Source organism: Drosophila gunungcola, assembly GCF_025200985.1.
Source record: "Drosophila gunungcola strain Sukarami chromosome 2L unlocalized genomic scaffold, Dgunungcola_SK_2 000008F, whole genome shotgun sequence".
In the NCBI taxonomy this organism is placed as follows: Eukaryota; Metazoa; Arthropoda; class Insecta; order Diptera; family Drosophilidae; genus Drosophila; species Drosophila gunungcola.
Window position 1 is genome coordinate 1,702,074 of NW_026453163.1, and position 72,089 is coordinate 1,774,162.

General features: G+C 40.3%; 3 protein-coding genes across 3 annotated transcripts; 2 read left to right on the forward strand and 1 right to left on the reverse strand.

The window, feature by feature from the left end:
* The first annotated feature begins 648 nt into the window (after positions 1-648).
* LOC128253339 (protein teashirt) lies at positions 649-9,380 on the forward strand. Its single transcript, XM_052981659.1, has 2 exons — positions 649-2,108; positions 6,392-9,380. Exons 1-2 carry the CDS (start codon positions 2,056-2,058, stop codon positions 9,231-9,233), a joined length of 2,895 nt encoding a protein of 964 aa, XP_052837619.1. The 5' UTR covers positions 649-2,055; the 3' UTR covers positions 9,234-9,380.
* Positions 9,381-10,651: 1,271 nt separating this feature from the next.
* On the reverse strand, positions 10,652-11,149 carry LOC128253445 (ER membrane protein complex subunit 7 homolog). The gene has a single exon (XM_052981833.1). The coding sequence runs from the start codon at positions 11,147-11,149 to the stop codon at positions 10,652-10,654; it is 498 nt and encodes a 165-aa protein (XP_052837793.1).
* A 53,460-nt stretch (positions 11,150-64,609) lies between these two features.
* LOC128253446 (N-alpha-acetyltransferase 38-A, NatC auxiliary subunit-like) lies at positions 64,610-64,981 on the forward strand. Its single transcript, XM_052981834.1, has one exon. The coding sequence runs from the start codon at positions 64,610-64,612 to the stop codon at positions 64,979-64,981; it is 372 nt and encodes a 123-aa protein (XP_052837794.1).
* Positions 64,982-72,089: the final 7,108 nt, after the last annotated feature.

Genomic DNA, 72,089 nt, shown 5'->3' on the forward strand with positions numbered 1-72,089 from the left:
GAGAAAAGTTGTTTCCAACTGAAAAACAAACGGGAATCCACCCCCAACCCTTCTTGCTTTTTCGCACCCCTCTCAGACGCTCCCTGTCCCTCTCTCCCTCGCACACCGATGCAACGAAACAAAAGAACGAAAAAAAAGAGAGACTGACATGTCAAGTGAAGCGAAATCCACGAAGAAGCTGCAGAAAAGCAACAAAAGTTGTCAGCAGGGGGAGGGAGGAGAGAGCGAGAGGGCAGAGCACTCAAAGTGACGAGGACGAAATGCTCAAAAAGCAACAACTATCGTATGTTTGGCGAAAAAAAGGGGAAAGCAGAGAGGGAAACAATGGGCCCCTGTGTGCAAGAGAGATGGCGCATGCGAAACAGAGAATTTGTTTTCAACTGTCATAAATCTTGATTGTGATGGAATCGGAATCGGGACAAAAGAAGGGTGACGAAAAACGACAAAACAGATTTCACACATTTTCGGTGCGAGCGAGACAAGCGACCCGCAGCGATTTCCCCTGTTCCAGTTCCAAGCGTTCGCGTGTGAGCAATTCCAATTGGTGCGCAGGGGAAAAGAGAGAACGCGCTTGCGCCCTGCGCGCTCTCGCTCAACTCCGCGCTGTTCTGGCGGCTCTGCTGCTCTGGGCGCTTCTCTTCACTTCCAGTCCCAATTGGACCGTTACAGCGAACGTGCACGATCACGCGAGAAAAGCCAGCGCGCGGCGTTTGAAAAATTCGTACGGTAATTAATTAGCCGGAGCAGCGCAGCCGGGTCGCGCGAGCGAGATAGCAGCACATTTAATCACGCTGACAGCCAGCTGTCCTGCGAGTGTGGGTGGCACACAAGCACACACCAGTGCACAAGTGCGCAGCCGTCGCGTGAACGCAAAATCGAATCAGAAATTGCCGTCGCCAAATCGCGCGCTTCGTGTCTGCTCGTCAACGGCAGCGCAGCTTCCAATCGCTGCACTTCCCGTCCGTCCGTCCGCCCGTCGCGTCGCGTCGCGTCGCTTCACTTTTTCCACTCGTATCAATCAGCGGCGGCAGAGCGGCAGCGCGTCGTTGTTGTTTGTCAGTTTGACAGCAGGGCAGCGGCAGCGGCAGCGCAGCAGCAGCGGCAGAGGCAGCGCAGCAGCAGCGCCGCAAGAACCCGGCCAGCCGAATTCATTCGCCTTGGCTTTGGACGTTTACTGGGACTGGGACTGCGATTTGGACGGTGACGTTCATTCGCTCGCGGACGTTCACTCAAATAAGTTCATTTCGGGAATCGACGGAATCCGGATGAAAGACAAAGACGCACGCACATCGCGAGACGCGTGTTCCGCAGAATATTGAAACTGAAATACCTAGTGCGATTCGAGTTAGTTGCTTTTGCTTTCCGAGGCCGCCACCATATCTAGTCACAGTTGGAAATGCTAAGCGTCAGCTGGGAAAAGTCTCGCACGAAAATGCTCGATCAAGACTGAATAACGCACACGAGAAGCAACTAAAAACAACTAAGCCCACAAATGGTTCAACAAAGTATACGTAAAACAACCACAAAAACATAATATACCACAAAAATATATTTATTAACTAAACCTAAAGATAAACTATTACAAATATTTACATCTAAACGGTATTTTGCTCACCAAAATTACACTTACATACATTATGTAAACCAGTTACTTAAATCAACAAACCTAACGAAGTATACGATTCAATGCAATTATTAAATTAAATTTAGAGCCACACAACACACAAATTACAAATTACAAATTACAAAACGCCTCGAAACAAAACATAAACATAACAAATATTTAAACGTCATTTTTGTCTGCCATATGAAAATTTATAAATTTAAAATAAACACAAATTAAACAAAGTTATACGCTACGACAACAACAAATTCTATACGACAACGTACCAAGTGCAAAACAAAAAATAAAAACCCAGCATAAACAAATTTTATGAATATTGTGTCAAATTAAATATAAGTTCCAAATCCAATTGAAACGCCAGCAAACCTAGTAGTTTGCTAAACCAACCAACAAAGTTCCCGCAAATCCTCAAAATTCAGCAAAATTTAAACATGTTGCACGAGGCTCTGATGCTCGAGATCTACAGACAGGCGCTAAATGCCGGGTAAGTGTTCTAATCGGGAAATATGTTTTCTATAAACCATTAAAGTGTAGGAGAAAGTGAAAGAATCTGTATTAATGTGGTGAAACGAATTTAGATTTATCTTCAGAGTGTGTAGATTTTTAAAACTTTTTCAAACGCAAGTTCTTATTTGGGGCAGATAATGATACATATCTCATTTACAGAAGTGTTTGCCTGCATTACTAACAAAATCCGTAAGAAAAATTTAGTTCTTATAAATTTATAATTAAAATGATTTTAAATTGTTTTACCTTAAAAAAAAAACATTCACCAAACTTATCAGTTTATCAGTAAAAGGTAAAATAATTGTTGATAATTTTAAATTCATACTAAAGTTACATGAAACAACCATTAAATGTAGGAAAAACTATATGGCACAGCATTAGTTATTTGACGGGTTAAATTATATTTTTAAATCACCCTTCGGTGACTATAAATCATCCGTAAATAGAACAGCACATATCGAAAGATTTTTAATCGAAAGACCTTCATTCCCGCCTCTTTCGGACCAACTTTCCGTTGTGTCACTTTGAACTGATAGCCGAAATTGTTGAATGGCCCATTAAAATATTACTCTAGACTCTCGGCCCAAATCAGCGAAATAAATGTATCGAAAAATTATGATTTCGTAGCCGAGAACTGTGAGCATTTGATGATTGGCATTGGCGTCCGCGACGTCGTCGCACACCTGTCGTTATAAATTCAGCCCCACGCCAATAGCTCGGCCCATATATCACCACACCCACCCCTCGGAACTGACTGGGCGCAACAGTTCCCGAAAATATTGATTTACAGTAAGGCAGATCGGAAAAACCAGAACCCCCGACAGAACAAAGACCCAATCGAGTTGTAAAGTGCAAACGAAAAACTTGATTTGTAATCGGGAAGGTGGGGGGAAAGTTTCCGAAAATCAATCACAAATATCGGCATAAATTCGATGATCTATCTTTGGGCTATTAATTTGTGTGAGCGTTGTGTATCTGTATCTGAGTGCCTATGAAATTATGATTAAACAAGTTTGAGATACATTTTAGCGCTCGCACTCGCACTCGACCAGCAGAATCTGAGCAAATTAGTGGCGGGCTGAAAACGGGTTTGGCCATATGAACTTTGGGAGAGGGGGCGAGGTATTTGGGGGTGCATCTGGATCTGGGGTATTACTAATAGAGTGCGACAAATTGTCTCGCTTTGGATTGCTTTGCATGCAAATGCATACGAATTTTCAAGATTTTTCCAATGCGATGACGTAGCCGAATTGAATAAATCATGCAAAAAGTGAAAAACTCAAAATGCGCTACGCTCTGCTTGCCATCTTTTCCGCTCTGTCCCTCCCGCCTTTCTCCCCTCTCTATCTTTCCCTCTCTCTGTTTGTGTGTGTGTGTGCGTGTGAGCCTATTACGGGGAAGATTTATGTTCACAATTTGCCGCTGATTTGTGCGTGTGTTTGTGACTCTGGATGCATGTGTGAGTGTTTGGTAATATTTACTCTGTTACCTTAACGGATTAGTCATGCCTTGGTTTTTGTTTACCAGGTACAGTGTGTTACATAAGGTCAGATTATTGACTTGATTTTTGAGTTTTAAAAGTGAATAACAAAAAAGCCATATTATAGTAGGGCATGGTAAGATTTAAGCAATAAACTATTTGTCTTGCAATCTGTAGGGTTAGAACCAAATGTTTGTTACTTCTAACTCTATCCTTCAATTAAAACTTTCCCTAAACAGCTGCAAACCGAATTGTTAAGCAGCTTGTGTTAGTATCTTATTAAGTCCAAAGGAAGAACTCCCTTATTACCTTAAACCCCCACTGTTGCGCTTTATAGATGCATATCAACCTGTAACTCTCTCGATTATTAATGAGACATTTCAACTTGTAATTAACTGCACTTGCGGAGCTGGATATAAATCATTTTGATTTAAGCTTAATCGAATAACGAGATTTCAGATTATGATATGCTGGCGGGGAAAACTCGTTGCCAATGCTAAGTATTTCATACTAGACAAAACAAAACACAAAAAAAAGAGGGAAATCAAGTCGCTACAAAAATGCTTTGTATGCGGGCTTAATCGCCCCATGCAATCTGGATAGCTAATTAGCGGTGAGCGATCGCACTGAGTGTGTAATAACTACATATCTTTGATATGCTGTCACCTGGCAGGTGACTGAGTTGCGAACGCTGCGTAGAAAGCTGCACATGAATCAGATTTAGTTTGACGTTCCTTAAGGTCCCATCAATATTGCGTTAGGCCGGATCTGTTGTGTACTATCCATCAATTAAAGAACTGCCTTTGTGATAGGGACACTGTGACAAACCTCCTCCGAATCGAACAACTTAATGCCGGTTAAGAAGTTAGTTTTTCGCTGAGCGATCGCTTGTCGCACAATAGCACATGACAAATTGTTGACAACCGACTCGTTGGACAAACAAGACCGATTTAACGATATTCCCATTCAAATCGAGCCACATTAACTCTGTGTTATTGATCAAGTTCAGCTATTTCCGCCACGACTCGTCGTATATTCGGCCAACAAAAAAACCTAAACACACAACGCCCACACGCAGAAACACAAAAATATTATATAGAGCTAATCATCAAAAATGTATAACATTTTGCATATATTTCAAAGTCAATCAGACAATCGTTCAAAATAAGCTAAACGAAAGCCGAAGAATTATGTTACTGTGAAATATTTTCAAAGCAAACAATCGGGGCTATCAAAATTATATATGGTTTCAATTTGAGTGTTACACACTTGAACAAATCAAGGAAATAAAGTTTAGTGATTGGGTTTTTCGGTTTTTGTTGGCAAATCATTTTCCTTATTATTTTTTTTCGGGGTTTTCGCTGCTATGAGTGGCAATAAAATTTGTTTTATTTATTTCTTTTTATGCACATTTATGAGCGAGCCAATTAATTTATGCAAACTATGTGGAATTTGTGGCTGCCCAACCAAATGATAATTGCCGCCGAGTTTGTCAAATATTCGGATCGCATCTTAGATGCTCAGATGCTGATTATGATCAGCTTTGCTCATAACTCACGCCTAAAGTCTCGAATTAAACGCCATTGTTCCATATAGATTTTTACGACCCTCGAGGGAGGGGGGCAGTCTAAAACACAGCTGGCTGCGACAGTGTTTCATTTTTGTATTTCGCTTTTGCTTTGTGGCGCTCTGAGATTTGAATAACAAATCGAAATGTTGACATATGTTTGCCATTGTTGGCATTGTTGGTTTCCCTGGCCGGCGAATGATTTAGCACACCGAAACGAGGTACAAACCGAGCTATAAAGATTTCCAATGCTCTTGATTGCTTATCTACCGGTTCGCTCGAGAAGAGAAAAGTTGGACCCGTGAAAGTAAAGCAGAGAAAGCTTTATCTGGTGGATCGTTTCATTATTAAGCTATTGAGGATTGATAGATTGCTGATTAGGTCTTAATGACCAGTTTTATTGATTGACTTTGTATGAGAATGCGAAATTAAGATATTGGATAGCAAAAACTAACTAACAGCCTGCACCCAAAAAAATGAAATAGAAGTATAGTTTTAATACGTGGGTCTTGAAAGTAAACTACAGACAGTATTAATAATATTACCCCTATACTTTTTATTTTCATTTCTATACCGAAGAGTCTAAAACTGTAGTCATAGTCCCTTTTTTCAAACCACATAAGTTTTATTTCTATACTTTCGTGGTATTAATTGAATACTCATTTGGTTGAGAAATTTATGCAACAATAGTTTAGTTTCAATAGTTAGTATTCGATGTAGAAAAACCACAATGCCCACCTAAAAATTAACGTTAAATACCTATTACTTATACACACAGCTTTACAACATTTAATTTTTTTTGTTTTTTCGAGTTTTCCGATAGGTGTTATATTTTCAAATAGTCAAAAATAATTGTATTATTTAATAATTTCTTCTTCCTAAATAACCGTAAGATAATAATTATAATATCTTTTGCGTTTCGTTAATATAAGTTATCTAGTTTGATAGTTGATGTTCGATCTCAATATTCGAACATTCGATCTCAATATTCGAACATCAACTCGTTAATATAAGTTATCTAGTTTGATAGTTGATGTTCGATCTCAATATTCGAACATCAACTATCAAACTAGATAACTTATATAAACAAACATTTTAACAAAAATGTATGCATAGGGGTCCAACGATTAGATAGATTGTCATATTTTCACTTAAGTAATGAGTTAAAATGGAATACGCAATAATGCATTCTTTCACCCGTTTGTATTTGCAGAGCCCTGCCCACAGCTCGTCCGCGTTCCACGGAGTCGGCGAATTCCAGCGAGCGCTGTCCGTCGCACGACTCCAACTCCTCGGACAACGGTGCCGGTGGAGCCGGCAGCGGCGGAGTGGGGCACCGGATGGACGCCGCCGCCTTGTCCGCCGGAGTGATGCCCGGCGGAGTGGTGCCCTCCACCATGCACTCGACATTCCCGGCGGTGCCTCAGTCTCTGCCCGCTCAGCCGCCCTCGATGGAGGCGTACCTGCACATGGTGGCGGCTGCCGCCCAGCAGTATGGCTTCCCCTTGGCGGCAGCAGCAGCGGCGGGGGCGGGGCCACGCCTGCCCCTCCCACTGGCAAACGAGGCGGCGGCCCCGTTCAAACTTCCCCCGCAGGCTTCGCCCACTGCATCGAGTAATAACTCGGAGGCTCTGGACTTTCGCACCAATCTGTACGGTCGGGCGGAATCGGCTGAGCCACCTGCCTCGGAGGGCGAGGAGGAGGACTTCGACGATGGCGCCAACAATCCCCTCGATCTCTCCGTGGGCACGCGGAAACGGGGCCACGAATCGGAGCCACAACTGGGTCACATCCAGGTCAAGAAGATGTTCAAGTCGGACAGCCCACCCGCGAATCCCGTGGCCCCGCCCTCGGCCAGTCAACTCATGCCCGGAGTTAATCCGTATCTTGCGGCCGTGGCGGCTGCCAACATTTTCCGGGCGGGCCAATTTCCCGACTGGAATGGGAAGAGCGATTTGGTGGTGGATCCCCTCGAAAAGATGTCCGATATTGTGAAGGGCGGAGGGAGTGGAATGAGCAAGGAAAAGATGCATTCCTCCAAGGCCACACCACCGCAGGCAGCAGCACAACCACCAAAGAGTCCAGTCCAACCGCCTCCCCACCAGAATTCCGAGTCCGGAGGAGGATCGGCAGGCAGTGGTGCTGGTGGCGGCGGTGGTGGTGGGGGAGTTACCAAAGCCAGGCACAACATCTGGCAGTCGCACTGGCAGAACAAGGGGGTGGCCAGCTCGGTGTTCCGGTGTGTGTGGTGCAAGCAGAGTTTCCCCACCTTGGAGGCCCTCACCACCCACATGAAGGACAGCAAGCATTGCGGCGTGAATGTGCCGCCCTTCGGCAACCTGCCCAGCAACAATCCCCAGCCCCAGCACCACCATCCAGCTCCGCCGCCACCACCGCAGAACCACAACCTCCGGAAACACGGCTCGGGAAGTGGCTCCAACCACTCACCTTCGGCGAATGTGAAGAATGCCTTTCAATACCGAGGAGATCCGCCCACGCCGCTGCCCAGAAAGTTGGTCAGGGGCCAGAATGTTTGGCTGGGCAAGGGTGTGGAGCAGGCCATGCAGATCCTCAAGTGCATGCGCTGCGGGGAGAGTTTCCGATCGCTGGGCGAAATGACCAAGCACATGCAGGAGACGCAGCACTACACAAACATCCTGTCGCAGGAGCAGAGTATCTCCATCAAATCAGCCAACGCCAATGCCAACTCGGATGCCAAGGAGAGTCATAACAGTCTGAGTTCCGAGGAGAGTCGCACCCTCAGTGCTGTGCTCACCTGCAAGGTGTGCGACAAGGCCTTTAGTTCTTTGGGCGATCTGAGCAACCACATGGCCAAGAACAACCACTACGCCGAACCGCTTCTGCAATCCGCGGGCGCTCGCAAGCGGCCGGCTCCTAAGAAGCGCGAGAAGTCACTGCCTGTGCGGAAACTGCTGGAGATGAAGGGTGGAGCAGGAAATCAGGACGATCTGCTGAACGAAAAGTCCGCTGTGCAAGGCAAACCTGGCTTGGGTCCCGGAGCAGGCGACAAAAACGACGCCGCTCTCTTCGCCGAACGAATGCGGCAGTATATTACGGGCGTGAAGTCGCCCGAAGAAATGGCCAAAGTGGCCGCAGCCCAACTCTTGGCCAAGAACAAATCGCCCGAGCTGGTGGAGCAGAAGAATGGCAGTGCCAAGGCGCCGGGATCCTCCTCTGTGCTGAGCGCCATTGAGCAGATGTTCACCACGAGCTTCGATACGCCACCACGACACGCCAGCCTGCCGGCTAGTAGTCCCTCCAACTCGTCCACCAAAAACACCTCGCCAGTGGCCTCCAGCATACTGAAACGGCTGGGAATCGACGAAACCGTGGACTACAACAAGCCCCTGATTGACACCAACGATCCCTACTATCAGCACTACAGATACACCAGCAGCGAGAGGAGTGGCAGTGAGTGCAGTGCGGAAGCCAGGCCGAGACTGGATGCCCCAACTCCCGAGAAGCAACAGCAAACTGGGGGAGGGCACGAGGAGGAGTCCTCCAAGCCGGCAATAAAGCAGGAAAGGGAGCTGGAGTCGGAGTCGGAGCCCATTAAAATGGAGATCAAGTCTGAGCTTGCGGATGAGCAAAACGAAATCGAGGAATCCACCAAAATGGAGGCGGCTTTGGTTAATGGAACTGCTATTAATAATAACAACAACAACAACAACAACGTGGAAAGGAGCTCTCCGAAGACACCGTCGTCCGCAGCCAGTCCGCAGACAAGGCTGCTCCCTCCACGAAGTCCAGCCGAGAGTCAAAGATCAGCCACACCAAAGTCACCCGCCTCCAGCCACAAATCCTTCGACGGCAGTTCGGAGGGCAACAAGAAGTACCCCAGTGATTCGCTGAATGCCCTGTCCTCCATGTTCGATTCCTTGGGCAGCACTGGCGCAGGGGCGGCCAATACCAGGGCTAAACTCGCCGCAGCAGCTGCCGCCGGAGGTCCGGAGTCGCCGGAGAACCTCAGCTCCGGTGGAAACTCACTGGCGGCCCTGCGACAATTCTGTGTGAAGAAGGAGAAGACCGCCTAAGTCCGCGAGCCGAGACGAAAAGCGAAACCGAATCGTTTGCCTTGTTTTCGTTGTTTCGAGCAAAACGCATTTTCAACATTTTTTGGTTTGCCAGCGCCTCGCTTCCGCCCCCGAACCCCAAACACCCAAAACCCTCCTTCTGCGCTAAACGGGGTTTTGGTTTGGGTTCAGGGTGGGTCGCTGTCTGGCCTCGCGAGCCGAGATTCAAGTCAAAGTGCCACGGAAGGAGCCATCGGACACATCTGTCTGTGAAACCATGGCGGCATGACGACACTTTGTATTAACCGGACAAAGAAACGGAATGGGACAGAAGACTCCGCCAAAGAAGTTGAGGGATTTGGCGCTGATTGCGACGGTTGTGCTGACGAGTGTACAGATGAGAACGGAATGATCCGAGATTCGCCGCCCGGCAGTGGGGAATGTTGTTATTTTGGCCCAACACGATTCCTGCCGCGTCCAGTTGCTCCGGCCCATCAGCGAGCAGCAAGGCCTGCTTTTTCAAGGTAATTATCGCAATCATTAAGGAATTTAGCAGCAGTTTCCAAACTTCTAAAGTGCGGAGTGAGATGCAATGTATATTTTATAAGACACCTATTGAATTGGTCCTCTGGCCCAATATTAAAATGTCAGATAATTTGTTTCTATAATAAAAAAAAAAAAAAAGAAAAAAAGTTCTGTTAAAGTAAAGATAAAAGTTTCGGAATAACCAATTCAATATGCATATTATAAAAACCTAAAGACCTTATTGCTTCATTGTCCGTTTCTCAATCGCACGTGTTATAATAATCAGTCAAAATATCATATTGTATTGGGAATTAATGAGAATGAAATTTATTTTTTCTTGATGTTTTAAAATAAATAATCTTATTTTGGAGTTACAAGACCAATGTTTTTATTAAACTATTAAAACTATTATATTGAAGTTTAGCTTTAGTTTTATTTTTAGGTCTATTTTGTTTTGTCTCTAATTGAAAACAATTGCTTATAAAACAATAAAACCATTCAAGTTTTACAAATACTGTTCCTGAGAAACATTTTACTAACCATTCCCCTCTTTGCTTGCCATTTTAGGATGCAAAACAGAAATGCGCCACTTTGGAATCCTTGAAAGACTGTGGCTTGCCAGCTGATCGGGGGTGGAATGGAAGCTAGACGAAACCCTACTCCCGAATTCACGAGCCCTTGTTGGGGCTGACACATGCCTAGGCAAAGAGTTATGAAATTGGAAAAGAAAACATTGTGATCAAATAAAAGAAAAAAGTTTTTATGGAATTATCAAGATGCATTTAACTTAACTGGTTGGGTAGGGAAAACCAAAAGTCCCCTTTGCTTAGGCTATGTTTAACCACTTTTACTTGCTTTTTTGTGAGTGGTTCTGCTCTTGTTGTGCCCGAAAGGAAGGATGGTAAAACATAGCTTCAGATCGGCACGGGGTTCATTTTTGGCAGCCGAAGGCTATCCAACTCCTTTTTGGACTCCGTATCCCTGATAATCTTTAGGACAACTAGCATGAGTAAAAGTGGCACCACCATGACCAGAACCATGGGATTCAGAATGAGCTCGATGAGGCGCCATTGCTCCCGACTCTTGAGGTATTTTCGACGATCGAGGGGCCGTAGGCGCAGGGAATATGGCTTTTGATTGATCAGCGATGGCTGGATGTAGTTCACCTTGCGAGCCCGGTACTTTCCCTTGCCGGTTATCTCCACCTCCACGGGCTGGAAGTAGATGTCCGGGTGCTCAGCCTGCAAGATGTGACTCCCATTGGGCACTCCAGACATCGAGAAGCGTCTATCCAATCGCACGAATCCCTTGAACTCTCCATTATTTACCGAAACTGTTATGTCCCGCAGCCATGACTTGGGCAGATTGAGTTTCCTATCGGGTGAAAGGATAGTGCCTTCGATGGTGTACATAACGAGTTGGCAATTTTCACTTTCCCAAGTGCCAAGTTCTTGGTTAACTAGGGCGCTGCTCAGGCATACCATTGATATAATCACAATAATTTTATACATTTTAAAGGTCTAAATTTCTTCAAGTATGCTTTCGAAGTAGTTGCTGCTAAGTGCTTAAGCAGAACTCCCATCTGCGATTGTGAATAGTAAAGCAAGGAAACATATGTTAGTATTGAACTATAATATTCGGTATCGAACTAAAATATCGCTGATTGCTTACAAAAATAGTATTTGAAAATTGTCATGTAAGATATTATGTAGTTCCGTGTAAAGTCAGTCTGTTAGCCTAGTACTTTAGGGTTATACTAAAGGGAACCGTTGGTTTATTCTCAGTCTCAGAAAAAATGGTTTCAAATCAAAATTGTATAAGTTGTGCTACAAGTCCACCACTTAAAATGCCGTCGGCAAGTGCACACGATCAGATCGCTTTAACTCATGAGGCAGGGAACCGAGCAACGGCAGCTTCATTTGAGGGAATGACTCACTGGCATAGAATGTCGTCTTCGGAAAAGGGCCAAGCCCTTCCCCGCCCCCAAAGTAGAAACTCCCCCTGGACTGCCCAGCAAAATCGTGACCCAAGCGACTTTTGTTCGCCCATCAGCTGCCGAATGTGCGGTGAGTTTGTGAGGAATTTCGGCCTGGCCATAAGGCCATAACTCCTTGGCGGGAAACACCTTGGCTGAGAAACCTGGCCAAGTAGCTGCCACAAATTTGCACTTTTGATGAACGTTTGCGGCTTCTGTGCCGCGCGAATCACGGCAAACATGTGCAATAATTTCAGATGGTAATTTCGCGAGTAGCTCGAGAGGTCTCAACAAGTGTTCAACGGTTTCGGCGCATGCGCATGCGCTTACCACTTACCAATATAATTTGAGACGGACCAAAGGACCACGGAGCGCAGATCGCAGGGCCGCTGGTGTCGTCATTATGGCAATTTCGTGTTCATCGTTTGATTTAGCGCCATCGCAACGGGCTCGTCTGCAGTCAGTTGTTTGTATTTAAATTTACCCCCCGCCAGATCTTTTTCTACCAATCTCCGATCTTCGTGGCTGCCATTAAACAGACTTGTTGCTGTTGTGATATTGTTGTTGCTGCTCCTGACTGCGCTCAATTGACAGCGCATGCGCATGAAAATTTAAATTATGGTTCGCGACGACTCTAGCCATGTGGATCGGATCGGGATGGGATTGTGGTGGGGTGGGGATCGGGGTGGCGCAGCTTCTGGCCAAAGCCAATTCAGATTAAGTTGCTCCAAGTGCAGCCATAGTCAAAATGATTGTTGAATGGAGAAGAAATGCCACAGTTTTAAATGGGAATTTGATGGCAAGTGTGAATGGAGTTCTAATAAGAGTTTGAATTGTGATCGATTTGGATCAATCCATTTTCTCTAATTGTTCGCAAAGTATACTTTTTCATTGTAATTGTGTCTCAATCTATATAAGTTGTACATTTTGCATTGATATACTTTATAGTGTCTAATTGAATAACAGAAATGAGCATTTGTCTTGACACATAAAAATGTTATTGCTATAAACAAATAATTAGACCTGCAATTAATTAAGTAAGTAATTTACATTAGTCGTATATCTTTGCCGGCAAAATGAAACTAACCTGATCCAACAGAAAGCTCGGTTCATTATCAATGTTTCTTATAAAATATCTATAAATAACAATAATCTAATCTGGAGGAAAAAAGTAACAAACAAATATGATGATCAATAACGATCAAAAACAATGTGTAAATCAATCACAAGAATTGATAGCTAATGACTGATTTACGATGCACGACTCATGTCCGTGTCGTAAATCGGCCAGCGCAATCATCATCATTGTTATTATTGGCGCTATCAGAAGGAAGAGTTTTGGCATGACACAGAACTGGCTTATCCCTATCGCCAAATGAACCCAGCTCATCGGCTCGGCGAGCTTTTAATAGTTAAACAATTTAGCGATTGCATGATAATCGTTTAATGACTTCGCCGCCGATGTGGCACAGAGATTTACTATACAGATTGCGATCGCTTAACGACTCTGCGCGTTATCAACGCAGCAGGATTGCTATCTGCAATAAATCACTGCGAACGTGCTAAACTTTAAAGCAAATGCCCTCGAGTACACGCTTCTCTGAAGACCCTTCATAACTGATTTGCTTGGAATTGTTTGTGGCTGGGCTGCTGACCAACCAGATATTCCACAAAAACCCAGTCCCACTGACGGCCATAAATCTAAACGAACCTTTGTGTTTTATGCGGAAAAGGGAAACTTTTAAATATTCATGCGTGATATTTGTCGCAGCGACAGGATCGCTTTCAGATCCAACGATCGATTGTTTCTTCCCAAATGCGAAACCAGAACAACAGCAACAGACAGCATTCGAATCCGAATTCCCAACCCGCTGTCAGTCAGGCAGAACAATTGTATAGGAGCCAGCAACACAATGGGTCATTTGGGCCGGACTCCATATAGCTGTAGCCCTTGCATCGCATCCTTCGCTTAACTTACCGAAAACGTTGCCCATCCTGACAGCCAACAAGTATTGCACGATCCCCGAATCCGAAGCCGGCTGGACTCCTATTCCCCTTTTGGGGCAGCCGGGGGTGTTGTCCTTGTGAGTGATTTATTTAGTTTGTGTCAATTCCTGAAATTATTGGCCCCCAAATGCAAAATCGTTTCAGTTCTGGTCGTGACGACATCTCCCTGCATATCTTAACACATTTCGGTATTCCCTGAAAGATCATTTCACAGAAGGTGGATTCCCGAAGGCCGAGACTCGAAATTTGTATGCAAATTTTGACTTGTTTTGATTTAAGTTGGGACAGATTGCATTTGTTTTAAATTTTTCTAAATAAATTATATTAGAATAACATAATATTATTTTTTCTGACAGTAATGTATTCAAAATAACCTCATAGATAGAGTTAATCAAGTAATCTGAGTATTTTTAAACTCAAACAAAAAAAAATTCAAACCCAAAGAAAAAAAACAAAAGTGAACTCGGGCTTCCATTTTTTTTGTTCATTAAGAAACGTTCTTCTCAAACTCTAATTCTAGACACATGTCCTATATTAAAGTATTTTTTCATAAATTAGTAAAATCCATCCTTCCAAATGAGAAAAGTAGTCCTTTCTCATATTAAGAATTCCAATTCATTTAACAACAAATTTGGAATTACTTTACTGAGCATATGAATTGTATTAATAAGTCTAAAGTTATAAGTAGATGTTAGGAGTCCATTTTTTTCGGCAAAAACAAGTTGAGTCATGCCGGAATATAAACAATGTTTTTAAAAGTTTTTAAGAACCTTGCAATGTATTCTAGTTGTAAATATAGTAATATTTGAGGGAAATGTTGCGTATACTCATAGTAGGATGACTATGTGACGGTTCGATAATGAAAGGAGTCATTATTCTTTACTTTCTGATACTAAAATTCAATTCTGCTGTCCCTGAGGATATATCGCAAACATTCCCAACGTCCAAAATACTTACTATAATCGGCTTAGAAATAACTTTTAATTAAAGCAATATATTTAAATGCCATTTTCTGAATTTTCCGGCCACTAGAGGCTCCAGATATGGCCGACGCGTTGACGATGATGAGGCAGCCGGCAAACAAGATGGAGTGGAGTGGATATTTCGCGTGGAGTCGCGGACTGGGCGCATTTAAAACAAGTTCAAGATGCAAACAATGGATCATTATCCCGGGACAAAAACTAAAGGAAAGCCAAAGGCGAGGAGGAGAGCGAATCAGATACAATCGAGCGCAATCGCCACGGCATTCCCATAGGTTACACGGCCAGATGGAAGATGCCACAGGTCCAGGCCATCCCATAGCGTCCCATAGCGTCCCATGGCATCCCATGCCATCCTATCCCATCCCAACTCATCCCATCGCATCCCATCCCAACCCATCCCATCCTATCCCATCGAGAGATCCCGTGCAAGTGAGAAGGCCAGATAGTGCGACCGAGAGGGAAGCTGCGATGGCGATGGCTCTTGTTGTTTATTGATTACACGCTTTTTGGGGAATGTGCATTGCATTGGGCCACGGTGGGCTGCAACTGGCCAGCAACTTGCAACTTGCAGCTCGCGACTCTTGGCCATAATGGTGCGGATGCCAGCGGCTGCAACATGCGCCTGTCATGCGATCGCCGCCAAGAACATAACATCCATTACACAGCCATCGAGTGCAGGAGCGGACCATAGGACCAACGGACCAGCGGACCTGCGACGAGGACGAGACGCTTACGATTGTGAATGCGATTTGGCGGAGATCGCGGTCTGGCAGTACGGAGCAAAGAGCGCTGGGGCCATCGCTAAGGCGAGAGCAATATGAAATTCAATGCCACATTTGCTGCATGAACTAGAAATCTACTGAAATGTTTTGGCAAAGTGTTTCAAACGTGGGCTTACCGAAGAGTAAGTACACTATCACTCGAACTTTAATAGTTTGTTTTGTGTTCAATACTTTTATTATAGCTTTAAATTATGAAATTTAATTGATAATTGTATTTTTGGAATACTGAATTGAATACTAAATTGCTTAAAACTACAATTTCAAGCCTTAAATATATATATTGCTGATGAAATAGATTGTAAGGTAGGAAAAAAGAAAATGTAAAGCAAAAGGAAACTATTAATATAACTGGAAGAAAGTACTTGTCTTATTCCATATATGTAATTGTTTTTTTCCGTACTTCCCCAAAGGCTTCGACCAAGCTGCGCATACCTACTGTTTGGCTTAGATTTTAAAGGATAAACGTTGCACTGCACCATAAAGTTCTATGCTTGCTTCTGGCAGAAGCAGCTGCTGATGCTGCAGTTGCAGTTGCAGTTATTGTTGCTGCTGACTTGGGGATCAGCGCCTGCCGCCCGTGCATTTAAATACAAAATATCAAAATTAGCATTTGTAACAATGGCGAATTGGCCAGAAAATAATGGAACTGACCTGGCCAACGATCATGGCCAAGGCATCGGTATTGGTATCGCAATAGCCTGCTCGTAAATCAGGCATTGGGCGGGGGAGTCGGACGGAGCCGGGAGTCCGGGAATCTGGAATCTAGGTGGGGGCAGGGAACCTGGGCCATTTGGGGCGTGCAGACGACAACGAAGACCATGCACCAGGGTGCAGTGATCGAAACCAAAACGGAGCCAGCAAAATTGTGTGATGTCGTCTGTGACGACGGCGACAACATTTACAACGGGAGCAACTACAGGTCGTCCGGCGACGACAGCCAAACAGCGACAGATCTTGGCCATTGGCAACCGGCTAAAGGCCAATCCGGGCCGTGACTACATCCACTGACATTAAGGCCCGGACGGCGATCAGTAATCGAATATCGATTCTCGCCATATTTGTGCAAAGGCAACATCGGTCTAGATAGGGGAGATCTACGCGCAACTTGCTTTGGGCTGACTCCATAATCTTAGCTTGATAATATTCTAAGTGTATGTATTTCTAATGTTGTGTAGGAATCGGAAGGCGATATACAAAATCCACAACTTTACCAGAGACTATTTATACACTATCTTACCTAACTGACACCTTATAAAAATCAATGACTGATGTTTGGATGCTGCTAACTAAGCGTTCTAGGGGGAGGACTTAATATTTACCCAAATAAGTTGCAGTTTACAATATTATCTAAATTCAACAATTGGTTGACTGAATCAAGGTGTATTAGTTCCCAAAATGAAGATTCTGAGAAAGTCGTAAAACTAGATAGAGCTAGCCTTTGATATTGATCAAAACCAAAATGTTGAATCGGAACTATGTACTTTAAAACTTAAAAAAAATTGATCCAATGTCAAATGGATATCAATATGCACTTATTTGTATGTTAACCTATATTTTAGTGTATAAATCCTTCTTTTTCATCTTATTTTTGTCAGACAGAGAGCAAGAAATTGTCTAATACGTGTAAAAGATTAAACAGATTTTATTTTTTTGGTTTGTTTGATACTAAATGATACTATTTTTACATCGTTATCATAATCATAATATATTTAATAAAATTGATAAAATTTTTCTAAAAACAGACAAATTATTAAAAAGGTATTGACTAGAATTAAAATTCAACAGATTAAAAGAAGATATTTTTGTTTATGCTTCTAGCCTGTGAGCTAAATAAATAATATATAAAATGTTTAGTCTATTTATCTAAATCTAGTACAACTCTTGAGATGAGGAATTCGAGCTCAGACAATATCAAATAAAAAGTCACTACTTCAGCCTTAGGAAGCATATTGTGGGGAGCCAGCGAACTGAGACAAAAATCTATAAATATTGGCATTATAAGCTGGCAATTTACGATTGCGCGATCGATGGTTTGATTTGGAGTTGAGCACATGCGACGCGGACCCTCTGGCCGTAGAAAATGGAGTTCGAGGGGAAGGGGGGGCGGAATGCATATGGAGTAGCTTGCCACGGAGCACCGTTATGATTCCACTGGCGCTCGTCCGAGCATTTTGCACTTAATTTAATTTGTATGGCAAACAAGTGGGGGCCAGTATGAAAGCGGGAGAAAGGGGCGGCTAACGGGAGGTGGGGGCGCCACATCAAGCGCACTGGCCGCTGGGGGCGTGGCACCGCCTCGCCACCGAGACTGCTGCTCGATATCAGTTTCATGGAACTATGGTCACGATTTGGCAATAATGTTGCTTAAATACGCTCGCCACTCGGACTGCAACTGCAACTGCGACTGCGACTGCAACTCCGTCTGAGGACTTCGCATCGAGTGCGCACTGTGGGAGGGGTGGAGCAGCGGCCGGGTACAGTGGGACCCAGCTGGCTGGGAGCACCAATTGTAAAACATTCGCTGGCAAGATTTGTTTGCGGGATAAAAATAAAATTGTTCATTTAAAGTAGCTGCTTCTGTGCTGGCTTTTTCCCCTTTTCAGTGTGGGTTGCTTTTTTTGTTCGATCTCTGGCCGCCTCCAAATTGGCTTGGTTTATGGGATCGTTTTTATCGTAGAGCGGGAGGACCTGCGGGTTAATTTCTTAGCGCTACTTAATTTTCGGCTCTCCAATTTGCCAGCCCGCGAGTTCGCATTCCAGCCGAGAGCTTATCAATCCCATTTTGATTTGGCCCCCTCGATTAGATGTTTATGTTACGGCTGTAACGATATTGTTATGTGTGTTTTTGGGGGCCGAACAAGCATTGGATGTTGTCCTCTGCGAGTGTCACGATCCGAAGGAGTTGTCGATACGCTCGATCGGCGATCGATAGTGGAACCGCCACAGATAGAGAATTGCCAGAGAAAGGCATTTACATTCATTACAAATTGGTAACTGGTGAATGTGCTTTCGACTTGGTTGCACTTGTTCCTGGCATGCAAACAAAAGGTTTGTCGTAAACGATTACAGGGGTTTTGAAATCATTTAAAATCTTTAGAATAAGAAGGAGGCTATCGATATTTAAGAAGTGAAAGAGGTGTACGAAATAGTCGGAAGTTTGTATTTTCGATTAGCAGTAAAGGGTTTATTCAGTATTGAAAATCAGTCTTTAAGTCATTTATAATATAATTTAAACTATTATACCTATACTGTATACTTGGAATCAAAAAAAGAGAGTCTTAGAGGGTCAAACCCTAATTTCAAACCCAATTCTGGGCAGAAATCATAAAAAACAGCCGCACTCGACTCAACTTCCGCAAGGAACGTATGCAACCTTCAAGTGTCTCTGATAGGTGGGCAAAAAAAATATAAACGGAATGAAAAATAATCCGAAAATACAGTCGAAAGGAAAGCCAAAACATCCTTTCTTCCTTTCTTGCTGCCTTCCTCCTGACGACAGTCGAAGGCTGAGAGCTGCCAAAAACCAATCCGAATGTGTGTGCGGTGAATTGTTCGAGAACGGCAGGAGGCAGTTTTCCAAAACGGAAAACCATGCCGAACCAAGGCGCACCGCAGCGAAGTGAAGCGAGAGAAAAACGAATTTTTCGTCTATTTCGATGGCAATAATTCAAAATATGAAGACGGCTCGATAGTCATAAATCTGTCAAAAATCCATTTCTTTCATTTTACCCCAAAAACAGCATCGGCCGGCGTTCCTTACTTCGATTGTGTGTGCGCCTGCCTGCTAAGCGTATCTTTCAGATACACAAACTGGCACTTCAAAAACGAGCAGAGAGCAAGAAAATGAAATACTGTCCGCCTGTCGCCGTCTCTTTTGGGTTCTGTTTTCAAGAGATCCACTCGAATCAGCAGCCTTTTCCTCCGCCCCCAGTGCCCCGGTCTGATTTTTCGAAATACCAAGACGGGAGACAAGCCAAGCCATACCAATCCAATCCAATCCAATCCAATCCAACTCGAGCCGAAGCGTAACTGAACCGAAAGTGAAGCAAAGTATCTGGTAAGATGCTCGTTTGCTCACTTCAATCCATAAGATTCAACCCAGCCCGGCTCTTTCCCAACCCCAAACAAGATCGAGATGATGGAAAGCAGCCATCGCACCATATTTCAGTCAATTAGAACTGTCATAATTCATTCTTCGGAGTTATTTAGTTTTGCTTGCTGCTGGCATTTTTTCCTATGTACGGCATATTGTTTATGGCTGCGCCTCATGATGAGTTCCAGAAAATTCAACAATTTTCCATCTTGCTTAACCCCAAAATACATAGGGAAAATGTTTTTTAAATGGCTAAATATACGTTCATATACAGGCAGTTTGGGGGTCTGTTTGTGCCCTCTTAAGTGGACAGACAATTATAAGAAATATAACTTCTAATTCTTTGGGATTAAGGAGAAAAGTTAAGGAGGAAAGTAACCAAAATAAAATTCAAGTAATATAGTAAATGTTCTCAATCTCTAATAGTTATTTTAAATACAAGGCAGGATTTTATTTATGGCAATCAATATTTGTTTGCTTCTGAGAAATTATATCGAAGTATAATACATACTTATAAATAATACATGTTATAAATACTTATCAAAATTGTGAAAAATCTGACTATCTGGCCAAAAAGGTATATCGAACTATACATATTTGGTTATAACAATGTTTGGTTTGTTCTTTAACTAATTTAAACAAACTTTTTGAAAGAGTTCACATAATACTTTAAATAGCGCCTTGATCGCATCGTAAAACTCAATAATTTGTGTATTAACAACTATTTAATGTGTCACTTTTATAGCGACCATATTATTGTTCATATAATCAAGCTATAACCTAAAACCATATTGCCCTATAGTCCCTAAATACCCATTCACCCATCTTTATACCCAAATTCCCGTTCGCCATTTCCCGCCCTCAACAAGGACTGGCTATCGAAATTGATGCCACCAATTAACAGGCGTTGAAAAACATTTCGACCAAATTGCATAAGCCTCAGGACGAAACATAAACTGCTGTTCGCTGGGAGGAGGCTGCTGTGGGTGGCAGATGAGCACCCCTCAGTCATGGGTCTCCATATCGCAACCACACGCATATCAGCACTGCAAACATCCGACACAATCCGATGTTGATTACCACATAAAAATCCAGCAGAAGGACCTAGGCGTCCTGACTCCTGGGTCAACAATTTTTGATTGCCTCGCCGCGTGAGCGAGCGCGGCGCGGAAATTATTCCTAAAACAAATACAAATTCATTTGAGTGGATTTCAACTGCGCCACCCAGCCAACCAATCCTCCCCCACATATCCTTTTAGTCCTTTTGCAGTGCATTTTATGCGTTCCCCAGCTAATGGGCATCGCTCTCTGCCGCCGCTGACGCTGATGATTGTCCTGCAATTTGTGTCCCGACAGAACCGAAGCGGACTGGCCAGGATTTGGGGATTGGGTGGCTATTTCTCTGACGACTCCTTCTCCGCACTGTGCGTGCGTGCTGGAAATTGTCGCTCTTATTGCCTTTTCGAAAAATTATTTCGCGTTAATGGCAATTACCACTTATGTCCTGGCCGCGCTGCTGTTCGTCCTGCTGCTGCGCGGCATCGTCCTCGTCCTCGCCTCATGCACAAATGCAATTCGAAATTATTTTTAAAGAAATGATTTTCAGTTAATTTATGTTAAGTGTAGTTAAGTGAAAATTGTGTTTGAAAATTAGCCAAACGCGGGGCGTGGTTTATGTGGCAACTCAATTAGCTTTACTGCTCGAATGTTGCCAATGCTTGATGCTGCAGACGCTGGTTGCCAGATGCCAGGAATTGCGGGAAAATAGTGCAGTGCCTCGTATTTAAATAAAATACATACTTTCGGCTTATATTGTTTGTTTTTAAAATATGAGATATATAATATAAGTTTAAATTTATATGTAGTGAAACAAGTCTAATTTAAAGAATTTTAAATTAAATATGCATACTAACATTAAACATAACTAGTTTTATGATTACAAAATTTGAAAAACCTTAAAGTTTAAAATCAAAATTTTTTTGTACTGTTACACTTTTATTACATAGAATGATTTTAAAAAATGCGTTCCAAGTGAGATTTAAGTTGATTATGTCATAAACAACATTTTTGTTAGCTTTGTTCTCATTCAAATCCACCGCTGATACTCAAACCATCATCTGTCTGCGCCTTTCTCTGTATTCCTAACCCGATCTTGTTGCTGAAATTTCGGTTTTATCGGGAAGGCTGTATCTTAACCTTGTGCCAAAACTCAAGAGCCCCTTCGTCCAAAGTCCGCACTGAAACTGAAACATCAACCAAAAAGTAACCGAAATGAAGTTTGAAGTTGCAACTTGGGAGGGTTTACGAGGGGCGCGGGTGACAGTGGGTGGCGAGTGGGTGGGGGAGGGTCGTAGGGAGTTTCACCACTCAGCCAGCGGCTTCTGTCGACTGCCATGGCTCTGGAAAAATGGGCGGGCTGGCATTTGATAGTGGCAGTGGGTGGAGGGGACTGGAAGCCAGTGGCAAGTGAAGGAGCCAGCGAAAATGGCAAAAAGCAACAGAGATGGGAAAAATCGAAACAGCAACAACAATTGAAACGAAGGCGAAGCTAAGCTTTCAAGAAATAGTAGCAGCGAATCAACAGCAAAGTAGAAACAATGACGAGAAGAGGCAGCAGACGAAAAAGTCACCAAAACGAGACAGCAACGATAACTACACGGGGAGAAATGGATTATTTTCTGATCAATTTGATAATTTTACTAATTTAAGAGTTTGGGCCAATTAAACATTTACTAACATTATATGTTTTTAAAACATTTCTAACTTGTCTTGTGAAGGTAAGCAATACTTTATTTATCAGTAGTGGGATTGGAGCTCAAGGTAATGTTTACGTCTTCCTTTAAAAAAAATTTAATAAATTAAAAACATTTAAAAACGTATAGAACAACAACCTAACATTCCGTGTCTTACTCTACAACAAACACACCAGCAACTAGAAAAAACAAAGGCATATACAAAAGCGAAAAACAACTTTTAATACAGCAACAATAAAGCAATATCAGCTAAATAAAGAGAGCGACAACAACAATAAAATACTGCAGCAAAAGCAGTAACAATATTGAGCACAGCAGTGGTAGCAGCGGCAAAAAGCAGCAAATGCAACAACAGCAACATTCCCCGAAGCAACAACCGCAAACGACAACAAAACCAACAAGCAGAGGGGACACAACAATAAAAAAAATAGTAGCAGCAACTACAAAGACAGCAGCAACAAACACAACAGCAACATCTCAAGTTTACGGATTTTTGTTGTTTCTCCTGTGGCAGCATCTTCTGCTTCTTCATCGTCTTCTTCTTCTTGGCTCATGTTGCTTGATGGACAGAACAATGGGAAAAAAGGGGTGGAATCATTGAACCAACTCACACAAACACACCATCTATAGCGAAGTGTGCGTGTGTGTGTGAGATATATTTCGATTTGCATTTTACGAGAGCGCAAGAGGGAGGAGAGAGCAGGACACACAGCAAAACAGAATCGACAAAAATGTCGACCGAGGGCAACATAAAAATTGATGGATTCTTCTTCAACGCTTCCAATGTGGCACAAAGTGGGTGGTGGGTTGAAAAATGGGTGGTTCATTTGAGCTTTTGAAGGGTTCGTATTCTTTTGGAGGGAGGGGGTTGAGATGAAGAGAAAGAGGAAGAGGAGCTCGTTCTTCGATTCGTTTAGCTTTTTGAGCTGAAACAACAGAAGTCAGATGAATAAAAACTAAATAATTTTAGTATAAAGTAAGAAGACTTTACAAATTTTTGGGCTTTAAGAACCTGAATTATAAAGTAAATTATAATGGGTGGTTGCTTAAACATTGTTCCTTTAAATAGATAAAACAGTTTTTAATGTTAATGGCAACAAGCACATACTTACAAAAGGACATTTATAGAATGTAGTTCATTTCCCAAATAAAAATTTTCTAAATCTTAAAAATTCCTTAGGAATTGCGACCGAACCCTAGACTCTGTCTTGGTTGATTCCTGGGTGCCAAATGATTTGTGGATTTAAGGGAAATGTATCGAAACTGAGTGTTTTCATCTCGTTATTTGTACATATTGTCTTGTTTAACATGAACAGTCAAATCGATCTATCCAAAAAATCGGAGATCTGAGGAACTTTGAATTTAGCTCTACCGAAAGTAGCATTTGAATTCTTTTCCTCCTGAATTGGGAACAATGCAAAACGATATTATCTTACCAGGTGGACCTAAAGCCTTGGCCCCAATTGTTTCTCCGCTGATGCTCGCACTTCGCTCTGCACTTTTTGCAGTTTGCTTTGTATTGCTCGTGTGCATTGGTATTGGTGCCCCCTCCCGATAGCTCTCCCTTTCGCATTGCTGCTGCCATCCCTGTCTGGCTGCAGTGCGGGTTTTGTTTTCGAGTTTGAGTTTTGTTCGAGCGCATTGAGCTGTCAACTTCATGTCTCAGCAACTTTTCGTTTCGTTTGTCCCGACCCGAAGCTGTTGCCTTTTTGCGCTGCTGTGCTGTGCTGCTGATGGAATCTGGCCAGAGCAAAGCAGTCAAGTCAACTACCAATCAGGTCGGTTGCTGCCTCCTTTTGGCCAAAAGGATTCAACGTGCAACCTCGCACACACAAAATGGCAGACATCTACATAGCTCGGCTACTCGCAACCTGTGTCTGCGAGTATATCTTCGGGATTCCCCTCCCCCCCAGCCTTGCCCCTTTCCGCTTCCCTCTTAATTGAGTCACTTGAGTATGCAATTTTTCAAAAGTGTTCGGAAAATGAAAAATCGACCACATCAAAACATCGTTAAGTGCCAACGCAGAACTCGGGGGCGGAGAGGGCGGGGGAGGTGCCAACTGGAGACCCGGCCATGATATGATTTAATTAGGAGTTTCCACGCGCAATTAATCTTGCGCCTTTCTTCCCGAGCTACCAAACTGCGGATGCAGCACTCGAGGTCCAAAGAAGTTATAAGGCTACCGTTTATGCGCTCAATCAATTCGTGATAAAATAAGAGGTTTCTTTATTTTATGATTTCATTTGCGCCAGAGAATAAACAAAAACGCAGATAATAAACAAATTAGATAAAAGTAATCTTTCTTAACTCGACTTTTCCGATCTGAAAGTCTCTTAAGTTAAACTTATTAAATTGACAATATGACGTATAAGTGCTAGAAAAGTGTGTTCTATAACTTAAAATCTCCTTAACAATAACTTTTTTATAAAAGATGATGATTCGACTGTAGTTTTAATTTTATTTTTCCTGTAAAGTTCTATTAATGACAAAATTTTCTCAAAAGAAGAGTTCATGTAATTTTGGAAATAATTTAAATTTATACTTCGAGTTATTTCTGTTTTTTTTTTTAAATATGTATTTTATTTGCATAATTTCAACATACTAAAAGTATTCGAGTTACTAACACGTATTTTAAATTTTGTATAGATTACTTATTCAGAGTGTATTGATACGTAAAACTTTGTTTTTATTTTTTATTCAAGAACAAATTGTCGTAAAAGTTATACAATTTTTAATGTCAATTTGTTATTTTTAGAATATTTTCGGATTTCTACGATCAGTTCCCGTATAAACGCCTTGCCACCTACCACGAAACGCCGGAAAGTGTTCCTACCTGTTTCTGCTTCATTGAGTGAGCCACTCAAGCGACTTTCTCACTCACTCTGCCTATAGCTCCCCTCGCTCTCTGAAGTTCGTTGTTTTACTATTCCGACATCTGACATTTCAATTATTCAAAAGTGAAAAGCGAGAAGAGCCAGGGAAATAGAGAAGTCCTATGCCAAACACATGTTGGATCGACCTTTTCCTTTCCTGGCTCTTCAGGGCGATATTTTGTGAGATTAATGCGCCAATTGTCCCTTCATCATTTTATTTCATTTCCATTTCCCATTTTCCCCTCCGGCCCCTGTCCCCCTCTTTCTTGCCTTCTCCCTCCCTCGCCCAGCGCATTCGATAATAATGCAATTACGATTTGAAAAACGATGCCTGACAGTTTTGAATTTGTCATGGTATTTATCAAAGTCGCCTCAGACCGCGCCATATGCAGACCCCTAAAGATGAAGTTGAAGTTGAAGATGGCGGTGGTGGTGGAGGTGCGGAGAAGACGAAGGAACCTCGAGGAGTCGGAGAATCCCGGGGGAACTTGCAACCTGCCGCTGCTAGGGGTACGAGAAAAAAATTAACTTGTCACTTTCATCGCAGGTAAATCAGTTGCTTTTACGGCTGAAGGATTTCCATTTGTATCTGTCTTCTCGCTCAAGGTTAACTTTTCGATTCTGAGATCCTACAAAAGACTTATTAATAGCTCTATTAATTCAGCGATAAAAGGGAGACATCTCTTTTCGCTGCCATTGCCAGCTTTTAATTCAGTTGTTGGCCCCTTATAAAGGATGAGTTTCGATGAAGTGGGTCCGCTCTTGATAAATGGAAGTGCAGGTATACTTGTGTACCTTCTCATTCAGATTGAGATTCGGAGTGATATGATTTTGGTCTGGGGATATGAGTTACTTGAACAAGAATACAAATCTGGGAATTGGAATTTACATTTATAAGACATTTTAATTTTTTAAAGCTTTTCATTGTTCTCTGTTGTTCGTTCTGTTAGATTTAAGGTTTGTTATTTAAAAATATGATATTCGCATAATAGCTTTTCCTTTAGTTATGGTTATTTGCACGTAAAATCTCTTACTTAAAAATACAACTACCATTTACTCTCTGACTAACCCTTCTGCATAAGCCTTGTAAGTGATAATGGTTGTGAATATGTCCAGAAAAAATGCCCCAATTTATTTACACAACTTTGAATGACATGAAATATGAAAATGCACGCAACAAAACATAGACCGGAAGGGGCAAAAACAATGGGCAGCAAAATATTAACTGCAAAAAAAGAATTCCAAAAGAGATAGTCGCATCCACAACGACCGACCGAGTCATCTAAAAATCTGTGACGCAATAAAATAGAATTAATGGAACCGGAATTATGCGACTCATTTGGCGTAGAGACAAACACGGACAGACAGATTGGGAATGGGGTCGGGACAGGACCTGTGTCCAATGCTAAATATGCCTGTGTTTGTCGCATCTAATATTAATAAATATCTTCAATCTGCTGTCAGAGAGTGCAAAATAGTTATGGCGCGATACGCAATTAAAATATAGCTAAAAACCAAATGAGAAAAAACCGGGGCCAGCGGAGGGCGAAGGGACAGAGTGGCGGAGAGTACAAATACCCCTGACAGGTAATAAAAGTAATTTATGCGCGCTAAGGGTTGTAAATGCGACATCAGGAGGTGGTTGCAGATCGGAGTTGGAGTTGGAGACGGAGATGAACGACAACGGGAACGGGAACGGGAACAGTCAGCGCTCGCTTTAATGCTGATGACGATGACACGACGCCAGCGCAGCACTAAGCACATCCACATCCCCACCCAAAGGCTCATGCCCCGTTTCCATATTTCATACACGCTATCAAAAATCACAAATCAAATTATTATGCCATGTGATGGCCGCGCCACAGCAACATTTAGCATTTCTACATGGGATGGAATGGCTGTTGAGTCAGTAGCAGAAACCACCCATAAGATGAAAGTGCAAAAAAGTCGGAGATGTTGTAGCAAACATGGTGATGGGAAAATACTAAGTGGAATTATTAACACTCCAAGAAATAATGTTTTTTTTTGCTGTGAAGAACTTATTTTGAATCGTTTTACTTAGGGCCATTTTCTCAATGTCGTGTTAAGTTTTTATTACCTTAATTGAGACAAAATTCTTCATTTAAGGTTTAAAAATTACTTATTGTCAGATTTTTTTCTTATATGAAAAAAATATATGTTTAATTTGTTAATTTAATTTCAATGACATAATTTTATTAATGTTTATCGATATTATATTAGTATGATTAATTTTACACATTATAATGAAATAAAAGAAATGTCGTATGGGTAATATACATAAGTTCTTACCAAAGTTATATAGATATTTTTTTTTTGCGCTAAAATATTGTAAGAGAAAAATAAATGGCAAAAGGTTGGGTAATCCCCCCTTTAAATCGCAGTTGATGTTGATAGAATTGTAAGTCGTTTGAAAAGGTAGCTTCTACAATAATATTTTATTTTGCACTAGTTATGTTTATTTTTAAGCATTACGGTTCTGTTTGCTCAGAAATTACGTACAGTGCGCGTAAAATAAAGATGTTCGAAATGACTTAGTTTTAACATTTTTTGGTAAAACTCCAAGAATATGTTTTCATCGTCGAAAATGTTGCAAAGTCCTTCTTAAGGTAGATAGTCGCAATGACACAAAAAAGGAAACTTGATGTGTGCCAAATGCTCATTTAACTGCACCGGGCAAGAAAAACTGGTGAGAATTACGAGTGCGATTTGAAGCCAAAGGGCCGAGGACCGAGGACGGTGGACGGTGGACGGTGGACGGTGGACACCAAGCTGCCAGAGCCAAATCCAAATCCAAATCCAAATTCAAAGCCACATCGAAGGACGCACAGACGTTGAGCAACGACAACGACTTTGAGGACGATGAAGAGTAGGGCAGAACAGAAGAGGATATTATTTTTATGATATCTGTGTCCAATCTCCTGATTTATTCGGCCGCACGAATCAGAATTATTTTATTCAAAGCAAGCAGCCCTAAATAACTGAGAGCCCGTCCGACATAACTGACTGCCATTTTGGTCCTGTGCCCTTTTTCTGGCTCTTGGCAGCGGCAGCGTCGTCCTTTTTGCGTTTAATTTTATACAATTGAGTGATTTATACGTGTCAGAAAATAAAAAAGAATTATGACTACCCGCCCGACCGGCGGAATAAGGGTCGTTTTCTAGATCCCCGAAGGAAGTGTTTGCCAAAAACTCGACTTTGAATGGTGGATGAAAGCCATCACCATCACCCCAACGCCCGGAGAGAGTGAGAAGGAAGACGGCGAGTGAGGGAGACGGAAGAGGCGCACATGCTGCGTGGCCATTGCCCTGGCCCTTGGCCCTTGGCCCTTGGATTTTCCTGACTGACAGCCTGTCGCTTCTTCGTCGTCATTTTCGTCGTCGTTTTCCGTCAGACTTCGTCGGCCATGATGGAATCGTCTGAGTGCGAGTGTGTTGGTGTGTCCGTGTGCCCTCTCCCCGTCTCTTTCCAGCACAGGAAAACTCTCCAAAGTTTCCCTTGTTGCCCCCGATGCGGGTTTTTCATTAAAAAGTTTTCTTCTGTTAATTTTGACGAAAGCAACAATGAATGAAATTTTCCCCAGCTAAAATCTGGGTGTGGGTGTTTTTCGATTTTCCATTTAAATGGTGGTGGATTTAAAGAAGTAGGGTTAGATAATGGCTTGGCATCGGGAGATGTTTGTGTAAATATTTTTGATGGGACCAAAACCAGACGTCAAATTTTATGTCACAGCACGGGAAATGTTAACCAAGATTATGCTTTATATAGTTCATTATTCCCTGGCAGAGGGTATTATAATTTCAGTCGTTTCCGACCCTATAAGTATATATATTCTTGATCAGCATCACTAGGAGAGTCGATCTAGCCATGCCCGTCTGTCCGTCCGTCCGTTTCTACGCAAACTAGTCTCGCAGTTTTAAAGCTATCTGCCTGAAACTTTCCCTAAAGTTGTCTTCCTATTGCAGGTAGTATATAAGTCCGAACGAGGCGGATCGGACGACTATAGCATATATGCTCCTATAGGAACTATTGGAAGTATAAACGATACAAAATTTTAACTTTGGTGTTTTTTAATTTTTTTTTAGTTGTTCGACATATAGTAATGGTTAAATATTTCAGAATTATGGTTTAAATTTCATGAAAATCGGACGACTATATCATTAGCTCCCATGGGAACAATACAATTATTTAAAAAGAATGTTTGTTTAATTTAATTTTTTTTATTTTCAAATTTGTTTTAGAAATTCTTTTTGATTAATTAATAATTTGACAATTCAAAATTACGCTTTTAATTTTATTAAAATCGGAAAACTATTTCATATAGGCCATAGGAACTGTCAAATAATTGAGCTTATAATGCAATCGACTTAACGAATACGAAATTTTACAATTTTGACCTGATCGTTCCAATGGCACCTATAGTATATAGTCATCCGAACGGCAAGATTTTTTTAAAATGGTCTACACATACGATTTGAAAAATTCTTAGAATCTACCTTTTAGACTGCCCGAAAAAATCGGCCGTACTACCAGTATGAGAGTAAAATGGCAGCTATTAGATATATGTGCGTGCACAGATTTAAATATTAAACTTTTAAACTGAGCTCACAAGCGGTTTAAAAACCGATTGCCATGCTGATCCAGAATATGTGTAAATACTATACAAAAACTTTTTAATGAAAAAGGTTTAATGTTATACATTCACTAACAAATTGGACTAAATAATTTTTTAAAATTATAATTTGTAATTTGACTCAGAGAACGACAACAGAAAATTCATACCATAAATGTCGAAAAGGCAATAGATTTGAGCAATAATGGTCTTAAGTATGAGCCTTACCCATACAGAAGTAAATTTTAAAATTTGAAGACATTTTATATATTGCGTGTAGCAATCATTGTTGAATAATATCATTGAAGTTAAAAGCTTGTAACGTTAGTTAAAGTTCCATATTTTTCGGTTTTGAGGCGTATATTTTTAAAGAATTAATATATGTTGTCGGAACTTCAGTGCTTGCTATTTATTCAAACTTTGTCGAGCTCTAGCATCTATATTAGAAAACTTATTCATACAAAATATATGGGAAAGTTAAAGAATGACCTATTTCTAGTTAAATAAGCTATCGATGACCGAAATCGGTGAAGCAGAACTGGAGATAAAAAATAAAACTAGCATAAAAACAGATGAAAAACGTTATTTGCACTTTAAAAAGAAATAGTATTATACAACAAATTTAAAGTATCATTTTTGAATCAGGGAGTCCATCTGCACCGGAATATTAATGTTTCATCTCTGGTGGACTTCATCAATTTAAATTTGTAAGACAGTGTTAGCATTCAAAGAACCATATTACATTTTTGTCAAAGAATGTGTTACATTTTTCCAGTTTATTGAGCTCTTCTTAATACAAAATTCGTTTTTCCCAGCTTACATTTTTTTAACAATTAAATCTTTTGTAACGAATGTTTGTTTCCCACTCTCTCTGGCCAACATTCTTATGAAATTAACCACTTTAATCGAAACCCAGAAAAAAACTGGTAAAAAACCATATAATCATTTGGTCCCAGAGCTGTCAGCGGCCAGCTTGAAATACCCAAAATTATGACTAATAACTTAAATTTACCAACAAATTAAACAAGAACAGATGCGGCGCATTTGAACAAACCTAATAGACGATATGCGAGTATGTAGCGATATCCAAAAAGTTCCAAGCTAGATGTGGGAACGAAAACCATTCAAAAAAGTGCCGCAGAGAAAATCTCATGGATGAGAAGCCATAAATTTGATAATTGACTTTCCTCTAAATGAAAGAAGAAAGAAGCGAAAGGAATCGACAGGCAGGGCAGTAGGAAAAACCCCGATTGGCTTACATAATCGAAGAAACACATAAATCTCCGGCGGGGGACCCAGAAAACCCAGTCACTCACTTCAAATCGACAACTGCGAAACGGAAATGTGCATCATAAAAATATTAAAAACCAGGAAAATTCTCCACCATTCTTTGTCGAGTGAAAGATAAAAGTCAGGACCGTCGGGGCGTCGTTCCAGTGCATTAGAGATTGCATTTGAAAATGGCAGCTCGATTGGCTGTCAAGGTCGTAAATCTGGAATAGGGGCACACTTTGCTGCCCTCTCGTGTGGCTCATGTAATTTTCATAATTTTCATATTTCCACATGGCCCGACAGCTGCGCGCCTGCGCAAAAGTATCTGTATCTGACGGATGCGCCGCGTTCGATTTCGTTCTGCCAAATTAGCTGGGCCGGTGATTTATGTCGTCCTTCTGTGTTTTGGCCTGTCCCCGTGACTCGAGCCTTGCATCAGCGCTCCCGCGGCGTGTCCTGTTTCGTAAATTTGCCTAATTTACAGGGATCCTAAAGGAGCGGAAAAGAAAGCGCAGCATGTGCTCAAGGCTTAAGGGTCAAGGGTCGAGGGTCGAGGGTCGCCTCCGATTTTGTCACCACCCGGAGACGCAGTCACAGTCACTTTCCAACATTCTTATCTTTCACTCACGCAGCACATCACGGCCAAAAATATTTTCGAGCCAAATTATGAACTCCTTTTATGTTCTATGTTCCTCGGAACTCGCTCACTTTGCCCTCAAGTAAATCACTCAAATTTTGACATTTTTCCTTCGTTATATTTTAAATTGCGTGACATTGTTTTATGGAGGGATGCGGGACGTGCGTGTGTGTGTGTTAATTTTTTGATATGGTGGCATTTCATTAGATGAAACATCGCCACCGCCATCGCCATCACCATCACCATCGCCAACTAATGTGGTCGGCCACAAAAACTGAACTCAGCTGGCTCCCGAGGTGGATTTTCCACTGTCAAAACTTGATTAGTTGCTTTCGATTCTGCTTTGGTCTGTCTCCGTATTCTGTCTTTGACTGCCCCTTTGTTCCTGCTGCCATTCCCATTCCCTAAAGCGATTCCAATTCCGCCCATCATAAATCTAAACGAAAGGGGTTACTTTTTGTAAGATAGTCTCTGGCAAGGCCTTAAAATATATATTTTATATTCTGTCACTTAAGTGACACGCCCACAGGACTTCCAATGCATGACGGCGAGGGGAGATTTATGCTTTGACTTAATAAGTTTGGATAGAACAGAATATTGAATTCAATTTTTAGCCATTTTGTGCCACAATTTGTAGTTGTTAGCGTATTGAAATTATAATTTGAGATCTCTGTTAAGTTAAATTTTATTCAAAGAATATTTTAAGATTGTTGGTAAATTGCAATATACACTATCACTATAAATAATCAAATATGGAAAATTTTTACTTCAAATGTGCGAAAAAGCAAGGTATTAAAAGTGATCTTAATAGGCATAAACTTGATCGTACTTCCTTTTAAAATGATTGCAGAAACCTCCGACTATTTACAATCTCATAACAGCCTTAATTATGATAAGCTCTGTAAAACAGCGTCTATATGCCATTGTGAGTAAAAAAATTTACCTAAACAAAAGGTGAGTCGATTAGCTGATTGAACCAATAGTTTAGTCAAGCTTGTTCCTTTGTTAGGGCGTACATTGATATGCTAAGCAGCTGAAGCGATGAAGTGCGGGCAAACAAAAAGGTCGGTGGAAAACGGAGATGGGGCAAGAAAGCAATTAACTTAATCCAAGCAAGAAAAAGCTATCGGCTAAGGACTTAGAACCACCCCGAAAACGAAGGACATCCGTTTTGTGGTCTGGTCTTTGGGATAGCATTAAAATATAATTGCGACTATTTAATGCCATTAAAGTCACTGCAACGATTAATGACTAATGGGGGTCTGAGGGGTGGGTTTCCCAGTGGGTGGGTGTGGGTCCACTCGTGCCTGGGATTGATAGAATGATTTAATGTCGCCAATAAATGGACGGACAGGCGAACGGGGACGTGCGACACATTCGAAATGCTGGCCGACCCGCATGGCTGTTCCAGAAAAACTAAAGATGGCCGTTCCATTGCATGCCCAGCTGACATTTAATGTTTCGAATAGGGGTTTCCACCCCCCTTAAAAAAATAAGCCATAATATACGCAACTATAATATACCCATTTATAAGATCTTGCATCTAAAATATATTTGCCGACCATCGAAAGTGTTTTTTTTTTTTTCTAGATCGGTAAAAAATAGATTTATAATTACATTCCTAAGTAGGGGGTGTTCATGTGTGCGGATCAAATCGTATATGTATTATAAAATCAAAAAGGATAGTTTACAGATAAAAAACTAAAATACTTTTATTTTAGAGCTTACATATAAAGGAATTTGCTTATGTTATATGGTTAAAACATTTACATTCTCCTTGGAAACATATATATGCCTAAGTTCAGGGTATAAAAGCAAAAACAGATTCCGCTAGAGAGGAAATTCTGTCATCATCAACCACTTTCTTGATGGTCGGACATGGGCCTGGCGTAAGTTTTATGGGAAATTGATATCGTAGTCATCGAATGGGTCCTTTCACTCTATATATTCCTGGCTCTCTCGCTCTGGGACTCTCCCCAATTCACGCAGGATGTGCGTGTGTCTGTGCGTACACATAAATCTGTCATTTGGCTTTTCTTTTTGTCACTGCCTGACTGTCAATTCACACAAAAATTATGATCCTGAAAAGTAGATTATCCTTGATTTATCGCCGCATCATTCGAAAGTTGAAATTGCCTTTCACACACACGCACATAGCAGTGAGCGCGATATGAAGGCACATGTATCTTGTATCTTTTGTTGCCAGCATGTGTCTGTCTGTTTCTGACGGAGTTACAGCCTCAGAATTTCGAACCACACACTTTATTTGTTGACATTTCTCTGCGCCTTCTTTCTTTTCAGAACCTTTCTTCAATCTCCGGTTTTATTTATTACCCTCAGATGTATCTCTCGGTTCGGCTCTTCTGCTCAGTAGATAACAGGACACATCAAAATCATTTTCTCCGCTGAGTGAAAGTCGGGATAGATGGCAAGTGAGTGCGTGGAGGACGCAACGCACACACTCGCACAAAAGGATATTCCATCCCCGGCGATAATAAATAAAATTAAATGTGCTTTTGTTTGAACCAATTGAATTATGTGCGTGTGAATGCCTTCTTTCCACGGCCATCTCCCATTTCGTTTTCCTGTTTTTTCTCGATTTGATGTACAGATGTAGTGGCTTTAAAATTCTCAATTCCCTTTCACTTCGCCCTGATGCCCAGTCAAATTTTATGGCCTTTCCGAACAATTTTCACCCGAAATGGCTTCTTTCTCATCCATCCATCCACATGAATTATTCTTATTTCATGTGAGACACTTTTGTTGAGAAAATTTCGCTTGTGTCTGTGGTGGGTTTTGTAATGAGCTTGGTAATGATTTTTTTAATGGCAAAAATTCTCAGGAAATGTATAATATTTAAAAATATAATTGATTTCTGGAGAATTTAAAATTTTAGAAATTAATTAGTGCCGTTGGAAGTGTAGTAGCAGTAGGCGGACTCGTTGTAAAACAAACAACGAAAAATATACTAATTGAATAAAGCCAGTATTAAAATTGGGTTTTTTTAAAGACAGATAATTAATATATTTTACATTATAAATAATATTATTATATTGCAATAGAAAATCTCATATACTCTGCTGTAAATAATTTTAAATTAATATGTCCCCAAAATATGGCTTTTGCAACTCTATTGGAGTGGCAAATAAAAAATTTTAAATATATTTTTCCTGGGTGTGGATAGACATTGATTGATCGAATGTGTTTCGCACACATACATTTCTCTACTATATCTCAACAAATTCCACGATTTGATAGCGATGCCAGCTTCTAAAATAAGCAGAGTATGTATCACTAGAATCTACTTGCTTAATCCCAGCTCTTATAACTCCCGAGATCTCGACCTTTATACATAAATGTATACTTTATAGGGTCGGTAGGGGGAACGTCTTTTATTTAATGTTTTTGGTAAACTATTTGACCCGTTCAGTTGCACCATTTTAATGGCTTCCGGTTTTGCAAGACATTTGCCATTTCAATCATCGTCCTATTACTGTCTCCCCGGTTTCTGCTCAGCGGAAGAAAAGGAGAATTATTATACGCATTTGGTAATAAATACGCTGTCAGGCCAGCATCGATTATGAACACTCATGGATGCACTCGCATTCAGACCCGGCTCACTCCTGGACCCCGTACTCCGACTCACACACACTATGGATACTTGGAGCCAGGATGATGGCGACGGCAGCTTCCAATAATGTGAGTCAATAAATCGCCAATCAAGCAATCATACACAATTTATTTCCCGTCATAATTATCGAGGAGCTGGAGGAGGGCTCCGGAGCTCTGAGCCCCCAGAAACCACCTAAGCTCCCCTTAGCCCCTTAGCCCCTCTGAACCACTCATTTACCTCACCCCAGATCCGAATGCAGCCGTGTGATTATGACGCTGCTGTTGGACGCCCTGCAGCGGATCGATCTGCGGTTCCACCTCCGAGTGAGAAAGAGAGGGGCTATGGCGGGGTCCAGGTCTGAGACAAGGACAGAGCTACGGCAGGGACAGAGACGGAGGCAGTCGTCGTTCCAGTTTGTATCCTTCGTCTCGTTTGATTTGTGGCATAGACAGACAAAGCAGCTCTGAGGTGAGGTGATGCCCTCCGCCAGTCCAGGGAATTATTTGATTCGGCCTCCAGTTGTCGTTTTTTAATTTACCCTTTTAAAGGGTAGTATTACTCTCAGACCACATTACATTCCTCATTCGTATCATTGTTGCATGAAAAAAAATTAAAAAATTAAATAGATAAGTGTCAAAATAATGTATATAAAATAAATACAACTTATACCCAAACAAATGATTTTCAATTTTTACACTCAATTAACAAACATTTTATTTAAATATTTCGTATTAAGTATTCGTGCGCTTAGGATTTAGGATCTAAATTTATACGTTGGTAAAAGGAGTCAGAAATATTAATGTACCGTACAATTCCTTTAAGTAAATACAAATTAAAAGAATTAAAAAACAGTTATTTCCTTTAGTTAAGAATTTATTTATATTCCATTCTTTTCTATTTAGCTAAGGGTATTTATCGTGCGGTACAAAGTTCCTCATTTTATTGCCTGTTTTGTTTTACCATTTGGAACAATTCTGGTTGTGGGTCTCCATTTGACATTCCATTTGTCCATTTTGCTTCGTTTTAATCGATTTTTGGTCCACCTCTTGGCCCATCCACCTCCGCCATCATCTCCATTTTCTCCCTCCAAAAATTCTTAATCTTCATGGTTCCTTAATGCTTTTCGTTTGTTTTTGTTTGGTCATTTTAATTTGAATTTGGTTTGCATTGTTCTTCTCGTTCTCTCCACCGTCAGTAGTCTGCCTTTCTCTTTCTATCATTCGCTCTCTTCGACTCTTTTGTCCATTTTGTCATTGGTCAATAAATTCGATTGATTTATAGAGTTGGGGGTAATTTAAATCCCAGACGCTTCAAAATCTCTTTTTCTTGAAAATATTTTCGTTCTCAAAAATTGATTTGTTTTTTATTTCTGTTTGAATAACTTCGACTGTTATCTTTTGCCTTATGTCAAGATTGGTAAGTTCGTTAATGCCCCCCTTTTAGAGACTACACTGGAAAAAAAACGTAGTATATCCAAATATTTTTTACTCAATTTAAATATTTTCCTATTGATTTTCATTATTAATCCATATTTAAACCATATTTTAAATCTTATATTTTAAATAATGTTTATTATTATATCATGCCATTTAATTGTATTTAAAATATTTTTTTAATATTTAACATAAATATTAAGTATAACATTTTGAACTCAAAAGTCAGATAATTATTTTAGCTATACCATTTTTGTATCAGTGTTCCCGATCCGCTGGAACGCGAAGACTAGGAGAGTTCAAGAGTTCAAAGTTTTTATGAAGGCATTTTTCCAATGTTTATGGATTTATTTTATCACTTTCTGAAAGTTTTCGTTGTGGCATTGCCAGCAATCAAGAACTCAGGAACTTTTCAATTAGCTTGTAAGTTTAATTTTGTAGTGACTTAATCTTTGATTTTGGAAATCAAGCAAAACAAATAACCCATAAGGTAGGTAAAGTTGTAAATAAAATAATTAGAAAGTCCATCTCCGATAAGTTAATCGGACGCCTGCTGATAGAATGCTCAATTTGCATTTTTCTGCCTTAAGATGCTTTCACAGCTCCATTAATTGCTGTAATTTTTCAAATCGCTTTGGCTTAGCGCAAAGTGATTGCAAGTCTGCAAAAGATTTCCGCCATTAAGCAGCGTACAGTAAAAATAAATCAATCAATGGAATAAAATTAAACATAAAAATGCGATGAAAAATGCAAAATAAACAAGTTGGCCTGGCGGGGGACTGGGGATTCGGGATTTGCAGATGGGTATGGCTCTCACACGGCAGTGGAAATGTGTTGGGGATCCGGCAGCTCATTGGGGCCTAATTCCGAATAACGAATTTAACCAATTTACTCAAATGCTAATTTATGGCCGATTGATGCTCAGGTAAAGCATTGGCTTTCGGACGCTTCTTCGGGATTGGACTGCGAGCACGCAATCAAAAGGATAGGGACTGCATGGATCGATTGTGGCAACATCATTATCATCATCTTTGTCTTCGCTGTCAGTGGCAGCCATGGAAGCATGGAAGCTGAGGCTGCACCACACAAAGATACAGATGCAAACGAGGAACCCCATCCCAGATACCGGCACCACATGAATTACGACGAATCAACGCAGCGCAGCGATTGAAAAAGGCGGGGAACCAGGAGAACTTGACAGTTGAGCCACTGCTGCCATCATTGCCACCACTTGCCACCTTGGCCAAGAAGCGCCGAAGGTGCTCCTCGCAGTTGGAGACGGACATGATGGACATGGCGCATTCCACGGCCCTTGGCTGGGATCCCATGCGGGGATCTTGCATCGGAGCACATAAATTCATATCATCGTCGGACTGATTGCCTGGCCGCCTCTCTCCCATGTGGAAGATGATGATGATCGCGCTTGGTGGCTGCTTCCAGCGGATACACCCGCCCGATCAAGGGTGCTGAAATAGGTGCATCAGATACGACCACATTTCAACAGCGCATCACGGCGAGCACTTTACTTTTATTAAGAGTACCTCAAGCTGCGAAACAAAAGTATCGATCTAAAATATGCTGGGATCTATTTATCATTGGGCGGAATAGGTTGAAGACATTCGGGGTATATATTTAAAACATACGGAGCTTCTTATTTTGGGCTCGAAAACACATTTTTAAGTATTATTATTAACAATTTTAGTAAACCAACTCAATAACCATGCTCTGCTTACCCCAGGTATTGTGAAAGTTAAATACTTTTCTCGATACATTAAAACTGTATCTTAACATTTCTGAAATGTTATTTATTATTACTTCTGGTTACCCCTTTATTGATGTAATGTTAAATTGTATTATTTTAAAATATTTCATGTATATATAATTTAAGTTAATAGTTTGCTTTGAATAACAAAGGTCTTAAAAAATTCAAATTATGGCTGTTCCTAAATTTGTGATATTATAAACAGCTTTAAGTCCTATTATGAGATAATCTTACTGAACTACCCTGAATACATTTAGTATATTAATTATTTTTACAGTATTAAATTAAAGCATTCAGCTTTCATAAATGCTCAAAAATTGTATTTTCCTGTAAGGAAACAAAAGCTCATGAGCAGTGACATTCCCCTGTCCTGCTGATATGCACGCCCCTCTTAAATCCGACTCCCCATTTCAGGGCATTCAAACCTGCATTCAGCTCGCTCAGAGGCTGTCAATATATCATTGACAGAAAACCGATATCAGAAAGGGAAACAGGGCCCAGTTAGCCGGCCCCTTCGAAAGGCAGCCACCAAAGTTGGTCAACAGCAGACAATGCAGCTGCTGTGATCCAAAGCGCGAAGCGGAAGGGCTCCTCGAACCGCTTCGGCGCAGGATGGAGGACGAGGATGAGGGCGAGGACGGAGGAGCAGCTGCTGCAGCGACTTCGGTGAGTGTCAAAAAGTGCCACCGAGGCATAGAAAACTGGCACACCAGCGACAGCGTCGCATTGCAACTGCAACTGCAGCAGCGGGTGCCACTTGTGCAACAAGTTCCAGTTCCTGCAGTGTTGCAGCTTTAATTGACAGCGACAAACGTCGCGCGGCCACTGCCACCCACTCTCCCGACATTGGGACACCCACTCAGTCCACAGATCCCACACTGGGGGGATTATTCCAGTGCGTTTCCCACAATTGATTCGGACAATGCCACCGAAACAATACAGTATTCCCCTTCTGCGCGTCGTCACCTTGGCTTTCTCGGCCTGTTCTGTTGCGGCGGGCTAAAGTGCAAATGGTTCTCGGACCGACGGAAAGGCGAGTTGAGCACCCCGCCAAATGGTCGGAAACGTTTTGTGCAGAGGATATTGTATTTAAGGTACAAACTGTTTCCTATATAAATTTAAGTTTTTTCCAAATGTAAGTAATCATTGATTTAGACAAGGTTTTTTCTTAAGTTTATTGGTACTTTCGCATAAAAATATATCTAAATTTAAAAATAAATAGAAAAAACAGTGTTGTACATCTTTTTAATGCCGGTTTCTCGTCTTGAACGCGAAAGTGTACCCACAAGATTGTTTCTCTTAAACCTGTAATTATAGTTTAAGAAAATACATTAAAAGATAAATAAATGGAAAGAAAAGGAAATAATTTATTCTGGGATAAACTTGCCCGTTATGCATTTTTTGAAAACACAGTTAGTTGATTGAATAAAATTTAACGAATATTTTGACAACAAATTAAATCGATTCTATATGCAATACGTTGCATTTAAAGAAAGCTCTGTCACCAAAATTTCGTGAAATTTTAAATGCGACTCTTAGATAAACAGCTACTCTGATAAACAAATGGAATAGTAAAAATTAATATCTGACTATTGAATTTAAAATTGTATATTAAATATTAAAATTTAATTTGAAATCTTAATATTAAATACAATGCATATTAAATATACGATTTAAATTTAAAAATTTAAATGAATGTGGAAAATAATAGATTTCTCATTTGATTTATATGAATTTTATTTAACTAAAATATGGTTTAAGTTGAAATAAAATGTTCAGATATACAAATCAAATCCAAAAATAGTCAAATAAAAGATAAACCATTTTTTATTATTTAATAACATAAGCCGCAATGGATGAAAATCAAAGGAAACATATTTAAATTGAATACAAAATATTTGAACTTTCTACGGTTTATTTTACCAGTGTTCGTAATAAGAGGTACGTGCAAAACGCTTACATACGTATTCCATTATTCTTTCGAAACCTTTCTAACTTGTTAATCATTTGGTTGTAGACAATTTTCTTGGTCGCTTGAGCCTTTTAATGAAATGCACGCCAAAAGATGTACGTATATGCCCATGAGTGTGGTGTGTCGGACGTGCAACAGGTTGGCTGACTCTGCGATGGCCGCTGGGGTTGGGGTGTTGGTTCCGAGTGTGCTGGTGTGTGCCTGCCACAATTCCCAGCCCCAGCCCCCTCCTTTGGGCCAAAGACCATCACCGTTCTCTGGACCAGCCGCCTTCTTGGTTGTGCTTTGATTTTATGGCATTCGGTTGTCGCTTTTTGGAAGGCAGCGGCGGCAGAAAATTCAGCAGGCGCAGTTTGATGCATGTAACTTGTCGTGCATAATATTTTTTGAACATATTCAGCATTGGACGTGCTACATAATTTTGCCACAACGTTCGAGGCACAGAGCCCGAGGAGTTTGCGGACTGCAAGTGCAGGGGAGTGGCGAGGCAAGTTGGCTTATTGTTTATTCGGAAAACCGAAGGAAATCTGGCATTATGCAAATCTTTCGGCCGACTAAGCCAAACCCAAATTGTCTTGCCCATAATTAAGTGGGTTTTCATTCATTCGTGAAATTTTCCGAAACTGTGGGAAACTCTCTATGTTACTACCCCCGATCGGTAAAAAATATCCACTTAGCGGGCCAGACTAAACAGTGACAAATCTAAACTTAATTTCCAAATCTCAAGTGCACGAGTGTCGAACAAAGAACACTTCAATCGGAAGGGGTACGCAACATTATTGTCGCCTTCTTTGATCTCGCCGAGAATTATGGATGCCGGAGTAAGATTTCCCAGACCTGTGATGGGCGCTTATGAAGTGAAACAAAATGAATATCCAAGCGTAATTCGTACAACATATTTAATTGTCAAGCAGAATTGAGGAAATGCGCGCAGCAATTCTTTTGAACTTAGGAGTTAATAAATTTCCATATTTGTTTGTGGAAATCTCTCGACAAGGAGCAAACACAATTCCGCTGTTGCTTTTCTCTCTCTGGCGTTTATCAACCGGATACATTTTATCTGCGGCACGAAGAAGGGGCGCAATTATTGTTTGTCTGTGGAGGCGGCGGCGGTGGCGGCGGCGGCAGAACAATTAACAAATGAACTATCGTCATCGCCGCGAAGGTGATTGCTGGATGCGGAGGGGATCGCTTTTTGGGGCCAACCAATTGGCTAATTAGCCAGCCGCACTGTTTGCCGATCTGCGAGGGCCTGAAACCCGAACCGCTTTCTCGATGGTTTCGCAACGCTTTTGGTCTTTTAATTAACTGAAAGTCGGGTGGAGCGTGTGTGTTTACACACGGCCAGCTGGTGCTGGCTCTTTATGGCCGCCTTCCGGTTGCAATATTTATACAGAGTTTAGAAAATCATAAAAAGTCCATTATGGCCTATTTAAGCCTGGCAAGTGCTTGCCAAAATATTTACACACCTAGCCAAATATGTGATTCTATCAAAGGCGAACCGAGATAAGCCTAATGAAATCGTAAAACGTCAGTCGACCGATCATGATCCCATGAACAATATTTGATCGTGATTTTAATTAGAACGGGAATCTAATCAAAGGATTAATCTCGTTGACTAACAACAAAAATTGTTTATTCTTTTGTAACAGATAGAGGAGAAAAATGGACGAACATTTTTTTTTATTTTGAAATTTAAAGTTTTATTTTTTTAAGGGTTTGCGATGTTTCGGGCTTTGGAGATTAGGCAAAGTGATTTTTTAATAGGCTTTTAGTGTTCTTAATACACGCTTAAAAATTATAAAATAAATAGATGAATAGTTTAATTGATTGCTAAGTTTTTATTGTCAGAATTTAGATACATAAACAACCTTTTATTTTTTCTGTGAAAAGAATGGGAAAGTTTAATATCCGATTTAGATTCATATAATCTTAAACATGAAAGTAATTATGTTATTAAAATATATAGCTCTAAATCAGCAACACACAATTTGCAATGAACTTATTTCCATTCAGGGCCAATTTCCGCCACGGCATAATCCATCACGTTCCATTACGAATCCGTGAAGTTGCACTCATTAAATTCAAGCCAATCAAAGAGCAATTGCCGGCATTCGCTCTTTTTATCGTCGGACCTCGACTAAATTGCACCTGTCAGACAATCGAATTTCCCCAACTCACTCCAATCCCTACTCCGCCCCTCTAACCATGAAATTGATCAGGTGTACAGTCGTCGTCGCCGCAAATCATGACATGAGTTCAATTTGTGACAATTATTGTTGCAACATTTCAAATCGAAGCATTTTGCATTCGGCCTCAGGCGGCCTCTGGACAGTTGTGCGATTTTTATCGTTTTTCATTCGATTTGATTTCAGTTTTTTCCAACTCTTTATACTTTTCATTATTTTTCCCCACTTGTTATGCGCTTTTATGCAGCTCTTGTTGCTGTTTCTGGGCCGCTGCTGTTGTTGATATTGCCGTTCTATTTAAACATGCCACATATGCAAAACGTGGCTGAGTTGCCGCCGCCTTTTTTTTTAATCGTATCCATTTTTTATTGAAAATTAATTGTTGTGCATTTTTCAAACACATCGATTGCAAGAACGAGAGTGTCATTGTGTTTGCATGCATTAAAATTGGGCGTTGACTAATAATTGCAATTTTATTTAATTTAATTTTATTGGCGCATAACTTTTTATCATCGAACATTGAGCTGAATTTGAAAAATTATTGTTTCTGTATTAGGGTTCTCTTGTATTTAATTCAGTTATAAATATATCTGTTGTAGAGCAAAAACACTGGCCTGACTTTTATTGCTTTGGTTTTTTTAAACTATAAATTGTAATTACAAATAAAAATTAGGAGAATTTAAGGGCACACACACAAAGCAAAAACACAAATTTAAAATACTTAATTAGGGCTTGAAGTATTTTATTTTATTTCTATGAACTATTATTATCTTAAAAATTACTTCGCCCGATTCTGGACTTGTATAGTTTAGTAGTTTATCTTTTTAAAGCTATTAGTACTAAACTTTTTTAAAAGTCTTCTCTATATTGCACGTATTTTACTAGTAGAACAGGGCAGTATAAAAAACTTAATTACAAGTTTTTGGTTTGCGTGGAAACGGACGACTGCTGCTCAACAATAAATATATTTTACAGGATCGGAAATATCTCCACTACGTTGTAAAATTTTGACTTAAGGACTAATTCCCTCTGCAAGGGTATAAAAAGTAAATTTTTCCTTTTAGAAAATCAACCGACCAAATTATTCATAAATAGACTAATTTATATTATAGGTATATGTCATAATTTTTATTAAATCCCGTTCAGTAATATTTGTGTGAAATGTACTATAGTTACAGTATGATGTACACAAATTCTTTAAAAGAGATTATAAATTGGCAAGCAAAATGTTACAGACTAAATAGGGGTGCATTAATGATGATTATACTTGTATGATACTTGAAAACAAATTTTGTAATCCTTTATTTTATTTTTTCAAGAATTTTCTTTTCCGTTTAAGCGTTTGTGTTATTTATGCTTTTCACTTAACCCGGTGCTAGTAACTCAACGTGTCATCGTCTTGCATTTCAGCACCGTTCGTAGACACGATTTGTGTCGCACCTGTTTGCCAATTCGAAATGAGGTTATGAACCCAACTGTAGTTTCTCAACCAGCCAGAACAACAACAGAAACAGCGGCGATGGCCAAAACGCATTTGGCCACCTCTTAGCCGGTTTTCCCATCGCTACCCTCGCTCCCTGCAAATTGGCCCGAGGCGCGAGCGCTTTTCCTTTTGTGGCCACCAAAGAACTCGTTGGCCAGGCCGAATGGTTGCCATGTGGCTCGGATCGGATCGGATCGGTTGGCCAGGCGGCAGTATGCAGCTATACCTATAGCTTTGGCTGGCCAACTCCGCTGGAGATTGATGTTTGCTGCCTCTGACATTTGTTTCGCGCGCGATCTCGCCGGCCATCCCGCTCGCTCTCGCATGATTAATCACCAAACTGGTTTTCCGTCCACATTTTTCCCCGTGTGATTTAAATGGTTTTTTCTCTCCCTCCTGTGCCTTAAGCTTTTCAGTAGATTTACTGGATTTTCCACTAAGATGAAAAATTGCACTGAGCGATCATGTAAACAAATTCATTAGGCTGCGCAAATATTTTAATTATTTCACACAATTGTCTGAAAAATCCGCGATAGTATCAGCTTAATGTAAAAAGCTAATTAAGTTCATTACAATACCAAGGAAGAGTAGAACTTTTGAATGTAAATTTGCAGTCTTTAGATCGCAAGTTTAAATACGTCGTTTTGTTTTTTAAATTTGGGTAAAATACAATATGTTTCAACAAATTTTCGATTTTGAACGGATTTTTTAGATGTGTAACACAGGCAAAGGCTTACCAACAATATACAAATTTCTTTCAAGACCTGGAAAAATATATCTACATACCCCACGAAACCCAAAATGCTTAGCTTACCAAAACTAACTCTAAATGAACTGACTTCAGTTAAATGTCCGTCAGATTTAAAATCATTTTAAAAATTTAACCTGAGGTATTCCAGGAATCTTTTTACCGCCGAATTTTAGTGTGGCTTTGGCTTCTGTTTTGACATGGACATGCCCCATGTGTGCTCCATATATGTACATAAAAACGTCAACTGGCAAATGGCAACGCCAACGCAGAGCAGCTGCCTAATTTTCTTTTGGCCAGAAGTTGCATCGAACACTTCGCCACATTCAGCAAAACTCAACAGGTTAATTCGCGCTCTTTGGGCCAAATGAACAAAAGTGTCGGCCTTAAATGGCAGGCAGCGGAAAAGTTTTTATTTCCTTTTGGTTCGATTTGGCGTGGTTTGGAAACATGCAACTTCGCACATGGAGGAAGCATTGAAATGTCCGCCAAGACAATGCGGTAACATTTTCAGTTGCCCGGGCAACCAAATTGGCAACGCGTTGGGGCCAACTCCGTTGGCCAAGTTATGAGGCTGCTTCTGGGGAATGGACTGCTTGGTGTGTAGTGTGGAAAGGCGCGGTGGCTCCCAGGCGAAGATTGCTGCCAATGCACATGAAGGTGTCATTTGTTGGATACATGCATTTTCCGACTTGCCAACAAATCGCAACGATGGCAAAAGGCAACTGCAGCATGCAACATCGACGGTGAAGTCCGATACGACTGTCTAATGATGTGAAACCGTGGTAAAAATGGTATAATAAACTATTCAATTTAAAAAAGTTAGATTTAACTCACCTTTTAGATGGTGATTATATTTTTCATGGAGTTAACTTAAAAAAAGAAGAATTGGATTGTTAAACTTTACATATTTTGAGAAATTCCATTTTTGAAAAACTTTACAATTATAAAAAAACACTAGACTTTTTAAAATCTTACGACACGCATTTGAGTACTACTTTTAACTTTTTTGAAAATGATATTTTAATATACTCAAATAATAAGTTCGAATGCCTTATTAGATATATATAATATATATATTATAATATGCATGAGAGCACTCACAGATTTTGAAAGACACTTTAAATTAAATTGTTTAAAGGTATAAATATTTTTGTTTTTCTTTATTATTCTTAACTAGTTTGGAAAGAATTTTTGGCATGATATTTTTTTTGGAGATTTACTAATGTTGTTGGTCACATTTCGCCCTAGTGCATTCTTTCTTTTCACCTCTCACAAAATCGACCCATCTCCATATTTTTTAACCACATGTCGCCATTTTCACGGCAATTGTTTTGAGTTGTAGACTTTTCTACTGCGTTGTCAGTTGTCCCCGCTTTTGTTGCTAACTCTGCTGTCAACTGAATACAGTTTACTTTTTAGCTGGCGGTTTTGTTTCGCATTTTATGCCGCGTTTTGTGCAATTCTGACACATTTTAACAATTTATGAAGCGCTCTGATATCCCTGCACCCCATCCAAGCGAACACAGCTTTGACAACTAAATTCAAAGCAATTCATACATCACTTGGTGGTGTGCCGAGCCACTTATAACTGTTTTCACCAGTGATAGCAAACAAATTATTAAAAAAATATATATTTTTTTTGTGTTGGAATAGAAGAAATAACAAATTATTTAGTACTTTCACTTCGTACAGTAGGTCAAAAAGCTTAAAATCTGGAAAACCGTAAAGAATGTTTCAATATTAAATTTGATTTCAGTGTAAAATTAAATGTCAATGATGCATAATGTCAGTGGTGAATTTAGTAACTGATTATCCTTTTTAATGTATTAATCCAAGTTGTGAAATCACAACTAAGTAAGTAAAAGCAAATGTTAACAACAGTTTACAAAACAAAATTAAAAATAAATACTAAGCCCAAGAATGCAACTTCTTGGAAAGTTGGAACCCTTAAAGTTATAAAAGGCAATACAAATAAAATTAGTTCGTCAGAACTCGAAGAATGAAATAAAAATATATAAGAACGCTTTTATAAAAAAATTCCATGATTCCATTTTCAGTCAAACCAGTCAAAACCAGCGCAATTCATTAAAACTAAGAGATATGGCTAGCTAAGTAGAAACTTCCCATATCTGGCTCACACCCACCAACCCACCTGGCTTTTCCACCTGTTCGCAGAAGTGCGTGTGTCAAAGTGCGTGTGCGGTGTCGGCGACATTTGTATAGTGTGTAACGGTATCCGTGTGCACTTCAGTTTTCCTGGCAGTTGTCAGTTGGGCTTTGATAACTTAATTTTGTCCCACTGGCCCCCATGTGCAATTCAATAGAGACACTCTATTTTATTTTTCTTCAACTTCATCGTGGCATAATATGGATTGGGTTGGTTTTTCTGGCTAGTGTTGGGTAATTTTAGGTTTGCTTTTGGTTAGGAGGGCTAAGATATAAAAGTTTACTATGTTATGCCATTTAGGTAAGGTCAGTTTGGGATAAATTTAAAAGACTTTTTAAAGTTGATTGTTCTTTTCGGAATCGAGTTGATGCTTTTAGGGATTCCGGGCTATATATCCCATTATGAAAAAAGATTACTCGCCACTTATCGTCACTATTTTCTTACCACCTAAAAAGATGTTTTGACTTGACTATGTGATGAAACAAGATATTTTTATTTTTTAACAATTTTGTTAATCATTTTATTTATTATTCAATGGGAGCTTAGTCGGCTTAGAGCAGAAAATAAATACATTAATTTAAATATTAATCGTTCCAATGTTTAGTGCTCTGATATATTTTGTCAAATTCACGACATTCTTTGTTACAAATCGAGATACATATCGGTTCGATTTCCAGGTGCCTCCTGAGTCAACGACATTCCGCATCAAAGCTTTTGTCGCTCAAATCCAGAGCCCAGGTTATAAAGGCTGAATTAACTCTGAACCGAGCATCAGGGCATGAAATGAAATGCATAACAGCCGCCAAACATTCTCAGCCATCGACATTTTTGAAGTTGTATAAGTAAATGTACGCTTTTTTCGATTTTGTCTTTGCGTTAATTTATAGTCACTGATTGGGGCGTTATTCTTATTGATCCAGGCCATAAATTAAGAGAACCCCTGACATGCCACATACATTACCGACATTTTAGCGTTTGATTTGTTATTTATCATACGAGCGACTGAGCGACCGAGCGAAAGAGACGGCTGCGGCGGGCTCGCGAGCTGGAGCGAAAGAGATGGCGCGAGGCCCAATGACGATGGACGAATCTCGTCGCATCTGATCCGATCTCAGCTTCATCTCGCGCCGAGGCTCGGTCTTACCTGTAAAACTAGTTTCAATCTTTTTTCCAACATTTTCGTTCTTCGCTTTTAGCGCTCGCTTTTTGTTTTGCCTTTTTCTCGAGATTTTAATGATGAAATATACATTTTGAGTTTAATATATCAAATCGAATGGCGGGCAGGCGAATGTTAATTTGTTTCGTATTTTTTGAGAGTCGCTTTCGAGCGTTTCCTTTGCTGCGCTGTTTTTTCTTAATTTTGATTTATTTCATTTTGAAATTAAAATTCGATTGAGTAACGAACAATCTGTCGATCTTTTCGCCATTCAGCGAATTTTAATTTTCGTTTAAATATGAATTCGATTCCGATTTGGATTTGGATTCGCTTTCGGACTCGGATTCCGATTTGTGTTTTTAGGTAGCCAGCGGATCGTTTAATATGCAAAGACACTCTGATAAGGCGGTGGAAACTTGTTTCTCGTTCTACTCGAATCTGTATCGCAGTCTTCGCTGCGTTTGCGTGTGCGTGGATTTTTGAGTGATTAATTAAAATTATGCCCAGAAAGCAAACTAATGAGTTTAATGCGGCGAAGTCCATTAATTAAACACGACGACAACGGCGGGGACGACGTTGACATTAAGGCATCATCAGCAAAGTCGAATCGACCGACCTCTATAATTAAGGCTGAACCCACAGAGAGGCCCAAAAATGCCGACGAAATGGAGACAAGAACAAGCAACTAAGAAAAAAGAATAGGACGGATTGGATGAAGGCTATTGTGTACCCAGTTTTTCGATGTCGTTGTTATTTGGTTTGTCATCATGCTCAAAACTGACAATGGCCAAGCTAGCAGTATAGTGTGCTCTACCGATAGTCGATGATATTCACTATCGATACTATCGATAGTATCGAAAATTGCTTAGCCTCAGAAAAGTAAGTAAGTGCACAAGTTACTATGTTCAAGTGTAGTGGAACGCATAGCTGACTTAATAAGAGCTATTCTACGAGTATTTTTCATTTACTTTCCATTGAATATACCCTTATAAGTACCGGGTATGAAAAGAAAACAAAAGAAGGGAGTCTTCGATTCGACAAAGCTTCATCATCGCCATCATGGATGGAGACGGAGACACAGACCCACCAAATGAACGTTGATGAGTTCCATTTAAATAAAATCTTGATCGGCAGGCAGACAGAGCAGCGGCATCCGTTTTGGGGCCCAGAGAGATGCCATGCTGAGGGGGCAGTCGGAGCAGCAACAACAACCACAACCAAAATTAATATCGTAAAAAGATACATCCGATAATTTATGAAACATAAATAACTAAAACAAAAATACAAATCATTTGTCCGATGACAGTTGCTGCGTCTGTTTTTCAATAGCTTTTTCAAATTGATTCCGTTGCTTGATGGCGTTCATCGTCGATTTTCGTTTCTCGGAGGTTTTTTATTATCTTTTTTCTCTTGGCCGAATCCAGCTGACATTTGCTTATTATTATTGGTCAGTCCGGACCGGGACCGTTTCATCTTGGGACTGAATCGATGGATCGTTCGTTAAATTTATGTAAATTGCGCTCTCTGAAGTAGGAAGTCACTCAGGGAGAGTTGGGTTTCGTGTTGAGCTGGGCACCCCGACGAATTATGAATTTATTGTGGCTGTCGGGAGGATTTTTGTTTTATTTTCTCGGTTCCAATCTTGAGAATCTTTTGGTTGCCGTAATTTCACAACATGTCGTGGTTTTGATGTTGTAAATCTGGACTTCGGTTTTAGAGAGAAACTCAAATTAGTTTTTGAATAAATTGAAATCGTTGGGTAATTCGTTAAGATGGTGTGGATAAAGGGAATAATATAAATAGGGCTTGTTCAAGAGTGATTTCTGTTTGGTAATGTGTATTTGACAAGTAGATAGATACAAAGTTTTTGTTAAGTATTATATTAAAATTATTATCAGTTTTAATATTAGTATATACTTACTTGTCACAATATATAACGTTTTTATTTAATTAATAAGTGATAAGATTAAAAAACATATCACTTATTAATTAAATAAAAACAACATACCCATTTCTATGAACATTGAAAAATAGGGTTCAATTTTAATTTAATATTTAGATTATAAATTTATAACTTAAAATATATATTTAATTTTATGCGCCTCAATTAAAAGGAGCTCACAGGTCGAAGGTATCTTAAATCCAAACATTAAGTGTTATTTTTCTTAAGCGCGATATCACAAATACCACGCGTTAGAAACGAAAACTAAGTATGCAGATATGCTAAGATAAGTCTCTACTTACATTTTGTTTGCACGGATAAGCCTGCCACTTTTAAAAAGTCCTTATTTGTAAGTAATTTAAAGCCATTGTTTTTAAATTCCAAAGTATTAATATTATTTTAATATTCATTGTGATGGTCAAAATTAAAGTCAATTCGAATCGCTGTACATTTCATTGATTGCTCATTTAGACCCCATGTATCGCCATCTCCATCATCGAAACCTCCCGAACAAAATCACTTTCAATGCAGTGTTAATTTGACCAAATTCCCGAGATCATCAGTCTAACAGCAATGGAGGCGGCCGACTCCCTATTGGAGTGTCTTGTTTGGAGTGCACACATCTGTGCACCGCAAGCGGTGCCTCCTTGCATTTGGTTCCGCTTGGCACAGCCCACAAATCAAGGGTGAAATATATTCAGCGAGCGATAAAAATTCAGCAAAGAAGGAACACAGACCGACCCCAAGCGAAACGGGGAATTTATATACATGAAAATGAAGATGTAAATTATACGAAATGTGAGGCATTGACCAACCGAAGAGCAGCCACAACATGGAAGACGGCGAACCGAACCGAACCAAACCGAACCACTGCCATTGCCGCAGAGCCATTTCTGAACACCAGAGGCAGGTAATGCCATCAATCTACAAGCTGTATCTGTATCTAACAGATGCACTGCAGTGCGAGCGAGAGAGGCGGCACTAGGGCGAAAAGGGATGGGGATGGAGCCCAGTGCCGGCAATGGAATGGCAGCCGGCAAGTTCGTATATAAGAAACACCCTCCCGGGCTAATGATTGATTGCTCATCATTTTTCATTCTTAATGAAAATGCACCCCGCTGGCAAGAGTTGAGTTCACTTGGCCTGACTGCTCGCTCGCTGGTTGGCTGCCTCGTAGCTACATTCGCCTTCGCTGTAGCTGTAGCTGCAGCTGTATCTGTATAGGTATGTGTATCTGTATCTGTATCCGTATCCGTAGCCTACTGCGCCGGTGTCTGTGCTTATGGCACACCTGAGTCAGTCTGACAGCCTGGCAGAAAGGTGCAAAGGTGCGATTATCGCGACTGTTTGCCGACCGGTGTGGGGTGGGGTAGTCAGAAACTTGGCCAAATTCCACGTTGGCCGCCCAGAGGCATAAAAATGGCTGCCAAGAGAGAACATGGCTGTAGACCCCACACCCACTCCCCCCCCCCCACAATCCTCACCTGGCTGCCAGTCAACTGTCAACTGTTCTGTGCCCGTGTCATGCTATGCATCATCTTCTGGCAGTTATTAACCTTTGTCCCGCCCCGCCCACTCCCTCATGTTTGCGTCTGCCAGCCGCCGTGCCCCCTTTCCCCTGGCTGATTTAGTGGCCCGGCATGGTAGCAATTGCTGAAATTAAACAAAACTTCTAGCTACGAGTTCTGTTGGTACAACGGGCGAAAAATGTGATGGCTTAATGGTTGCTTAACAAAAAAAGGGTAAACAACAGTAAGGTAATTTAATGCTAAGAGTATGCACATTGATATCGATACAGCTTATATAAAGTATTAATCGCTAACAACTATATTATTATATATGGTTGGCAAATGTCTTATTTTCCACTAATTTCCCGTGATTACTTATCCTCCACACCAGAACTCTTATTAACTCTTATTTAAGAGTAGGCGTACGATTTTTTTTACCCTAATCTAATGTACCCACATTTATTAAAAATATATTCAAAATTAAATATAAATTAAGCCAATGTTTAACATGTATTTTTTTATTAGACAAATTCATATTTTGCGCATTATGAAAACTATATACTTGAGTTGTTAAAAACAAATATATATTTAAGACTAATCTTCTATTTCAAAAGATATCTTCGTCGGTTTTAAAATTGAAGATTTGCCGCAGTCTTTATGTTTTTAATTCTCGATAGGCCCGCCCTATTCCCTCTCTTTCCCAATTACAAAACATTTCAGTGAGCTGAGATGGGGTCAAAGTGGAAACTGACGCCTGCTCGGCGGCCATTGCTGCTGGTGAAGCTGCCTCAGCTGACTGTGGCAACGGGCATCATCATTAATCATTTTTATTTGCACGCTGCCGCAGTTGTGCTGGCATTCTGGGCCGCTGGAAAGGCCGCAAAGGGGATGGTGGGGGCTGTTAATGGGCGGCGGAGCCACCCTCGTCACCGGCAAAAATCCAGCGAGTTTGTCACATTGCCTGACCACCCCGCCACCCAACCACCCAGCCACCCACTTAACCAGAGCCCAGCCACCCACCGAGCCAGTCAGCCATCATCATCATCAGCATCAGAGTAAACAACAAAACATGGACAGTAAATTGTAAACGTCATAATGTGGAGGGCGAGCAGCAGCAACAACAGTAGCAACAGCAAGAAAAACGTTGACGGCAACTGTATAAATTATTACATTGTGTACTCTTAGCGCACATAAAAATACATTAATAAATATTATTTATGTATACTCGTATGTAGAATACATTGCGCTCCATTCCTTACAACATTTTCCCGCTTTTCCAGCTTGTTCATCATCGTACTCTGCCACCATAAACTGATGTCGAAAGATGAGATACATAATACACAGGGAGGAAGCTGTCTTAGAAAGTTTACTTGCTGCTTATAAGTGGTTTAGAATCCAGAGATCTCCGAAAAATGCCGGAAATGTGTGAGCAAAGAACTTTTTCTAAGAAAACTGAGTCTGGCTTGGGTCAAATATTCGTACGAATTTGATCAACATATAAGTCTTAAAATAAAAAATAATATTAAGATATAGATAATTATATTAATAAAACATTAATTCTTAAATATTACTTTTGTACCTTACAAAAATCATTCAAATACAACATTTAAAGTAACCAAAAACAATTAATTTCTTTAAGTGAACTTTCATCGCAAACTTGCACATAAAGTCTCATCTTCTTTTCATATTTTTTGACATTTGTTAAATCAAATAAATGTATTCGATTTCGTTTGAATTTCACTCTATATGGGCACAAACTCATATATAACATTTTTTGTTTATGTTTCATTTTTGCTTTTTGAATTTATTTGTTTGTTTTGCCATTCATGCGAATGCAAATTTGGTAATTGTCTCTGTCGCTGTCTCACTCTCTTTTTTCGAGTTTACGTTTATTTATTTGAGTGAAAGAATTTATTTTATGGCAAATGGGGCTTAAATCGCGAATATCCCCAATGTGAGTTATGCATGTGAGAAATGAACGACTTTTTTTGCCATTGCTTTGTTTTGGTAGGACAAAATTAGCAGATAGGGGTAGATCATAAAATGTTGTTTATGTTTGAATAAATTAAAAATAAGATTCTTGGGATGAAGGTCAGAGATTATTAAAATACTTTAATTTCCTACTTGAAAAAGCGTGCTACAATTAGTTCAAAAAGGGTTTAAATACGTTCATCAACGGCAAATCGAACATCAAACTCAAGGGTCATTAGAACCCAAATATTTGTGCTTCCATATCTGACGCAAACATCCATAATCGATATCTGGGGCAAGGCGTATAAATCTCGTGGACATAACTCTGCCTTCTGCTTCGTCCATCCATCCATCCGCCCGACTGTCTATCGCCGTTCCTTTTGTCCTTTTAGGGCTATTCAATCTTCGGGCTGTGTGGAAAGGCCATTAACTTGATATATGCACGCTGGCCGCCTAATGATTGCCGAATTTCTAATTATACGCATAAGAAATTATATCTGTCAATAAATTTGCCACTGTGCTGGAGCGTAGAATCGGGATTCATGGGCTCCAAGGGCTGCGGGGGTGTCTTCGGTGTCTTTGGTGTGGGACGAAAAAAGGACGAAAAAGAAATCAGCAGAGGCCATAACTCACTCGCACACAGGCACATACACTCACATTCACGCAGATAGACAGGACGTCTTGCCTTGGCTAGCGTAAATCCTTCCACAACTGACAACGGGAATGGCTCGCTCAGTGCTTATATAAATGATGAGTCCAGAAGTCCGAGCCGAGCCGAGTTCGAGTTCGAGTCCCAGGCAGGGGCATAATGACCTAGGCAAGGGCGGAGCAGGAAATATTTGGCCGAATGACGCATAAAACAAATCCAAGGAGCCCAAGACCCCAAGGGTTGCTCTTGCTCTTGCTCTTGCTGTTGCTATTGACTTGACGGACCTGACTTGACGAAGGAGGGTGAACGTGAACGTGAACGCCCGGATGGGATGTCACTGGTGCGGAAGGAGGAGCTTTGCCGGCCGGCTCGTCATCATTATCATCAGCGGCAGCCATCATGGCCAAGACGAAAAGTCTTTTTCGCCAACCCGAAGACATTCGCCAAGGAGTAAGGAGTGGAGGTGGAGCACAGTCCACACCACCAGCGTCGACCCCATATATTTTCGCTCGTCTGACATTAACGGCTGCTATCGCAGAGTGGAGCTATGCCCAGAGCTCTGCCAAGCTGGCATCATTACTGGCACTCCACGATTTATTGACGAGCAGGCCAAAGCAAAGCAAACCAAACCAAACCAAACCAACAGCACAGAACAGAACACACCCGAGCTGACTGAGCAGCCGAAAATTTAGAATCGTCTTCTTGGCTAGGACAGCACAAAAAGGATTGCTGAGGGTGAGGGAGGGGGAGGTGAAGGGAAAGGGGCGTCTTGGGTGTGGCCCCCAAAACTAAACCCCATTAGTTTCTATGGCCCATTCCGTTGACTTGACGCTTTCGCCTGGCAGGCAGTCAACGCAATATGACGTTGTCGTTGTCGTTGTCGTTGTCGCTTGACGACTCCTTGAGGTTTGTTGATTCAGGCAAAAATGCCTCAATATCAAAGTTTGGCGCTTTGTTCTAACCAAATTGCATATTAGATGGCAGACCCTGGCTTAAATTGGATGGTGTGGAGCACAGAGTTTGATTTAGGCAATCCGAAACAGGGAACACATTTACTCTTGGCATTACTTGGATCATCATTTTTGGATATCATTTCTTCAAAACTTCTGGCTCATGAACTTATTTGAAGCGTTGAAAAGATCGTTCAACAGAAATTTAAGCACAAGTGAAGTTAATAAGATATATTAAAATAAAAGCATTGCAATATCAACTCCAGAACCTCACTACCATATTCACTCGATCATTATATTTAAAATTGGGATGCAAATCTAATTTTACCATGTTACTATAAAAGACTTCTTCTAATTAATTTACCAACATTATCCAACCGTAGAACGATGCTTGGTGTTACTTTTTTCGTAAACTTATTCACTGGAAAGTGGAGAGTCCCGAGTTACTTGGTCTTCTTCATATTTCATACATACATATTATTTGCCTAATAGAACTTCTACAATGGTTAGTATAAAAATGGTAAATCCTAATGTTTTGTACTTCATTTAAATATTTTCCCCTTGATTTGCATTTATTGCGGTCTTTTAATTATTTAAAATATGAAAATATTAAAATGTTTTTCAATTTTTCATTTGATTATTTTTTGAATTGATTTTAACATATTTTGAATAAATAAAATGTATTTAAGTCAAAAAAAAACTATTTTAAATCGAATATTTTCATCATGTATTTAAGTAATTAATACTTAGTCATGCAATTAAATACGCAAAATATTTAAAATTATGATTTAATAGGTACTTCATTTAAATATTAAGTATACAAATTTTTAATTTAATGGTCAATATTTATTTTTACTGTTCCATTTTTTAGGAACTATATTCTCTTATTTTAAAACATTTACTTTTAAAGTACTGTGTAATGACTATAATAAACTCTATCACATAATGTCTACTATCGACTCCTTACCGATTTTGAAAGCATTAATCTTATGTTACTTAGCAACAAATTAGTATATAGTATTTTGATTTATATTTATTTTTAACAAGTCCGACCTATCCTATATTGTCCCTTTTCTTTCACCTCTCGGGTAACAATCAGTGCTTGGTGTCGTGAGGCCCACTTGCTTGTACTGACCGTTTTGCATAAACGTCCAAATTTAAAGAGTGTTTGCTATTACGGTATCTTAATCCTCGTTCACTGTCTCTGATTTAATTCAAAATATGTATAGCCAGACTGACACCCACAAAATGTGGCCAATTTTTAGCTGCTTCCGTAGGCATCACATGCGACAAGTTAGGCAGATCCTTGAGCTGGTGATTCATATGCCAAAGCAGCTCGCTTGCCAAACAGTCTCCCCTCCCCTCCCCCAACTAAGCCATATCTAATGCCAAACGATGCTGTGGCTCTACATCCTGCCGAGCCCCTCGGGCTCCTGTGAAACCATTCATTTGCTTGAGCGCGCCTTCGGCATATTTTTAATTGCCTAATTTTGCGACTTGAGTGATGGGCCCACTGAACGCTCCGAGGGTTGATGCCGCTGCTCCTGTTTTCGCCGCTCAAATGTTGTCGTTCAGCTTGATAAACGCCCGCTTGCTGCCGTTTGGCATTTTAAAATTGTCGCCAAAAACATCCACCGTACCCGATCTCGTGCCCGAACCCACACAGCCACTCTGGCTGGCAAGTGGCTTCATTTGCTGGCGCTGAAATATTTCACCGTCCCACCGAGCTACCTCCCAACTCCCACCACCCACATCCATTCCCATTCCCCCGATTTGGACCCGGCATTGTCACCATCAACAGTGCTCGCGGCAAATTATGGGACAATATTTTAGGCTAATGTTAATGTTTTCCCAAAAATTTTCTCTTTGTGCCGCGGAGGGTCCCACTGCCATCCGTTTCGCCACCAGCACCACCACCCATTAGACACTCCTTGCCTCTGGCCAAAATCCGTTAAATTATTGAGCTGAAGGTACTTTTCAATGCGGTTCGCTAGCTCGGGTTACTCGACTACTTTCCAGACTGAGCCGCAGAGTTTGGGGTTAAATGAGCAGCGACATTTTTGCCGTTGTTGCTGCCGTGTCGGGGTATTCTTTATTCTTGTTGGGCATTGCAATTTCAAGTCGCTCAGGTTCTCCTGTTAAATGTTTCGGAAATGTGGCTCCAAAATGAATGAACCCAAGGCGAGGAGAGCCTCGTGAATGAATTAGCCCAGTGGAAGAACACAAATTTTCTACCGGGTTACATAAGAAGATCAACCGTTGGGATAGTCGAGTAAATAATTGCTTTATTTAGTAAATTATATTTCAGGTCGGGAGCATAAAGAGAACAATATAAGAAACTAGGACATTTTCATGGGTTTGGGTTTATTAACTTTAACTAAACCTAACTAGTCAGCATTTGTCCTATGCTATTGTTAACAGCAACTTACTGTAAGATCCCTTTTTATAGCGGGGGTTAGTAATTTTGTAAAGCTTTTGTCTTGTTCGTTTGTTGAACACATTTTTCAACATTGTATCGTGTTTTATATTTTTGAAAAGAAATAATTTTTATATTCCCTTTTTAATTTTTCCTTACTTACCACTAAACTTGATTCCTATTTCTATTTAATACTTTCAGCCCACAACCATCAAGACTGGTTACCCTTTGCTTTCATAAGCAGTGGAAATTTGTATTTTCAAGTTGCAGCGAGAAATTGCAATCTGCCCACCCACTCATCAGTCTTCAGTCTGTCTCGGGCACACCTAAGAGATAAAGAAAGCCACAGAAAACCCCCGAAAAAGAAGAGAAATGCCGTGGAAAAACCTCTAAATCTTGTTGGATACGTTCGTCCAGGAGCGGGTGCTGTTTGCCATTTATTTCTCCCCCAGCCCGTTTTGCAACGTTCGCCTTGTCTCGGCCACCATAAAACACTTTAATAGTTCTCTACGCCAACCCCCTAGTCTTCCTCAGCCCCAAAAGCCAGCCAGGAGCACACAAACAAAAGCCTACGCTGACTGACGGTTACCAATGCCTTCATTCTTATGTTCTCGTCCTTCGGTTTCGTCTTTGGCTTCGATACTCGAAAAGCTCGCGATTTAAAATTATGGCAACGCTGTCACTTAAATGGCGCCCAACGAGGGGCTCTCAACTCATGCCACCAGCACCCCACCTGCAGGCGCCGTTGGCGCTTCGACTCAATTGTTTTTGTGTTTTCTCTTTCTCTCGAGCGCTTTCTTTGTCCTTAATTTAGGGCCAGACAACTCGTTGAACTTTTTTAATGATTTCTGCTCTAAGCCTTGGGGACTAATTCTTGGGAAGGAAGAAAGGGAGGCCGCCATATGCCCGGAGACGCAACAAATTAACCCCGTTCACCTGCAGGTCGACGAGCAACCCTTAACCCATTTCGGCCCAACACCCCGCTCTGCTCAGCATCTTAACCGCTTCAACACTTTGATTTGATTTTGGTTTTTTTTTCTGGCTGCGTTCGAGTTTTTAACGCACGCTTAATCAATTGGCAGAAAAACCCCCTGCGTTGACCCCACATTCCCCCAACTACGCTAGCCTGCGCGAACTTGTGCGCGTGGCAGGCCCACAACCACCCCCAAAGCCCCCGACCTTGTCACATGACACCTGCAACCTTTTGCGCGTCGATTTCCGTTTCCGTTTCGCCGCCGTCGACGTTGGCAAAAGTTTTTCGGTGGGATTTTTCGTGTCGCTTTCGTGGGTGGGTGGATGGATGGAAGAGGGTCTACCTCTGCCTCTTGGCATATAACAATTTTTGATGCCTTTTGATCTTCGCCTCTGCTGTTGTTGTGGACTTGGCGTGTTTTTAATTTAAATCCTGCGCCTGTCAGCGTAATACGACAAAAAATTCCACGCCATGTTTGATGTTTAATTTTATTAAAAGGATTTTGTTGTTGCTGCTGCTGCTGCTGTTGTTGCGGCCGTTCATTTTTGTTGATTTTGCTCAGTTTGCAGACTACTGCTGTTTTTGTTGTCGGTGTTTTGTCAGAATCCAATTAAAATTAACCGCCGGCGATTGTTTGTCAAAAATATTTAAGACATAAAACAAAATCCAAAACAAACAGCAGCCGCAAACAAAAACAACAACAGGTGCATGGATGAGCGGAAAATGCATGGAAAATGTTTTTAGTTTAGTGTATATCACCAATTAATTGAAAATGTTGTTTAGGCTTATTCTAGGAAGCTGATAATTATTTTTTGCTTTATACAAACAATGTTTTACACCAAGCCTAGAAACTTAGCTGAATCAAACCATTTATAAAACGAAAATCTTTATTGACTTTGATTTTAATTCATTTAGGTACTAAATAATTTTGTGAGTACAAATAGTATAAATTAGTTTTAGTTGTTATTTAAAGTGTCTACAAATGTTTCTTGCTTTTACTTAACCATACACAAATCTCAGTCTTTCCACACAGAATCCTCATGAATAGACCCGAAAACAATTCTAATTACCCCCGAAAAACCAACAAAAGAATTAACCGAAATTCGTCACGGGTTAGATTAGCTCACTTTCACTTCGGTAGCGCTCCAGACTTACGAAATTGCGACCATTTCCATTGTCTTGACGGGAGACGTCAAGCAAGAGACTTAGCGCTTGAGTGATTTACGAGGGAAAGCGGAAAGACTAACCTAGAAAAAAGACGGATCACAAAGGAACGACCTATAGAACAGGCCCTAGGCCCGCACGTCAAATCAATCCCTAGTGATGAACTGCGACTGCATCGAAAGTGAAATTCTGCAGCACATAAATCAGATCGCTGTCCCGACTTTGCCTCATTGTTGTCCATCGGACACGGGATGCAAATGTGCAACTGTTATGCCAACACACGTTCCTCCACGGGGAATCGGCCGGGAAATATTTTGACATTGCTGCAGTTGCCGGGTAAATCGCATTTGCCAACCTTACGATGGCCCCTTTCCGATGGATTAGTGCGAACTACCTTGATTCAGGCATAGCTCATGTAACCCGGTGAACGATTTGGCAGGTAGCTAAAGACTAATTTTAGAGTGACTTTTCTGCGAGTATGTCGTGCGCGTAATTATTTTGCAATTCTTTCCAAGGTCATTGTGCTGCAAGAAGGCGTTTTGTTTACAGCAATTTGAGGCAACTTTAAAAGGCTACGCATTGAGTGCTGAAAACTGTGATTGTGTGGAAGATCAAACCGTGGGGATTGAACTAAGTCTTAAGCAAATGAGTTAATAGACGATTTATTTTGTATTAAACATGATAGATATGAAAAGACACGGGAAAACAAATATTTTCTGAATTTTCCAAAATAAAACGTTATTGTAGATTAAGCGGGCCAGGATGTTTAACAAAATATTTTACAAGAAAAAAGTCTTCTACCTATAAATGCAAAACACATTGTTTGCTTAAAAAAGAAAAAAAAAGAAAAAATGCGTCGTCCTCCTTTAAACAATGTAATCTGCAATTTAATTTAATTTAGAATTTAGAAGAGCCAAAATAAATTGGATTATCTAAAGTCTAAAGATCGGTTTGCAACAAGCCCTAAAAAATTGAAAAAACGGTCAGAAATCGATTATTACAAAATTATGAACTCTCCTTGCCCCAGTACTTTTTAAAAAACAAAAAAGAGGTACCTATTTATTTTTGCAAATATCTCGAAGGCATTAAAATTTTCAACAACGTATATACAAAGTAAAATCCAAATAAATCCACGGGCACCATTTTTCCGATCTCTTTAAATGTAGATACTAACCTCTCCAAACTTGTCGAACTATTCTTGCCACTTTCACCTGTTAAGACAATATCTATGGTATTAGTATTGTTTTAATTTGAAGAAAATTGATTTTTAAATCAATTAATAAAACATATCTCTCAAAATGTTGCGCTTTTTTTGTTCGTCCTTGATTCTTAATTTAGATGGAGGAGAAAATGCTTGATTTTAATTTTAAAGTAACAGCAAAATTAAATGTAAAAGTTTACAAAACCAAAAATTCTTTATTCGAGTGCCTCGAGTCGAGTGCGCCGACTATAAGATACCCGTTACTCAAAAGAAAAATGTACCCCAGAAAATAATCGGCGCTTGAATGGCGCCATCTACAGAAAATTTACATTAATTCTAATAACTTTTAAAATAATATTTCGATTATAAATATATTTAAATATATTATTATAAATATATTATATTAATATAAACTTGCGTTGCGTAGGAGTTAATAGAATCTGCATTTTAAGTCGCATGCCTAAAGCTTTTAGAGGCTCGGAATCGCCTCCTTTTACCCGTTATATACTTTTTAACGAATAAAATATACCTTTTACTCTAAAAGTAACGTGAATGTTTATTTCTTGGTGCCACACTCTAATTACAAGCTGTGCCTTATCCTGTCACTATTTATCTAGCCAATGGGTTCGTTGTAATGACTTTGTTATAATCATGATTCCAAATTAATACCTGATTTTCAACGGAAAGTTGGCTAGATTTGGTTTATGTGAAAATTCCCTTAGCACCCTACACATGCCTAAAACCTACGACTTAATAAATTAGGGACAAAATTTATTGTAAAAACCTATATATAAGTGTGAAAAAATCTGTAGGGGATAAAGAAGACATATTGTTGCCCTATACTCATTATCTAGTTTTTAGCACATTCTCAAGGGCTTTAATTTAACATAGTTTGGATTTAAAGACAATAGTAAACTAAAAATATTTATTAGTGGATTTCGCAATGTTGGTGGAAAAGTTCTTATTATACATTTTATTGTTTTATATCTTCTTATTTGCCGGCATTTCACAATTCATTTTCAAAATGTGTTTTCTAAAAGCTGTTCCTATATGCCTAGGTTAACATTTTACCCTCACGAATCATCGGTTAAGATATTTTAAATGAAAAAATATAAATAAATTTGCAGAAACTTTTTTGTTTGCAATCCAAACCATGAGCAAATGTGGAAAATAATCATATCAATCCAACACTCAATCATGCGGAAAATCTACACTTTTGGCAGTCCTATATATTTACAATTTTATGAAGTGCAAAAGTCTGGAATGTAGTGCAAATGTATGCATACAAAATTGTTAGATTCTGCCCCCTACAATTCTCCGCCAACGATGCCACTGTTGTTACTATAATTTACTTTATGGCCGCGCGGCGATCGGAGTGTTAAGATTTGAAACTCAAGCGGCAGCCAATCGCTGACCAATGGCCGCCAATGCCATAAACAAAACGCTGCCGAGCCGAAAGCAGCAACACCAACACGGAGCAGCCACAAAAAGTGGCAGAAGCAACAAGGCAGCAAAAACATTCTCGACATGAGCAGCTGATATTTCACATAAACGACATAAACACTGCGAGGGGACCAGGGCGCATTCGAAGATCGACTTCGTCCTCCAACCCCCTCCGTCCCCCTCCTCCATCCCCCAACCCCCATCCCCCATCCTCCATCCCCAAGCTGCATCCTCTGCCGACTCTTGCGAAGGTGTAGCAAGGCAGCGGCAATTGCTGCAACCGATGCAGTTGCAGCGGCTACCAGCAACATCCCAGGCTTATTCCGTGGCAGCAACAACAATCGCCAGCGGATGGACAACAAAGAGTACTGGAGGCAGGAGTCGGGAGGCAGGGGGCTGGGGGCTGGGACGACGACGCCATTGCCACCACATCCAAAACTGCAGTTGGCAAACAGTCGCAGAGCTCGAGGAGCAAATATATCAAATGCGATCGATCGCCAATGTCGGGAGCTGTTGTTGCAGCAGACAGAAGCGATGGTGTTTATCGGGATTGGAACTCGAAATGCTCTTTCAAGCTCCCGATTCTGAAATATTTTGCCAATCAATCCCATTTTTAAATATCCATAAATTACTAGGTCCTAAAAGCGTCCATTTAAGTTTTACCCCTATAATTTTGCCGATAACATACAAATTAAAAATACTGTAGAAAAATAAAAGTCATCGCATTATATATAGGATTTGTCGTATTAATAAAATAATAACTTTCTGCACAAGCCTATTAAGTGGGTATTCTGGTCTAAAAGCCTGAATTATAGTTTTTCAAGTAAGCTAAGAAAGAAATGAACAAAATTTTTAATACACAATTTTTTATGTTTTGTATTGACATTTTTAATAAAAAAAAAAAAAACAGTAGTCCCCAAGATTTTAAACCAATTTTTCGACCTTTTCGAATATTTTAAAAATACTTATAATCAACATTTTTAAGTCCGGGGCAGATGCAATAGGGAGTAATATAACAAGGTACATAATAAATTTGAAAGGAATCGATTCAGTAGAACTTGAAATATCATGTTAACTACCTCAAAAAAGTAGTTTCGAGAAAAACGCGTTTTAAGATAAGGAAACGATGGCCCGGACTCCACGTCACCGAATTGGCTGTGTCTCCAAAAATAACTCGAAAAATCCTTATAGGATCATATTTTTCAAAGTATAAACTTTTTAAATATGCAAAAAAAATCGATTTTTTCATATTTTTAGACCAAAATTCCCCCCTAAATTGTGTAAAGAAAATAATTGAATTAAAAATAAAACTATATAAAGGCACTTTTCTTTTTTAATAGATTCCATGCAAAGCTTTAATCTTTCTCACCGTAAGGCTATCAGAATATCAGTTCGTTCTGCCAGCTTACAACATCAAAATTCCACGATACCCTTCCTCGATATCGGGACCAGTCAGCAATGTAATTCCAATTTGATCTGTGCCGAACGCTTTTTGTTCCCCAGACGCTGGTGATGGCCTCAAAGTGTAGGCAAAACAGTCGGACGGCAGCAAAAACTTGCAGCTTTTTCGAGAGATCTGAGATCTGGTTGTCGTCGTCGTGGTCGCGGACAGCCGAGAGCTGGACCTGGCGATCGAGGAGTCGCCCGATCGGGTCTTGTGCCGGCTTGGTTTTGTTTCCCCGATCCCTGTGCCCCGGCTACCAGATACCGATACCGATTGGCAGTGGCAGTGGCAGCGGGCCCTCAAAACTTTGAACTGTTGCGCAGACGACTGCGGACTTGTGCCGGCTTTCAGTTCGTTTTGGTTTTGGTTTTGGCCATCAAAGAACGGACGGGGACAGCATGTGTATGCTATATAGGCATTCGTGTTGCAGGGACTCAAGCGACTTTTACAAGGCCAAAATGGATGGCGACACTTTTTCTTGCGCTTTGTGCATTGTGCAGCAGCTTTGGGGCACCGAAATCTGTGCCCAGATACCCGCGAGACGTCCACTCAAAAAGGGATTCCTCTGGGCCGTGTGGGGTTGAATTAGCATACAGCAGGCCAGGAGCAAGCTATCCCAGCACAGTCTGGAACTATTTGGGCCCAACCAAATTAATAAATTCGTCATTCTATCAGCTCGATGGACAACGAAAAGGCCAATCCATCGGGATGTCCGTCCAGGTTCATTCCAATCATCGTCACCAATAGGGACTGCGATTCGGATCCCCTTTCTCCGGGTCGCGAGACTCTCAAGAAATGGCTGGGCCGAAAAATCCGGGTGGTACTGCGGAATAAGCTTGTCCTGATCGGCATCTTCAGCTGCACCGATCACGACGAGAACCTGGTGCTCTACGACTGTGGAACCTTTGTATCGGGAAACGAGCAGCCAATATCGGTGGGAAAAGTCATGGTGCCAGGACATCAAATATCAACTGTTGCCATCGAAATGCGATCGGATGAGAAAGAGCCACAAGAGCCATTAATGGAAAATAAAGGGCCGAAAACTGCTTAGCATGGGAAACCGATGTATTCCAAGTAAAAGCTGAAAATATCAATCCTTTTTACCATGTCTAAAAGAGTATTCTAATAGTACAATTAATCAAAACCAAAATAAAATGCTAAAAAATTTTTATAAAACAAAAAGTTGAATTTAATTATTTTTAAAAAACACATATTACACCAAATGTAAAGTTAATGAAATGTAGTAACACGTAAAAATTCAATTTAAATATTTTCTCTTTGATTTTCATTCATTGCGGTTTTTAATTTTTTTAAGTACGAAAATATTTAATAATTGCTCAGTCCTTCATTTGTTTATTTTCGTATTTGATTTAAATATTTGAAAATTTATTTTAAATTTAAGCCATATTTGACTCAAAATGCATTCAAATCAAATATCCAAATTTTGCACATTAATAAAAATTTTAATACAACTTAATACGCATTGTATTTAGTATTATGGTTTCATATTACATTTTAATATATAATAAGCAATTTTAAGTTCAACAGTCAGATATTTGTTTTTTTCTATTCTATTTTTTTTAGCAGTGAATGTGTAATTAAAATCTTGTTTTATCTAGTGCATCGATTTTGTAATTTCTAACATTATGTTCTTAATTCCTTTTCTTAAATTAAATACTCAAGGTCTAATTCCCGAAACAAATAATTATTTTCTTCAGCACCACTAATCACATTGTCAGATGACTAACCTGACAATTCGTTAGCAGTTTTTTCCAGCCAGCTTTTTCTTTTTTGCGAAAGGCTGTGAAACAAACTCATTACGTGAACAGGCTGGCGGAAAAAAGTGGCGCGATCTTTATCAGCGTTTTCCACCAAACTCCAGTCGACTGATAAAATATTTAAAAAACTTGACTCTGCTCCGGGGATGCGGATGCCTGAACCGATGACAGCAGCCAGGATCGAGAGCCAGGCCAACCCAGGCAGCAAAAACTAGCCACTTTGTGTTCTCCGTTGGCAATGCGTTTTCTTCGCGAATCGATCGCATCAAACGAGCCAAACAACAATGGAAGCCAGCCAATGGAGCTCTAAGCCAGCTTCTGCTTGGCCCGGCTCTTCAGACCCTTATGGCCAAACGAGCCAAAAGGCTAAGGCGAAGGCAGCCAGCGAGTGACAGACAGACAGAGAACACAAGCCCGAAATTCCAGAGCAAAGACTCCAATAAATTTCGTTAAATGCGCACGCGTGCGAGGAACAACAGACGCGACTGTCTCCTGGCCCTGGCCCTGGCCCTGTCTTCTCCTGATCCTCATCCTCAGCTCCAGTCCCATCCTCATCCTCATCCTCGGAGTCGTTGTCATTGTCGAGGATCGAACTTCGATTGGTGATGCGACTGAGCCAGAGGAGCAGCTACTAACTCAGTTACCACCAGGCAATTGCGATGGACATCTCTCCTGCTGCCTCTACGTGTCTCTCGGTCTCTCGCTTTTATTTGGTCTCAATCGATCGAATTACTCTGCTTCAGACTAGAGATGGCCTCGTGTTCGTAAGAAACTGGAATTACATTTTCTTAATTTCGAATTCGGTTGGACTCCAGAAATCCAGAAATCCGGAAAACAAACAAAAAAGAACATTCTGTCCGCACTGTAACTTTCTGTGCAAGAATGTAAAACTTAAGAATATTCCGTTTAATTTTATTCCAAACAATTAATTTAAGAACTCTAAAGCTGATGTCTGAATATTATTACAGCAATTTTAAATTGGTGTATAAAATTAAGTTTTTGGCAAATGCATTCTGAATTTATGGAATTATGGATAAAAATCGACCAATTTGGATAATGGTTTTAAAAGAGTTATTATAATAGCCATAACCTAAGATGTCGTCAAAAAGTGAAATTTCATGTAATTCCCAAAAGAGTGCATACTATTTCTCAGGCGATCAGAAATGCTATGAACTGTATACAAAATCTCAGTGGCAGTCTTTTTTTATTATTCTTAAAAATAACGTTTTTTTTACGTTACCGTTAGCGTTATATATTTCCCAACCCATTTCATAACCCTCGTGTCTCGTGCTTGTATTATTAACTCATCTCTAAGTACAAATCTGCTTCTCTATCGCAAGCTGGAACATTTTGCAACTCCCTAACAAGCTGATGAGACATGAACGCGCGCGCTTAGCAAATTCCAAAATGTCAACGGAAAATCACATTGTGCGCCATTATTTTTATCCTCCTTGCAAAGTCATCTGGAGCAGGCTGGACTTGGCCAAAAGCAGGCTACAACTCCAGCTAATGCAATGCAGTGTCGTCGTGTCTCATAAGCCATAAACATAAATAAAGGCACCTACTCCAGAGGACAGCGTTCGAAATTCGAAGGGAATGGCTCGCCAAAAATGTCACTGCGAACAACAATGCCTGGAGAGCATCAATATTATGGATGGACAATCCAAAAGGGTTCTCGAAATGATGGAACAATACATGGCCCGACTATGAAATGTTAAGACAAAAGATAAGTTCGATTCTTTGGTATCGGAAACATGGCAGCTCTAACAAGAAATGTGTTACAGCTTAGAGCCTAGAGACATTTTTTTAAATCAATATTTTGCGTTAATTTAATAAGAGTACAATTAATTTACTGTACAATTGTACTATATATTTAATATAGAATAAATTTGGTCAGATATATTGATACACAGAATTTGTATGCGCTGAATACTTTAAACGCAAATATTTCAAGTAAAATTTATATATGGTCGACCTACAGGAAGGGGTTTGAAAAATAAAAATACTGTAATACTCTTAACATTTTTGGTCAAAAGTTAAAGTCTAAAACATCCTTAAGTGCTAACAATTTATTGCAAAGTTTAGGATGCAAAAATAACAACAGGCATTGGGATCTCTCTAGAATCATTCCTTTTGAATATTGATGTATGACTCTTGCACAGTAACACAAAGATCGAGATTATTGTTTCGACAACATTTAAAAACATCTATTTTAATAATGAACAAGCCGCACTATGCTTATTTGCCTATTGGTCTCGAATTTTTGGAGGCCTTTCGTGCTGATATGGTCATTGTTATAGTAAAACCTTCTCTAACCCTTATATTTCGTATTCCGCCTAAAGTTCCTTCAAATTTTCAAAGATTTCAACTGTCTGAGGAACCACCTGGTTAATTGAAGTTAATTTCTCTATTTTTAAAATTGCGTTAGTTGTTCTCTTTGTTTCCCACTACAACGTAACAACGTTAACGTAAATTTAAAAAATAATAAAAAAAACTTTTGAAATTTGGAGCTGATATATTTTTTTTAAATTCTGAGTGCTTCATACTTTCTTAACGATTAAATTTCCGGCAACTTTGTTTATCGACTACCGAATCGCGACCGCGAATGATATATAAGGCCAAACAAACTACTGTGCTAATCCAAATCATATCGAATTTCGAACGATTTAATTTTTCCTTGGCTTCTGTTGACTTTGTGCACTCCGCTTTTGAGCCTTCAAAATTCCCGTCAAGGCTTTTTGTTCGTTTCCAAAAACTCAGTGAACCAAATTAAGTCGAACATGTGTCTGGGAAACAAATTTGAAAAGCCGCCACAGCAGCGGCAACGGCAGCAAAAGCAAAAACAATAAAATTAGGAGTAAGAGTGAAAGGCAAATCAGATGAAGAAGTTCCTTAATACCCATGAATCTTCATCTCCGGTTGGCGAGCTCGGTGCTGGAGCAGAGTTGGGGAGTCGGATCAACTCAACTGGAGTTGAGTCTTGTCTTCCAGACGAACTGACATTCAAATTAAATTGGATTAGCAGCGTTCCCTTGTCAATCTCCCCGAAAAGCGAGGAAGAGCAAATGAGGAGCGTCGGGCCAATTTCGCCCCGAAAACTAAGAAGAAACTGCAGGAAAGAGGAGAATTCTGCGCAAATCTCATCTGCACTGACAGTGACATATTTTGTGACAGCTGATGGAATATGCTTTGGAGTTGGGTCGTCCAAAGGCCGCTGATCCATCAAGCCCGCAGCGCGAACTTTGCCAGTGTCAACTTCATACTGGAAGCTGATGTGTCGGCACCATTTGATCGCATCGCATCCCGATCCCGTCGCACCGAACTAATCCTTTTCGCGATGACTTGACAGCAGCTGTGTTCTTGAATTTCGCGGTGCCATCAATCAAGGCGAATCGGATGCTGGCCATATACGCCACATAAGCTGGATCTCCTCCTGCAGCTCTCGTCGCGCTAATTAGTCACCCGGCCATTCAGTCAGTTGGCCAGTCAGTCAGTCATTCATTCAACTGATATCAAATTCTTGCTGGAGCTGCTACCGCAAAAGCTCTGGCCGTCTCTAGAGGCCAGTACTTAGTTGGGTCCAGTGATCAATCAATGATGATTAATGCAAATGCAAGGTCAACAAATTGCACAATCTTGCGTTTTCATGCACTCTAAAAAGTAATCAATGCTCAAACAATTGCCATAGAAATACTTAAACTATATAAATAACTTATTTTACTTTAGAAAATATTTTTAGTTGTTTTTTTGTTTAATATATTTTACCTATTACCCATAACTTTGTTAACCGATTCTAAAAGAAGTATGCTTCCGGCAGATGGCGACAAGCAAATAAAGATATGGCGCCATCTGCCGGTAAGGTATATTGACAAAAAACCTAATTGCGCTGTCATCATTGATGGCTTTTTGTTCAATTTCTTGATACCTTCTGAAATAATTGTTCAACAAGGTAAGTTCCTAAATATTGCATGCAATACAAATTAAAAAAGGGTAAAGCAATAGCTAGTAATATATATTTTTTTAAGTGCCTCCTCGTCCGCATTTTCCTGTATATTCATCTCTCATTTTGCAATCGCCACACACATCAATCATTCATTAGCTGCTCAGGCTGTCAGGTTTTGTCGCTCTGGCCGTGATGCGTGATTATAAATCGTGAGATCGCAAGTTGCTGTCGCTTCGATTGCACTTTTGATGGAGCTTGACCCCCTTCCCTCTGCCACCTTTCTCCACAGTCTCCCCAATAAGTTTACGCACTTGATTTGGTGCCACATCCAGATCGAAGAGCCACATCCACAGCAAGCTCATGTTGCAATTGCAATTAGGAGCCCCTACATGACTGACTCTAAGATAGGCTTAGCTAATTAATTTGATTATTGACTGGACAGTTCGGCGGCGTTCTGTGATGGACAGTCCTGACTGCAGACCGTATAGAGTTACTCGGGATCAAAGTCACAAGAAATTCGTTCAACTCATTATTGTTGCTCATAATGGTGCGCTACCCAATGCTAAATATTACTCTAAACAGTTGGAGTAAAAATAAATGATCTAATTAATTTGTAAAACTAAATAATTTATATTTGATTTTGAATTTTTACGGTCTTATTTAGTCGTTAAAAAACAAAAAATTGCCCTAAATATTTAAAACATTTTGATGAATTTCTCAAGGCAAAGCCATATACCATTAGATCCTCGTCTCGATTTATGAGTTGTTTTAATTCAACAAAAATTGTGTCGTCGCATTTATTTTTGGCGATTATTTATGGATCTGAAGGGGCAGAAGAGACGAAGTCCCCGAGCGATTTAAATGCTCCACGGTGACGACAATGTCAGAGATGAGTTTGCCCTGATCTCGTGCATCTGCCTGCCCCGCACCCAATCCATCTCAAAGATGTATCCCAACGGCTGAACGATACGGCTATAGATACTATAACTAATTGCTGAAGTCATCTGTGTATAGATAGTGCTGGGCGCGGTATTCTAGTTTGTTTCCGTGCTTTCTTTCCCATAATGAAATGTTTTTCGGTCAATTTGATAATGCTGCCTTCTATAAAACAAATTTATGACAGACTCGCGGCCATAAATATGTTAAGTTTTAGTTTTATTTCGGCCCCAAAACAGACGACCCAATGACGAAATCTGAGGCAAACGGCGGCGACAACTCGTCGGGAGATATTTTATAAATAGTGGGTGTCTCGCTCAACCCATTCGATTGGCTTGATTGTGATTTACAGCAATTCGGATATTTATTCAAATTTTCTCCCCGCCATATACACATGAGCAATCTGTAGTCGGACGGGCCGATCTGTTTATGTTCGTTTTATTATGTAAAATGCCTTTCACGGCCCATCAACGCGGGCTCATCAGCATTCAAATATGCAGCAATCAAACATCGAAGCATCGACACGACCAGAAGTCGACGCCTCCCTTGGCCGAATTTCTCCATCTCGCTCCTGTCTCAGCCTTTCTTCAGCACTCCATCCCAGTCTTTCTCTCTATAGGCTTCTCTAGCGACTCCCTTCCGTTCGATGTTGCACTAATAAAGCCATTCACGCTATTTCCCTCAATTGCATGCAAAATTAATTGCGAGGAAAGCGAGAAGAAAAACGTTTTCCCTAAGTTAACAGTGGGATGAAGTGTAAGGCTTACGAGTTTAAAAGCATTTAGGATGAGCATATCTTAAAATTTGATTATGTTCAACATCAAATAACTTAAATTACCCATTCTTGCTAAAAATAAGAGCGAAAACATTTAAAAAGGTAAAACCAAATGTATGTGTGCTTTATTTATACACCCTCCCAGAGGGTATTATAATTTGTATGCAGTGATCAGCATCACTAGGAGAGTCGATTTAGCCATGTCTGTTTCTAAGTTTAAAGCTATCTGCATAAAACTTTCCCAAAAGTTGTCTTTCTTTCGCAGGACGGAAAGACTATATCATATACCTCTCATATGAACAATCGGAAAAATGATAAATATATCAATTTTTTTTAATATTCTCTAAGATGTATACTAACGGTTTAATATTTCCGAATTGCCGTTTTAATTTTATCAAAAAACATAATTATCTTAGCTTCTCTTTTTTTAACAATATACGCATAAAAATCGAAAATGAGTTATATTTTTAAGAATATTTAGTTTTTAGAATAGCTGCAAGGGTGTATAAACTTTGGCTTGCAGAAGATCGGTCGGCTTTGAACATATTTTAACCAATATAACCGTTACAAGTCCCAACCATAGAATGAATACATAATCTTTATCAACAGCATCAGTTATGTTGACGTAGTCCTGTCCGTTTGATTGTCAGTCCGTCCGTATGAACATCGAGAACGTCGAGACCTCGGGAACTTCAAGTGCTGGGTAGTTGGGTAGTTGATACTTAGC

Coding starts and splice junctions, on each gene's coding strand:
- LOC128253339 (XM_052981659.1), top strand. CDS start 2,056: ATGTTGCACGAGGCTCTGATGCTCGAGATCTACAGACAGGCGCTAAAT. Junction 2,109..6,391: donor AGACAGGCGCTAAATGCCGG/GTAAGTGTTCTA, acceptor TTGTATTTGCAG/AGCCCTGCCCACAGCTCGTC.
- LOC128253446 (XM_052981834.1), top strand. CDS start 64,610: ATGGACAACGAAAAGGCCAATCCATCGGGATGTCCGTCCAGGTTCATT.
- LOC128253445 (XM_052981833.1), bottom strand. CDS start 11,149: ATGTACACCATCGAAGGCACTATCCTTTCACCCGATAGGAAACTCAAT.